Source organism: Littorina saxatilis, linkage group LG2 (assembly GCF_037325665.1).
Source record: "Littorina saxatilis isolate snail1 linkage group LG2, US_GU_Lsax_2.0, whole genome shotgun sequence".
NCBI lineage: Eukaryota > Metazoa > Mollusca > Gastropoda > Littorinimorpha > Littorinidae > Littorina > Littorina saxatilis.
In genome coordinates, this window is record NC_090246.1 from 81,450,907 (window position 1) to 81,522,995 (window position 72,089).

General features: G+C 42.3%; 3 protein-coding genes and 1 long non-coding RNA gene across 7 annotated transcripts in view; 3 read left to right on the forward strand and 1 right to left on the reverse strand.

The window, feature by feature from the left end:
- The first annotated feature begins 2,173 nt into the window (after positions 1 to 2,173).
- LOC138959871 (uncharacterized) lies at positions 2,174 to 28,298 on the forward strand. The gene is made up of 8 exons (XM_070331525.1): positions 2,174 to 2,531; positions 9,392 to 9,475; positions 21,395 to 21,504; positions 22,666 to 22,772; positions 25,319 to 25,386; positions 26,353 to 26,526; positions 27,456 to 27,568; positions 28,051 to 28,298. Exons 1-8 carry the CDS (start codon positions 2,342 to 2,344, stop codon positions 28,177 to 28,179), a joined length of 975 nt encoding a protein of 324 aa, XP_070187626.1. The 5' UTR covers positions 2,174 to 2,341; the 3' UTR covers positions 28,180 to 28,298.
- Positions 28,299 to 34,389: 6,091 nt separating this feature from the next.
- LOC138959874 (uncharacterized) lies at positions 34,390 to 53,291 on the forward strand. The gene is made up of 8 exons (XM_070331529.1): positions 34,390 to 34,915; positions 35,292 to 35,378; positions 39,635 to 39,744; positions 41,395 to 41,501; positions 46,467 to 46,534; positions 48,215 to 48,385; positions 50,314 to 50,426; positions 52,013 to 53,291. Exons 1-8 carry the CDS (start codon positions 34,726 to 34,728, stop codon positions 52,139 to 52,141), a joined length of 975 nt encoding a protein of 324 aa, XP_070187630.1. The 5' UTR covers positions 34,390 to 34,725; the 3' UTR covers positions 52,142 to 53,291.
- A 371-nt stretch (positions 53,292 to 53,662) lies between these two features.
- LOC138959872 (sodium-coupled monocarboxylate transporter 1-like) overlaps positions 53,663 to 72,089 on the reverse strand; it is a 35,246-nt gene continuing 16,819 nt past the window's right edge. For all 3 annotated transcript variants that reach the window (XM_070331528.1, XM_070331527.1, XM_070331526.1), the window contains exons 12-17: positions 60,153 to 60,220; positions 59,603 to 59,689; positions 58,364 to 58,572; positions 57,600 to 57,703; positions 56,787 to 56,905; positions 53,663 to 54,909 (exon numbers count right to left, since the gene is read on the reverse strand). In XM_070331528.1, the coding sequence (XP_070187629.1) occupies positions 54,706 to 54,909; positions 56,787 to 56,905; positions 57,600 to 57,703; positions 58,364 to 58,572; positions 59,603 to 59,689; positions 60,153 to 60,220 (791 nt within the window). In that variant the 3' untranslated portion in view covers positions 53,663 to 54,705. The remainder of the gene's footprint in view (positions 54,910 to 56,786; positions 56,906 to 57,599; positions 57,704 to 58,363; positions 58,573 to 59,602; positions 59,690 to 60,152; positions 60,221 to 72,089) is intronic.
- On the forward strand, positions 63,951 to 70,238 carry LOC138959875 (uncharacterized). Of its 2 annotated transcripts, XR_011453816.1 has the most exons (5): positions 63,951 to 64,418; positions 64,999 to 65,083; positions 65,247 to 65,316; positions 65,995 to 66,073; positions 68,555 to 70,238. It is a non-coding gene; the product is annotated as an uncharacterized lncRNA (long non-coding RNA). The 2 variants fall into 2 exon arrangements; XR_011453817.1 differs by lacking the exon at positions 64,999 to 65,083.

Consider the following 72,089-nt stretch of genomic DNA (forward strand, 5'->3'; position numbering starts at 1 on the left):
TGCTAGGCAACTCAAAACAATTTTGAAACAGACCGAGTCTCTGCGAAAATGCTGCACTGGATGAGACAAATATACCGATCAGGAAGTACAGCGATGTCGCAAGCTATGAGCTGGCAATTCTCATTGGTCTCCTCTATAGTTTATAGCACTGTTTGTTTAAAATACCTTTTCCTTTTTTAGTCAAATCTTGAAATCGTTTTTGAAATATGTTCTTTTTAGATTAAAGACAAAGTAAAGCAAACGAATTCCCGATGCAATATTTGCAATGCACAAAACGTTTGTAAATAAACACGTTTTCGTTTGGGTCATCAATTGTGAAAGAAAGCATCGTCTAAGGTAAAAAGACAAATAAACTCAAACAGATACGCCTTTGAATAACTGCAATTCATAAAACTCTTTTTATTTCTAATACGTCGTGGATTCGTGTATAATCGGGAATAAAAGGGAAGGTTGAGGCGAGGGGTGTTGAAGGGACGGGTATTGAAAATGCCGTTGCACATTCCGAATTTGACATTCATAGCGGTTTTGTTTCCATTTCAAAACGTCTTTGTAATTAAGTCCTTCTTCCCTTTCTTTGGGTCACGGATTACACACAGCGATCGCTTTCTGTCCAAACGTGCACACAAGATACATAACGCAACTTATTACCTACCTGTTATTTGATCGTCCTGACTGAAACAGAGTGAGGATAAAAGATAACAGGTGCTCAAAGATGAATTATCCTTCCTAACCATGAATAGCAGGGAGGGAGTATGAAACCTCACCCAGAACGAACACGGATGTCACCGGCTCCATAACGCTGCGAGTCAACAAAGTTTACCTGGCTTCATCCCGATTTGTAGCGATGAAAAGACGGACGACTGCTGACAGCGCACGTACAAGGAAGCACTGGCACATCACCACGGGGTGGTGGAATGGCAGGGATGACCAAATCGTCCGCCCGATCGCCAGGGGCGAGTTAAATAAACGCCGGGCTAGTAGAAACCGCTTGGCAACTCGCCCGGCTGGCCAGTAAAAATGCTGGTCAAATGCAACACTTCTGGTTGTACTATCCAGTTTCAAAATGTTATAAATGCTGCAGATGCAGCAACTGCATGTGGTATGTACCGGGCCAGCGAATTGTCTGGCGGGCTAGTGACTTTCTTGAGGTTACTCGCCCGGCTGGCGAGTGTACATTGTAAGATCTGGTCATCCCTGAATGTTAGAGATGTGAAGGGTAGCAGTCCGGCTGTGGCCTCCCCCTTTTTTTTTTTAAAGGGATAACACCAAGTCTAAAGGCCCTCGTGTAGCTTCCAAGGTAATACCATTATGGTTCTTTGATACAAACAGGGCTACAGCGCAGGAGGACTGCCTTTACGAAAAAGAGATGTGTTTTTGAAAGCGTAATTAAATGTCATAGAAAAGGCAAAGGAAAAGAAACCTTCGTGACTACTTTTTGTTTCCAGCACCCGAGAGAGGCAGCGCCCTGAAGTGCATTCACTCACTTTGATTTAATTACCATACTTGTGGTGTGTTTCTGGGCAAGCCGTGCCTTGTGCGTCCACATTAAGGTGCAGTGTATTCCTCAGATTCTTAAAATTTGCCAGATCCCCCCCCCCCCCCCACCTCAACGATCAGATCAACAGTATCCCTTTAATGCCCCCATTAAACACACACACACATACACACACACACACACACATACACACACACACACACACACACACACACACACACACACATACACACACACACAATCAATCAATCAACAACTTTGAGGGGGAGCAGTGAATATTGGGATGAGATGGGTAGCTAGGTGGGGGTCTGGCGAGAGCTTCAATACAGTAAAGTATCCCTTAAACAAGCAAATTCTTTAGTACGGATCCTGGTATTATATGTCCATTTGTCACGAAATTGAATTGAAAAGGAAATTTTGAGTAAACCACCCGTCTGTTTATTAAGCTAGGTAACGGGGTCCTGCAAGCCGTGAATACAGGTTTGCCTTCAGTCTTGATCCATACAATCTGTACCGTCCTTCCAGTCGGCCACTGTCACTTTAAAAACTGTTTCAAACACGTGAAACTCGGGTTCAAGCAAGACGACAATGCCAGAGCAAACAGCTTTCAACCTATCCGGGAGAGGGCAAATATTCGGGTGGGCAAATAGGGGTGCCTATAAAACGGGTAGGTCGTTTCTCGGAGATGAAGCAAACCGTCTGTCTCCGTCTCCTGCTGACTTGAACACTCCTTTGCCATCCAAGCCTTGCAAGAAAGACGGTTCAGAACTGATCGCAGTTCGGACTTAGGCGAAAACTTCAGCTACCTTGGTACCATTCTTCAAAGGGAAATTCTACCCAGAAAAGATGGCCTTGCTGTTGATATCACTGTTGATCTTGGGAGTCGTTGGGTGCGGAATGACCCAGAATGGTGTCGTCGCTCCGGCAGAATCTGGATGTGCCAATAAAACTGGCTACGTCAGAGGTTCTGATAACTGCTGCGCCAATTTTGTCTTCGCTATTCAGTTTAGAATCTGCTGCACCGATGACATTGATGGTAAGTGGAATTCTCCGATTTTGCAGTGACCCTCACCCCCATCTCCCTGCCTGTATTGGTTATACGAACTATAATTAGTTGGTGTTATTTTTGCCATGTTTGGGGTGTGATTAGGTTTTAGTAAGGGTGTTTGTTGCTTTGCTAGTACTTTATTATGTTTCTGAGAGAGAGAGAGAGAGAGAGAGAGAGAGAGAGAGAGAGAGAGAGAGAGAGAGAGAGAGAGAGAGAGAGAAGACAAGACAAGACAAAAGCTTTATTATCGAGGATAAGCAAGAATATTGCTTTTTGGCCAGCCCTCGCCCAAATATAGGGTCAACAAGAACAGAAAACAATATAATCAAAGAACTATCACATCAAACTTAATACATTATAACTGTATCTACAAATACAAATTTAAAAATAAATTGTCATACTGCATTTTAAGTACAATTTCCAATGATAAAAAGTGTCAAATTTTAACATAACTTAATTTAGATCTGCATATTATTATAATTTTGTTTAACATGCACATACATTTTAAATGAATTGATTCAGCACATGTTTAGTTGCATTATGTGCGACATATAATTTTTTTTTAAGCTGTCTGTGTTTGTTTTTGCTTAAGAAAAATAGGCAGTGAGTTTCATAGGACCGCACCTGAATAAAGAAGGCTTGATTTGAAAAGGTCAATACGTGGAGTCGGTGTTATGATTTTTAGTCTGTTAAAGTTCAAAATAAAATTATCACGTAATGTCTCCGGTGCATATCCTGACACCTGCATGCTAGTCGTTTGTCTGTCAAGAGCTCGATCGATGTCGGAAATAGTTTCCTGAACTGTCCTTTGAACATCATCCCAACTTTCCTGAACAACTTCACCGCTACCGATACTACGAAGACCTTTCTCTATGTCACCAAGATCATTGTACCTGTTCAAAATAACCTTTTTTTGACTGGTTAATGACTCTTGTCTATGAGTTTCTTGGTTAAGCTCTGTTACTACCTCACCGATTGCTCGTTCCAAGAATGTTCGTTGTCTTCTTGCGAAGTTTCTAGTTTTGATATCAATCTGGTACTCTCTACCTTTTTCAGTAGGCTTAATGTCACGCCTAGGCCTTTGAGAATGTTCATCTTCTTCACTGTTGATCTCATAACCTGAAGCTTCCAATGTTTTATCTACTGGATCCATCTCCATTACAATGTTCGCTTATTCAAAGCACTGAAAACCTACATAAGGTTTATCTGGTTACAAAGTAAAATGAGTCGATCCGAGGGTCGTTTGGGATAATACACAAAAAGTCACAAAAAGATGCGCCGGATACGGAGTAGGAAGATCTCTAACCGACGATCTGATCTATGTTAAACTATGGTTCACTAACACAGTGTAATAAAGTCTTTTGCTGGTTATTAACAGCTACGTTTACGTTCATTAAGCGTCAATAACAAAAGTTCTTTACATTCACTTGGCTAAACTTCAGCTAAAGTTCTTTACTGGGCGACAGCAAACTAAGTTTTTTACTGTGCGCGCCTTCGTGTGCGAGGCTGGTAAGTACTAGAAATTGTTCATACGAAATGACAAACACAAGTTACAAGCGATAACGCGCAAAAATACTGGTTTATTAACTCTGCATCGTAATAGTGGGATTGCGATGACAGTATATGTTCATTGTGATATTCAGTATTGCATATTGCGATATTCAGTATTGCATATTGCGATATTCAGTATTGCATATTGCGGTAAAAAACTAAACAGAAAGAAAAAGAGAAAAGAAAACAAATTATTAGACATGGCAAAGGTATCAAAAATGCATAAACAAAACGCAAGAAACAACAAGCCGCATACGGCGAAATTACTATATTTAGTCAAGCTGTGGAACTCACAGAATGAAACTGAACGTAGTCCGCCGCTAGTGCAAAAGGCAGTGAAAGTGACGAGCCTGTTTGGCGCGGTAGCGGTTGCGCTGTGCTTCATAGCACGCTTTACTGTACCTCTCTTCGTTTTAACTTTCTGAGCGTGTTTTTAATCCAAACATATCATATCTATATGTTTATGGAATCAGGAACCGACAAGGAATAAGATGAAATAGTTTTTAAAACGATTTTGGAAATTTAATTTTAATCATAATTGTTATATTTTTAATTTTCAGAGCTTGTTTTTAATCCGAATATAACATATTTATGTTTTTGGAATCAGAACATGATGAAGAATGAAATAAAAGTAATTTAAGATCGTTTTATCAAAAAAAATAATTTTAATTACAATTTTCAGATTTTTAATGACCAAAGTCATTAATTTGTAAGCCTCCATGCTGAAATGCAATACCGAAGTCCGGCCTTCGTCGAAGATTGCTTGGCCAAAATGTCAATCAATTTGATTGAAAAATGAGGGTGTGACAGTGCCGCCTCAACTTTTACAAAAAGCCGGATATGACGTCATAAAAGACATTTATCGAAAAAATGAAAAAAAACGTCTAGGGATATCATACCCAGGAACTCTCATGTAAAATGTCATAAAGATCGGTCCAGTAGTTTACTCTGAATCACTCTACACACACACACACGCACACGCACACACACACACACACACACACACACACACACACACACACACACATACACACACACACCACGACCCTCGTCTCGATTCCCCCTTCTATGTTAAAACATTTAGTCAAAACTTGACTAAATGTAAAAAGGGGAAAAATAACAAACACAAAACAGGCGAAAACAAACAAACACAAAAAAGTTACAATAACCAAACACTCGTTGATTAGTCCTTTGATTTTTAAGAAAGGATTACGTTCCTTACGTTAAAAACAATAAACACTAAGAATACTCAAGAAACTTATCATAAATACGTTACAAAAAAGATACTACCTCAACTCACGTTATACATAAACAAGTCGCGTAAGGCAAAAATACAACATTTAGTCAAGCTCAGTCGAACTCACAGAATGAAACTGAACGCATTGCATTTTTTCCGCAAAACCGTACACTCGTGGCATCGTCTGTCCATCGCTCGTGGCAAAGGCAGTGACATTAACAATCCAGAACAGCGCTGTAGCGGTTGCGCTGAGGAGGATAGCACGCTTTTCTATATCTCTATTCTTTTTACATTTAGTCAAGTTTTGACTAAATGTTTTAACGTAGAGGGGGGAATCGAGATGATGGTTGTGGTGTATGTGTGTGTGTGTGTGTGTGTGTGTGTGTGTGTGTGTGTGTGTGTGTGTGTGTGTGTGTGTGTGTGTGTGTGTGTGTGTGTGTGTGTGTGTGTGTGTGTGTGTGTGTCTGTCTGTCTGTCTGTCTGTCTGTGTGTGTAGAGCGATTCAGACCAAACTACTGGACCGATCTTTATGAAATTTGACATGAGAGTTCCTGGAAATGATATCCCCGGATAATTTTTTCTTTTTTTCGATAAATACCTTTGATGACGTCATATCCGGCTTTTTGTAAAAGTTGAGGCGGCACTGTCACACCCTCATTTTTCAATCAAATTAATTGAAATTTTGGCCCAGCAATCTTCGACGAAGGCCGGACTTCGGTATTGCATTTCAGCTTGGTGGCTTAAAAATTAATTAATGACTTTGGTCATTAAAAATCTGAAAATTGTGAGAGAAAAAAAAAACATTTTTAAAACAATCCAAATTTACGTCTATCTTATTCTTCATCATTTTCTGATTCCAAAAACATATAAATATGTTATATTTGGATTAAAAACAAGCTCTGAAAATTAAAAATATAAAAATTATTATTAAAATAAAATGTCCGAAATCGATTTAAAAACAATTTCATCTTATTCCTTGTGGGTTCCTGATTTCAAAAACATATAGATGCTCAGAAAGTTAAAAAGAATAGAGATAAAGAAAAGCGTGCTATCCTTCTCAGCGCAACTACTACCCCGCTCTTCTTGTCAATTTCACTGCCTGTGCATCGAGCGGTGGACTGACGATGCTACGAGTATACGCTCTTGCTGTAAAAATGCAGTGAGTTCAGTTTCATTCTGTTAGTTCGACAGCTTGACTAAATGTTGTAATTTCGCCTTACGCGACTTGTTAACTCTCTGAACGTGTTTTTAATCCAAACATATAATATCTATATGTTTTTGGAATCAGGCAGGAACGTACAAGGAATAAGATGAAATTGTTTTTAAATCGATTTTGGAAATTTAATTTTAATCATGATTTTTATATATTTTTTTGAGCTTGTTTTTAATCCAAATATAACATATTTATATGTTTTTGGAATCAGAAAATGATGAAGAATACGATAAATGTAATTTTGGATCGTTTTATAAAAAAATAATTTTAATTACAATTTTCAGTTTTTAATGACCAAAGTCATTAATTAATTTGTAAGCCTTCAAGCTGAAATGCAATACCAAAGTCCGACCGTAATACATGTCCGTGGGTTTTTCAATGTTCGATTATTTCCGTGGCTTCATGCGGAAAGGGAACCGTCGTCTGCAATCAACGACATGGACCATCCTGGTACTTGTTGCTGACAAAAACATGATTTTAACACAGAATTTAATGTCAGAATTGCTATATAAACGCTATTGTGTTTTCATCGTAGCAATAGGGTCCGATATTTAGACTCGAACAAGTATAATGCGACTCGTCTTCGACTCGTCGGCATTATAGGGGAAAGGCTCCTAACGTGGACCGGCTCCTATTATGGACCACCTCTAGTTCTGACAAACTAACGGCGCTAGAGCGCTCAAAACAATTTCATTTGCTGTAATTACCCTCTCTGGATAACTTGCACATGTCAAAACAGTTGCAGAAACACACACCTCAAAACCGTTAGGCTTTTTCTCTTTTTTTCACTTTTTGGCAGCATTCACTCTAAATTTGCCGCCTAAAACGGACTCGTTTCTGTTCACAACCAAAGCTTTTATCACACAAAACGTGCTATATATGACAGCTAAGGCCGTATTTGTTACATTTTAGCAGTGTTGACCCCGAGTTTCTACTGCAACAAAAACTAATAGCAAAATCTCAAAGTATGTGTGAGTCCCCTAATATGGACCACCTTCAACAAATCGAAGAAAATAAAAGCTAAAGGCTATTTTCATTAATTCATTAAGAATTTTGCTGGAAATAACCTATAACTAGCCCTCGAGATTTCAAAAATATATAACAAATAGTCTTCTTTTCGTGGGAGTTGATAATTTCACTTATTTTCACTATGTTTTTGATAAGCTTCTTTAGTTTCCTTGTGTGCTTCAAATAATGCTCTCATCAACCCAAAACAGATACATCTAAAGCATATTTTAATTAGTCTGACTTGCACACTAAGTTGTATCATGTTATTTTGAAGTATAGGTGCCTTTTTACAGTGATTCGTGAAGGCCTCTCCACTGGTCCATATTAGGCGCCCAGGCTCCTAATATGGACCATTTGTGATTGTTTCTGTATTTAATTTTTGCTGAATGTCTATCAAAGCTATTTTACTCTAATTAGGCCTAACGGTTATAACATAAGAGAGAAGGACTACCAAACACAAAATGAAACTTCTTCCCAAGAAAACAAGCTAGTTATCAGCATGAAACAAAAAGCGGTCCATATTAGGAGCCCTTCCCCTACTTGTCTCGTCTAAATATCGGGCCCTATTGCTACGCTGAAAACACAATAGCTGTTAATGTTTTTAGAATCAAGAACGGACAAAAAATAAGATGAAATTGTTTTTCAATCGATTTCGGACATTTTTATTTTAATCATAATTTTCATACTTTTAATTTTCAGAGCTTGTTTTTAATCCGAATATAACATTTATATGTTTTTGGAACAAGAAAATGATGAAGAATAAGGTAACATAGTTTTTGGATCCTTTTATAAAAAAATGATGTTAATTGCAATGTTTAGATTTTTAATGACCAAACTCATCAATTAATTGTTAGGCCGTCAAGCTGAAATGCAAAACTAAAGTTCGGCCTTTGTCGAAGATTACTTTGCCAAAATTTCAATCAATTTCATTGAAAAATGAGGGTGCGACATTTCCGCCTCAATTTTTACAAAAAGCCGGATATGACGTCATCAAAGACATTTATCGAAAAAATGAAAGACACATCTGGGGATATCTTCCCAGGAACTCTCGTGTAAAGTTTTATGAAGATCGGTCCGGTAGTTTACTCTGAATCGCTCTACACACACACACACACACACACACACACACACACACACACACACACACACATACACCACGACCCTCGTCTCGATTCCCCCTCTATGTTAAAACATTTAGTCAAAACTTGATTAACTGTAAAAAAAAGAATCAAGGAGACGAAACAGCGGGTGGGGTCTTACAAAATTATGTTTTGTAATGTTCCAGTTAGACATAATACACACCGCAACACGGTGGCCTAGTGGTAAGGCGTCCGCCCAGTGAGCGGGAGGTCGTGGGTTCGAATCCCGGCCGGGTCATACCTAAGACTTTAAAATTGGCCTGGCGTCTGGCATTATGGGGTTAGTGCTAGGACTGGTTGGTCCGGTGTCAGAATAATGTGACTGGGTGAGACATGAAGCCTGTGCTGCGACTTCTGTCTTGTGTGTGGCGCACGTTAAATGTCAAAGCAGCACCGCCCTGATATCACCCTTCGTGGTGGACTGGGCGTTAAGCAAACAAACAAAATACAGAATACAGAATACAGAATCTTTATTTGCCCAAGGTTGGGAATTTGTGATGACATTGCGGTTAGGAAACATTTAAATCCAGCGATATACGCCAACACACGCATCATTTATACAAACGGATCAACAACATTAATTTTAAAACAACACTGATCTATACATTCACTAAAGTTATGTTGTTTTACTAATGTTTTGGGTGTTATTATGCGGCATTGAAGGTGTTCGGTGCTTTTATGATGTTTTCTCATGTTCCAGGCGTCTGCTACTGTGACGGCGTCAAGTTTGGAGATGTGTGTTCTGCTAACCCCGCTCCTCCGACACCGGCCCCCGTCACCACACGTGAGTTATCGGTCCTTACGTTTCAAAATGTATTTTCATGATATTCGATACCGATACACGCGGAACCTGGCGGGCACATTGCGATAAATGTTCTATGTCGACATTCTTTGTCACTTCCTCAGGAGACATGCAGAAGTGACAGAAGTTTTACGTGATGCCATTATTCCTGTTATGACGTCTTTTCGAACTTTGTTTGGCTTTTGAGGTCTAGTGACAGTTCAGTGTCTCTAATAATTCCATGATAACAATCAAAAAGCCTCCGACTGGTCATTAGTAGATGACTGACTCTTTTCTCTTCTCTTAAAGTTATTATAATCACTGACACTGACACAGTAAGTTTCGTAAGTGTTTTTTTCTTCTTTTTAGTCACTGTCTATGAACACTAAGCTCAGACTTGTAAGTCGAAGACAGAGCATCGGACACTGGCTGTAATCACTGATACTAACTCAGTCTGTTCTTGAGACGCTGTAGCATCGTTCTGTTACTTTAAGCATGCCTGTGATAACAACAAGACTGTCCAGTCGTAGACAGCGCATCGGACATTGACTCCGAAGTCATGTGGTCTGTCAGTGTCTGTGGACACTAGTCTAGGACTGGTCAGTAGTAGACAGCGCATCTGACATTAACTCCGAAGTCATGTGTTCTTAGTCAGTGTCTGCAGAAAGTGGTCACAGACTGGTCAGTATGAGACAGCGCATCGGACACTAACTTTACGTTCTCATGCTTGAGATAATACCGGTATTTTGATTTGACTCCGAAGTCATGCTGTCCTTGTCACTGCCTGAGGACACTGGTGTAAGATTGTTCAGTCGCAGAAAGAGCATCGGTTACTGACACTAAAGTCATATCGTCTTGGTCACTGGCTGTCTGGTCAGTCGCTGTGGACGCTGGCTCCTGAGGTAATTCCAGAGCCCCTCTGTCTTCGGTCCGCAGATCTGAGGCAAGGGCCGCTTGCCCAGTGTTGGTGGTTCCTGCTTGTCGTCTACGACGTACATAGTCCAACAGATACACGCCCAAGAGCATTGCAAAGACAGTCAGCAAAGCCAGTATTAGCCCAAGCTTCCAGTAGTCATCTTCGTTTTTCCACTTCATGATAGACGGAGAGTTGACCTTCTTGTGCTCAGCGACTGTGCCGTTTTGCTGAGAAGCGTTGGCGTGTGTGGTACCTTCTGTCGTGACGTTTTGGAAGCCTGAATCCATTGTTGGTGAACTGTACAACGGAAAATGCGAGTGTGGAGACCTACGTCCTACGTCCTTCTCTTTGCGAGGGGAAGAGTCATCCTCCTTTCATTCAGACATGGTGTCGTTTTGCTAGAAAGTGTACTCTTTTCTGGGACGCTCCTTCGTGACCCGATGGTTTTGAAGCTTGGATGCATTGTTGCTGAACTTGTCAACGGAAACTATGGGTAGGTTTTCAGCAGATAGACGCCGAAGACAGTGACGAAGAAGAACAGCAAACCGAGGATAAAGCCAAGCTTAGAGTAGGGGTAGATAACCTTCATCTATCGTCTCTCTGTTGGATGGATAGCCGTCGTCTGTATCTGTATCTGTATCTGTGACAGTACGTTGATAAGCCACTTCTGGCATTTGATCAACGGAAGGGAGATCTTTTTTTTTCTCTCTTTTTTGGTCCTCCTTTTGTTTTACAGTCTGTGTCTTTTTTGTTGAGAAGTTTGATATTAGCAGAACCGTCCACCGTAAAGGCAAGGGATGTAAGATCTAATGCTCCTTTTGTTAGCAGAACCGTCCATCGTGAAGGCAACGGATGTAAGATCTAATTCTCCTTTTGTTAGCAGAACCGTCCATCATGAAGGCAAGGGATGTAAGATACAATGCTCCTTTTGTTAGCAGAACCGTCCATCGTGAAGCAATTGATGTAAGATACAATGCTCCTTTTGTTAGCAGAACCGTCCATCGTGAAGGCAAGGGATGTAAGATCTAATGCTCCTTTTGTTAGCAGAACCGTCCATCATGAAGGCAAGGGATGTAAGATATAATGCTCCTTTTGTTAGCAGAACCGTCCATCGTGAAGCAATTGATGTAAGATCTAATGCTCCTTTTGTTAGCAGAACCGTCCATCATGAAGGCAAGGGATGTAAGATATAATGCTCCTTTTGTTAGCAGAACCGTCCATCGTGAAGCAATTGATGTAAGATATAATGCTCCTTTTGTTAGCAGAACCGTCCATCGTGAAGCAATTGATGTAAGATATAATGCTCCTTTTGTTCGCAGAACCGTCCATCGTGAAGGCAAGGGATGTAAGATCTGATGCTCCTTTTGTTAGCAGAACCGTCCATCGTGAAGGCAAGGGATGTAAGATCTAATGCTCCTTTTGTTGGCAGAACCGTCCATCATGAAGGCAAGGGATGTAAGATATAATGCTCCTTTTGTTAGCAGAACCGTCCATCGTGAAGCAATGGATGTAAGATCTAATGCTCCTTTTCGTTAGCAGAACTGTCCATCGTGAAGGCAGGGGATGTAAGATCTAATGCTGCTGAAGGCTTTGAGCGAAAACGGCGGATGGCAGTTGTGGACTTTAAGAACGGTGTAGTGGCCGCGGTGGTTGTCCGCGATAGTCCACAAAGATACGCTTTCCATACAGTAGTTAGGGAAACCGATTTGCAATGCCGTAAATATGGTTCCTTATTTTCTATGAGCTCGGGTGATAGGCAAGGTTCCGTAGGAGAGAATAGCCAACAGACCGGGAATCAAACATGATGCCGCTTCGGGCAAGTGTAGTCCCAGCAACGATCTTGTGAAGTTATCACAAAGGTTAGATAGTTGCGTGTTTTCGCAGCACACATCATTGTTGTTGCATGTGATCATACACTACAGATAGAGCACTACTTTTGTTCTGTGTTTTTATGACTTGACGTCACGACTTAGTTCTGACGTCATTGAAATGACTTCGAATCTTTGGAATTTCTAGAAAGTTGGCAGCACCGATAATTGTGCGGCTCTGGAACTCTCGTCCGAAGAACACATCAAAAACGGTCGCAATAAAAATTAAGTAGATGTGCAACGCCAAGGCACTGCATACCCCAGCGAAAGACAAACCTCTCTCTCTCTCTCTCTCTCTCTCTCTCTCTCTCTCTCTCTCTCTAGCTCTGTCTCTCTCTCTCTCTCAAACACACACACACACGAACACACACACACACACACATACACACACACACACACCCAAGTTACACACGTACACACGTACACACATACACTCACTCACACGCACTCACTCTCTCACACACACTTCACTGTACTCACAAAACACACCCCCATACGCACATATAGACAGACGGACATACACACCTTTACAAAGAAACACATATACACACACACACTTACGCACACGCACAAACACAAACCAACCCACCCACTCTCTCTCTCTCTCTCTCTCTCTCTCTCTCTCTCTCTCTCTCTCTCTCTCTCTTTCTCTTTATCTCTTATACAAACAGACATACACCCACACAAACACACACACAAACACACATGTACATACGCACGCATGTACGCACGCACACACCCACAGACACACACACACACACACATTGACTCACACAAATCTCATACACACAATACACACTCATACGCACATACACGGTTGGCCTAGTGGTAAGGCGTCCGCCCCGTGATCGGGAGGTCGTGGGTTAGAACCCAGGCCAGGTCATACCTAAGACTTTAAAATTGGCAATCTAGTGGGTGCTCCGCCTGGCGGCTGGCATTATGGGGTTAGTGCATGCTAGGACTGGTTGGTCCGGTGTCAGAATAATGTGACTGGGTGAGACATGAAGCCTGTGCTGCGACTTCTGCCTTTTGTGTGGCGCACGTTATATCTCAAAGCAGCACCGCCCTGATAATTATGGAAACTAACAAACAAATACGCACATAGACAGACGGACACACACACCTTTACAAACAAACACATATACACACTCATACACACACAAACATACACACAAACTCATGCACACACACATTCACACACACACACACACACACACTCCGATTGGTCCGGTGTCACAATAATGTGACTGGGTGAGACATGAAGCCTGTGCTGCGACTTCTGTCTTGTGTGTGGCGCACGTTATATGTCAAAGCAGCACCGCCCTGATATGGCCCTTCGTGGTCGGCTGGGCGATAAGCAAACAAAGAAACAAACACCCACACACACACACACACACACTGTACATACGCACGCACACACACACACACACACACACACACACACACACACACACACACACACATTGACTGACACAAATCTCATACACACACTTATACGCACATAGACCGGCACGGTTGGCCTAGTGGTAAGGCGTCCGCCCCGTGATCGGGAGGTCGTGGGTTCGAACCCCGGCCGGGTCATACCTAAGACTTTAAAATTGGCAATCTAGTGGCTGCTCCGCCTGGCGTCTGGCATTATGGGGTTAGTGCTAGGACTGGTTGGTCCGGTATCAGAATAATGTGACTGGGTGAGACATGAAGCCTGTGCTGCGACTTCTGTCTTGTGTGTGGCGCACGTTATATGTCAAAGCAGCACCGCCCTGATATGGCCCTTCGTGGTCGGCTGGGCGTTGAACAAACAAACAAACAAATACGCACATAGACAGTCGGACACACACACCTTTACAAACAAACACATATACACACTCATACACACACAAACATACACACAAACTCATGCACACACACACCAAGTCACACACACACACACACACACTTACTCACACGCACTCACTCACTCTCTAACAAAAAACTTCATACACACAAAACACACACCCATACGCACATATGGACAGACGGACATGCACACCTTTACAAACAAACACACATACACGCACACACATACACTTATGCCCACACACACACTTACACACACACGAGTACAGACTCATGCACGCGTGCGCACGCACACACACACACACACACACACACACACACACACACACACACACACACAAATACACACACACCACACACATACGAGTACAGACTCATGCACGCGTGCGCGCACACACACACACACACACACACACAAATTCACACACACACACACACACACACACACACAGTAACACTAACACATGTGCACAAAATGAACACAAACACACACACTGCGCGAGAGAGAAAGACTACAGGGAGGCATGACGTCATGATGCATTAATTGACGTCAAAGACTTTCGACCGTGACGTATTCTTCTTACGCGAGCTTTATCCATAGACTTGGAAACTACGGAATTTCTACCCGTCCAAAGCGGCCTGGGGTGGCGTTTGCTGAAAAAATGGGGGCGCCTATTTTACCCACCGTATTTTTGTTAGTATGGTCCCCATTTTTGGTGAACTTCCATCTCCAACTGTAGCACGTAGCCGGGCACAACGAATCCTTCTTTATCATGTATTATTCGGTGTGCACATTTCTCAAATCGATTACAGTATAGCGTTCACGGGATACCTCCAGCTTCGCTGGGATTAGATCAAACCAAACTTGAAATGAGCAAATCAGAACACTGAAAAGAAATAACCAAGCAGCATTCAGTTAATTACAAACAAACAACAAACAAATCATTTTGATTTTAATAATGGTCCGTTATTCAGGCATTAAGTATCTGATGACAAAGAGTCAACAAATTAAGTAGATGTGCAACGCCAAGGCACTGCATACCCCAGCGAAAGACAAACCTCTCTCTCTCTCTCTCTCAAACACACACACACACAAACACACCCAAGTTACTCACGTACACACATACACACTCACTCACACGCACTCACTCACTCTCTCACACACACTTCACTGTACACACAAAACACACCCCCATACGCACATATAGACAGACGGACATACACACCTTTACAAACAAACACACATACACACACACATACACTTACGCACACGCACAAACACAAACCAACCCACCCACTCTCTCTCTCTCTTATACAAACAGACACACACCCACACACATGTACATACGCACGAATGTACGCACGCACACACCCACAGACACACACACACACACATTGACTCACACAAATCTCATACACACAATACACACACTCATACGCACATACACGGTTGGCCTAGTGGTAAGGCGTCCGCCCCGTGATCGGGAGGTCGTGGGTTAGAACCCAGGCCGGGTCATACCTAAGACTTTAAAATTGGCAATCTAGTGGGTGCTCCGCCTGGCGGCTGGCATTATGGGGTTAGTGCATGCTAGGACTGTTTGGTCCGGTGTCAGAATAATGTGACTGGGTGAGACATGAAGCCTGTGCTGCGACTTCTGCCTTTTGTGTGGCGCACGTTATATCTCAAAGCAGCACCGCCCTGATAATTATGGAAACAAACAAACAAATACGCACATAGACAGACGGACACACACACCTTTACAAACAAACACATATACATACTCAGTCATACACACACAAACATACACACAAACTCATGCACACATACACTCACTCACACGCACTCACTCACTCTCTGACAAAAAACTTCATACACACAAAACACACACCCATACGCACATATGGACAGACGGACATGCACACCTTTACAAACAAACACACATACACGCACACACATACACTTATGCCCACACACACACACGAGTACAGACTCATGCACGCGTGCGCACACACACACACACACACACACACACACACACACACACAAATACACACACACCACACACATACGAGTACAGACTCATGCACGCGTGCGCGCGCGCACACACACACACACACACACACACACACACACACACACACACACACACAGTAACACTAACACATGTGCACAAAATGAACACAAACACACACACTGCACGAGAGAGAAAGACTACGGGGAGGCATGACGTCATGATGCATTAATTGACGTCAAAGACTTTCGACCGTGACGTATTCTTCTTACGCGAGCTTTATCCATAGACTTGGAAACTACGGAATTTCTACCCGTCCAATGCGGCCTGGGGTGGCGTTTGCTGAAAAAATGGGGGCGCCTATTTTACCCACCGTATTTTTGTTAGTATGGTCCCCATTTTTGGTGAACTTCCATCTCCAACTGTAGCACGTAGCCGGGCACAACGAATCCTTCTTTATCATGTATTATTCGGTGTGCACATTTCTCAAATCGATTACAGTATAGCGTTCACGGGATACCTCCAGCTTCGCTGGGATAAAACAAAACAAAACTACCAACAACAACAACAATATTTGCCAGAAAAATGTCTGTCCAGTTAAGTCTGTCCCCAGCTATCAGCAAAGGCAATGAAAAAGACCTGCTGTAAGAATATTTATCACAACTACATCCGAGGAACAAAAAGATAGCCAATAAATGAATTAAGTAGATGTGCAACGCCAAGGCACTGCATACCCCAGCGAAAGACAAACCTCTCTCTCTCTCTCTCTCTCTCTCTCTCTCTCTCTCTCTCTCTCTCTCAAACACACACACACACGAACACACACACACACACATACACACACACCCAAGTTACACACGTACACACATACACACTCACTCACACGCACGCACTCACTCTCTCACACACACTTCACTGTACACACAAAACACACCCCTATACGCACATATAGACAGACGGACATACACACCTTTACAAACAAACACACATACACACACACATACACTTACGCACACGCACAAACACAAGCCAACCCTCCCACTCTCTCTCTCTCTTTCTCTCTCTCTTTATCTCTTATACAAACAGACACACACCCACACAAACACACACACACACACACACACATGTACACACGCACGCATGTACGCACGCACACACCCACAGACACACACACACATTGACTCACACAAATCTCATACACACAATACACACACTCATACGCACATACACGGTTGGCCTAGTGGTAAGGCGTCCGCCCCGTGATCGGGAGGTCGTGGGTTAGAACCCAGGCCGGGTCATACCTAAGACTTTAAAATTGGCAATCTAGTGGGTGCTCCGCCTGGCGGCTGGCATTATGGGGTTAGTGCATGCTAGGACTGGTTGGTCCGGTGTCAGAATAATGTGACTGGGTGAGACATGTGCTGCGACTTCTGCCTTTTGTGTGGCGCACGTTATATCTCAAAGCAGCACCGCCCTGATAATTATGGAAACAAACAAACAAATACGCACATAGACAGACGGACACACACACCTTTACAAACAAACACATATACACACTCATACACACACAAACATACACACAAACTCATGCACACACACATTCACACACACACACACACACACACACACACACACACACACACACACACACTCCGGTTGGTCCGGTGTCAGAATAATGTGACTGGGTGAGACATGAAGCCTGTGCTGCGACTTCTGTCTTGTGTGTGGCGCACGTTATATGTCAAAGCAGCACCGCCCTGATATGGCCCTTCGTGGTCGGCTGGGCGTTAAGCAAACAAACAAACAAACAAACACCCACACACACACACACTGCACTGCACACACACTGTACATACGCACGCACACATACACACACACACACACACACACACACATTGACTGACACAAATCTCATACACACATAACACACACTTATACGCACATAGACCGGCACGGTTGGCCTAGTGGTAAGGCGTCCGCCCCGTGATCGGGAGGTCGTGGGTTCGAATCCCGGCCGGGTCATACCTAAGACTTTATAATTGGCAATCTAGTGGCTGCTCCGCCTGGCGTCTGGCATTATGGGGTTAGTGCTAGGACTGGTTGGTCCGGTGTCAGAATAATGTGACTGGGTGAGACATGAAGCCTGTGCAGCGACTTCTGTCTTGTGTGTGGCGCACGTTATATGTCAAAGCAGCACCGCCCTGATATGGCCCTTCGTGGTCGGCTGGGCGTTGAGCAAACAAACAAACAAATACGCACATAGACAGTCGGACACACACACCTTTACAAACAAACACATATACACACTCATACACACACAAACATACACACAAACTCATGCACACACACACATTCACACACACACACACACACACACACACACACACACACATACACACACACTCTCTCTCAAACACACACACACACACACCAAGTCACACACACACACACACACACACTCACTCACACGCACTCACTGATCACTCACTCTCTAACAAAAAACTTCATACACACAAAACACACACCCATACGCACATATGGACAGACGGACATGCACACCTTTACAAACAAACACACATACACGCACACACATACACTTATACACACACACTTACACACACACGAGTACAGACTCATGCACGCGTGCGCACGCATACACACACACACCACGGACACACACAAATACACACACACCACTCACATACGAGTACAGACTCATGCACGCGTGCGCGCGCACACACACACACACACACACACACACAAATACACACACACACACACACACACACACACACACAGTAACACTAACACATGTGCACAAAATGAACACAAACACACACACTGCGCGAGAGAGAAAGACTACAGGGAGGCATGACGTCATGATGCATTAATTGACGTCAAAGACTTTCGACCGTGACGTATTCTTCTTACGCGAGCTTTATCCATAGACTTGGAAACTACGGAATTTCTACCCGTCCAAAGCGGCCTGGGGTGGCGTTTGCTGAAAAAATGGGGGCGCCTATTTTACCCACCGTATTTTTGTTAGTATGGTCCCCATTTTTGGTGAACTTCCATCTCCAACTGTAGCACGTAGCCGGGCACAACGAATCCTTCTTTATCATGTATTATTCGGTGTGCACATTTCTCAAATCGATTACACGGGATACCTCCAGCTTCGCTGGGATTAATGGGTTTTCAAGCAAAAACTTCTTCTTTCACATATTTTGAAAATGACTGGGTTTCGCTGATATTTTTGTTCAAACTGTGCAGTCTCCACAGACAACTTTTGTGTTTTCCAGGGAAGGTTCCTTGAAAAACAAAACAAACAAACAAGTCGCGTAAGGCGAAAATACAACATTTAGTCAAGTAGCTGTCGAACTCACAGAATGAAACTGAACGCAAAGCAACGCAGCAAGACCGTATACTCGTATCATCGTCAGTCCACCGCGCACGGCAAAGGCAGTGAAATTGACAAGAAGAGCGGGGTAGTACTTGCGCTGAGAAGGATAGCACGCTTTTCTGTACCTCTCTTCGTTTTAACTTTCTGAGCGTGTTTTTAATCCAAACATATCATATCTATATGTTTTTGGAATCAGGAACCGACAAGGAATAAGATGAAGGTGTTTTTAAATTGATTTGGACAATTTAATTTTGATAATAATTTTTATATTTTTAATTTTCAGAGCTTGTTTTTAATCCAAATATAACATATGTATATATTTTTGGAATCAGAAAATGATAAAGAATAAGATGTACGTAAATTTGGATCGTTTTATAAAAAAAAATATTTTTTGTACAATTTTCAGATTTTTAATGACCAAACTCACTTATTAGTTTTTAAGCCACCAAGCTGAAATGCAATACCAAACCCCGGCCTTCGTCGAAGATTACTTGACCAAAATTTCAACCAATTTGGTAGAAAAATGAGAGCCTGACAGTGCCGCCTCAACTTTCACGAAAAGCCGGATATGACGTCATCAAAGACATTTATTAAAAAAAGAAAAAAACGTATGGGGATTTCATACCCAGGAACTCTCATGTCAAATTTCATAAAGATCGGTCCAGTAGTTTAGTCTGAATCGCTCTACACACACACACAGACAGACAGACAGACAGACAGACAGACAGACAGACAGACAGACAGACAGACACACACACACACACACACACACACACACACACACACACACACACACACACACATACACCACGACCCTCGTCTCGATTCCCCCCTCTACGTTAAAATATTTAGTCAAAACTTGACTGAATATAAAAACAACTTTAGATTGGATTGATAGGCAGACGACTTTTGCGTTCCCCAGGGAGGGTTTCATAAAAAAAAGCTAACAACATTAGATTCGATTGATAAATCAGATGCAAAAATGTTTCTTTCTTTGTTCTTGACCGGGTTGAAAACAGCTGTCTTGCTGACTATTTTTAATGAATAGATACACACTGATTCTATTGATTCAAGAGATTAGACGACGAGATTTCTGGTCTGATTTGTTCATCGACTGACGAACGGCTCGACTTACTGACCGACTGAATTACTGTTTGACTTCCAGAATAACGTACTTACTGGCTGACTAACTGACTGATCGGGTAATTGGTTATCTAAATGACTTACTAAATATCTGGCTGCCGAACTTATTGACTTACTGACTGACTGATTGGCTGACTGACTGACTGATTGGTTGACTGACTGACTCACTGACTGATAGGGTAATTGATTATGTAAATGACTAATTACTGGTTGTCTGGCTGATGAACCAATTGTCTGATTGGCTGACTGACTGACTGATTGGTTGACTGACTGACTGACTGACTGATAGGGTAATTGATTATCTAAATGACTAATTACTGGTTGTCTGGCTGATGAACTAATTGACTGACTGGCTGACTGACCGACTGATTGGTTGACTGACTGACTGACTGACTGACTGAAAGGGTGATTATCTAAATGACTAATTACTGGTTGTCTGGCTGATGAACTAATTGACTGACTGGCTGACTGACTGACTGATTGGTTGACTGACTAACTAATAGGGTAATTGATTATCTAAATGACTACTTACTGGTTGTCTGGCTGATGAACTAATTGACTGACTGGCTGACTGATCGACGGACTGACAAATATTTTAGTATCTGACTGGCCGACAGACTGACCGACTGACCGACTGACTGACTGACAGACTTACTGATCGACAGACTAACTGACTGACTGACTGTCTGACCTGCAGTTTACCAAGTGACAACCCATGCTTAATGTCGGTGATGTGTTCACGTTCAGTGTGTCCGGGCACCCCACCGGCTCCAATGGGACGCATGCTCAACTCAAGGGCCGTAACCAACGCCTGTGCTGCACGCGGAGTTGTCGGTCTTGCTACTGCAGGGCAACCAGTAAGTCTTATTCTTTCTCCCCCTCATTTGTTTCTCCCTTTTTTTTTCTTTTCTTTTTTTTCAAATTTGCCAAGCACATCATTTTTTTTTCAAATTTGCCAAGCACATCATTTTTTTTTTCAAATTTGCCAAGCACACCATTTAGAACGTGTCTGGGTGGCCGAGTGGTAATGCACTTGCGCTCGGAAGCGAGAGGTTGCGAGTTCGACCCTGGGTCAGGGCATTAGCAATTTGCTCCCCCCTTTCCTAACCTAGGTGGTGGGTTCAAGTGCTAGTCTTTCGGATCAGACGAAAAACCGAGGTCCCTTCGTGTACACTACATTGGGGTGTGCATGTTAGAGATCCCACGATTGACAAAAGGGTCTTTCCTGGCAAAATTGGTTAGGCATAGATAAAAAAAAATGTCCACCAAAATACCCGTGTGACTTGGAATAATAGGCCGTGAAAAGTAGGATAGGCTATGCGCCGAAATGGCTGCGATCTGCTGGTCGATGTGAATGCGTGATGTATTGTGTAAAAAAAATTCCATCTCACACGGCATAAATAGATCCCTGCGCCTTGAGTCCGAGTCTGGAGATACGCGCGCGATATAAGACTTCATATAACATATAACATAAATGTGTTTGAGCTACAATGAACATTAACATTTTCATGTACAATACCTCTTTTTCTTTTTACTTTTTTTTAATTCGTTAATCTCCTTTAAATGTGTATGTGTTGTTGGAATATGTGTTGGTGAGACATATGTATGCGTATAGTCATCATACCAAATATATAATGGCTAACATTTTCATAAAATATATTTGTCTGACATCTAAACATAATAACATTACATACACTGGTACACTTCATTAAATCTATGTCATTTGTTTCTGCCTTCTTCTCCACTTCCTCATAACATATTAGTATTGACTCACTGACTGGCCTGCTGTTTGAAAAGTGACAATGCCTGCTACACGCCGGATAAATAGCAACAGCGTGGTTTGGAGTCATAACACAAAGGCTTCATAACATGACTAAGGATAGTAGATCTACATTAATATCACTTACAAAACTTCTCAAAATGCATGGTGTAACTTATGTCTTATGATTGGCTGACTTATGTCTTAAATGTACCTCATATATTCCTCCTGCTACACATGTTGTTCTATTTCTGCCCAGTTCTGCAACGCAGCTTTCATCAAGCACCCCGAGACAGGAGACAAGGAGTTGTTCACCCTGACCAGCTGCTGGGACAGTCTCTCCGCCGCCCAGGCTGCCAACGTTCCGTGAGTCAGCCTCTCACTACTCAAAACGCATAACTTTATTTCGAAAAGATGAAGGTTTTAGGCATGGTTTTAAGATTGTCTGCCAAATAATGATTCAGGATGAAAGTCGCTTATTCATTCCAATGCTTGTTATTCTCTCATGTGTCAGGAGATGGTTCCCAAATACCAATGGCTGTTATGCTATATGGCGGAATAAATTCTTGTTCTTCTTGTTCTTCGAATAACTGTCACTTGCTCTATTACACATGTCGTATGCAATTAGAGCGTTCACTTCCCTTTGTTTATTAGATCTCTAAACAACCCTCTGCCTCATTTTTATATTTAGTCAAGTTTTGACTAAATATTTTAACATCGAGGGGGAATCGAAACGAGGGTCGTGGTGTATGTGCGTGTGTGCGTGTGTGCGTGTGTGTGTGTGTGTGTGTGTGTGTAGAGCGATTCAGACTAAACTACTGGACCGATCTTTATGAAATTTGACATGAGAGTTCCTGGGTATGAAATCCCCGAAAGTTTTTTTCATTTTTTGGATAAATGTCTTTGATGACGTCATATCCGGCTTTTCGTGAAAGTTGAGGCGGCACTGTCACGCCCTCATTTTTCAACCAAATTGGTTGAAACTTTGGTCAAGTAATCTTCGACGAAGCCCGGACTTCGGTATTGCATTTCAGCTTGGTGGCTTAAAAATTAATTAATGACTTTGGTCATTAAAAATCGGAAAATTGTAAAAAAAAATAAAAATGTATAAAACGATCCAAATTTACGTTTATCTTATTCTCCATCATTTGCTGATTCCAAAAACATATAAATATGTTATATTCGGATTAAAAACAAGCTCTGAAAATTAAATATATAAAAATTATTATCAAAATTAAATTGTCCAAATCAATTTAAAAGCACTTTTATCTTATTCCTTGTCGGTTCCTGATTCCAAAAACATATAGATATGATATGTTTGGATTAAAAACACGCTCAGAAAGTTAAAACAAAGAGAGGTACAGAAAAGCGTGCTATCCTTCTTAGCGCAACCACTACCCCGCTCTTCTTGTCAATTTCACTGCCTTTGCCATGAGCGGTGGCCTGACGATGCTACGAGTAAAATGGCATTGCGTTCAGTTTCATTCTGTGAGTTCGACAGCTACTTGACTAAATATTGTATTTTCGCTTTACGCGACTTGTTTACATTTAGTCAAGTTTTGACTAAATGTTTTAACGTAGAGGGGGGAATCGAGACGAGGGTCGTGGTGTATGTGCGTGTGTGTGTCTGTGTGTGTGTGTGTGTGTGTGTGTGTGTAGAGCGATTCAGACTAAACTACTGGACCGATCTTTATGAAATTTGACATGAGAGTTCCTGGGTATGAAATCCCCGAACGTTTTTTTCATTTTTTGGATAAATGTCTTTGATGACGTCATATCCGGCTTTTCGTGAAAGTTGAGGCGGCACTGTCACGCCCTCATTTTTCAACCAAATTGGTTGAAATTTTGGTCAAGTAATCTTCGACGAAGCCCGGACTTCGGTATTGCATTTCAGCTTGGTGGCTTAAAAATTAATTGATGACTTTGGTCATTAAAAATCTGAAAATTGTAAAAAAAAAATAAAAATTTATAAAACGATCCAAATTTACGTTCATCTTATTCTCCATCATTTTCTGATTCCAAAAACATATAAATATGTTATATTTGGATTAAAAACAAGCTCTGAAAATTAAATATATAAAAATTATTATCAAAATTAAATTGTCGAAATCAATTTAAAAACACTTTCATCTTATTCCTTGTCGGTTCCTGATTCCAAAAACATATAGATATGATATGTTTGGATTAAAAACACGCTCAGAAAGTTAAAACAAAGAGAGGTACAGAAAAGCGTGCTATCCTTCTTAGCGCAACTACTACCCCGCTCTTCTTGTCAATTTCACTGCCTTTGCCACGAGCGGTGGACTGACGATGCTACGAGTATACGGTCTTGCTGAAAAATGGCATTGCGTTCAGTTTCATTCTGTGAGTTCGACAGCTACTTGACTAAATGTTGTATTTTCGCCTTACGCGACTTGTTTAAGATTCTTATCTCTTAAGTGACATGAATGAGTCGAGCCACCAAACAATGTTATTCAAAAATCGTCCTTATCTCGTGTGTAAGGGCATGACAATATTCGGCGAATAGGTGTTTGGCTAATGTTACCGATTGGCACTTTCATTGTTTTAAGATTCTTATCTCTTAAGTGACATGAATGAGTCGAGCCACCAAACAATATTATTTCAAAAATCGTCCTTATCTCGTGTGTAAGGGCATGACAATATTCGGCGAATAGGTGTTTGGCTAATGTTACCGATTGGCACTTTCATTTTTTTAAGATTCTTATCTCTTAAGTGGCATGAATGAGTCGAGCCACCAAACAATGTTATTCAAAAATCGTCCTTATCTCGATCGTGTGTAAGGGCATGACAATATTCGACGAATAGGTGTTTGGCTAATGTTACCGATTGGCACTTTGTTGTCAACAACGCAACATTGTACATGTGTTTATGCCATATTCGTTGCATTGCAGCACCACTGGTAAAATCTTTGGAGATGAGTTCCCTCTGGATGACTGTTCGGTGACACCAAATAATGCAAGTAAGTTGCTCTGTTCATGCCTGTCTGTGTGAGTGTATATTTGTCAGTGAGACAGTCTTTCTGTCTGTTGGTCTATCCGTTCGTCCGTCCGTCCGTCCGTCTATCTGTCTGTGCCTGTCCGATTATATTTCAATACTGCTCTTTGGATTCCGTCTGAATATCTGTAATCTAGAGAAGATCACTCCGAGTAAGCTACTCTTGCCAGTTTGGCGCCGGTCTGTCTGTTTGTAAGTGTGTGCAGCTTCTGACATGAGTTATCTCCCTGCTGCTAACTTCCCGACCAAAACGTGTGCGTGCTATTGGTAAACACTGCATGCACAACAGCCAGAGTGAGCTTACCTCCATTACTGGTTCATACAACGCAGACAATAATTATGCTCGTTAAGGGTAGAATATACCTGCGCAGTTTCAGCGGCACAGACGACGCACTGCATATTATTGATGCTGAGATAGGGATTATGACGAGTACTTGGCCTGTTTTCCTTTTACGCAACGTGTAGCGGGCTGGGATAATCTGCAGTGCGTCGTCTGTCCTGCTGAAGTTACATAGGTGAGCGCCAGGCGTTAATTAGAGCTATGCACGGCCTCAGAACGATGCTTCTTCTTGGCTTGACTTTATGAACACAGATTTAAGAAAGATTTCTTCACCTGATATAAGCACGTTGGTGGCTTATACGACCTAAGCCAGATAAAGGCTGCAGATGATGATCTGGAAAAAAGCTGGTTGTTTTGCAGCGCTACTGTTTTTGCGCTGCTGCCTCTTTTCTTCCGCACTGGCTCTGTGGCATCGGAGAGTGAGGTTGCTCTGGTGACGGTTTGCCGCCATGAATTCCGGATTCCACTGCCAATAAAAACCATGAAAGTGTATTTCCGAAGCTGGTGTTTTCCCCGTCCCACATGCCCTTTATGGCATTTACATTTTCCATTTCCGAATGTCGTCTATTCACGAGCTTTTTTTCTCCACAGCTGCTGCCAACCCCGCAGTGACGGTGCTGACGCTGTCCAAGCTGACGTCATATTTCGTGGAGCAACACCTGGAGGAGTGTTCCAGCCCTGGCTGTATCTACACCCCCTCCACCATGCGCGACCACGTCAACCTCAACAACTGCTCCATCGTCAGCTACGGATACACGTTGTCCGGTTAGTCATTGTTGATGAGCTGAGGTCCATTTCCGTGTCCATGTTTTGATGAATATACTTTTGTTCTTGGAATTCCATGCAATACGTCCAACTGACGTCATAAAACATTGCGTGGGTCACACCGTTGTCCTTGGATTATTTTTTGTATTCTTTTATTTTTTATTTTTTTTTACAGTCTGATATAAGTCCCGACGATGTTGTTCTTTGATATTTGGCAGAATTTTGATGGCTGAGAAAACTTTCTTTATTTTTCACTTCCATGCCACGCATATTTTTAAGAGAGCGACTCGAATGGGAGGCTAATTAAGCTAGCCCCGGCTGAGTCATGGGTTGTTCCCCTTGTCATTTTCGAGAGTAAAGATGTGAAGACTGGAAACTTCGAGTCTGTACTTTATGTATTTGTTTGTCTGTCAAAGTTAACAGTAACCACACCCAGTCCCTGGCGCTCGTTCAACGATTGCAGACGGAGTCATCTGTAACAGGCTCGCTTCTCTTTTAGCAACATACGCCACGATACAAACGGTCAAAATAGAAAGCGAGACAACTAAAGAAAAATGTGCAAGAGGCAGGATTTCCAAGAAAAGACTTTTTGTGAAAAGGTTAAAACTCCTGTTTGAAACAAAAAACTAAACAAAAAAACTTCTGTTTGTTACATTGCGAAAGAAAACTGGCTTTGTAAGGTGTGCATGTCTTTGTTATTACTCAAACACAAAACGTAACATCCTAAATACATCATTGCATATCAACACTATTACTCCATTGCACATGTCGTATGCTAGATCGCTTAAATTCCATTTGTTTCTCAGGATTTCTTTTAATTTGTCTCTCTCACCAATAATCGCAAATGAATTATTACATATGGATTTACTGTATGGATCATTGTAAACACAAGTGGAGCATTATAGCGAATGTGTTGTGGTGGCGTTCAGGAACCAGCGAGCTGAGCCGAGTGTCTGTCAAGGTGGGTGACATCACACAGTGCGGGGCCGGTGTAGCGGGGACCCAGTGCTTCACGTCGCCTGAGGGTGGTGCCTCCTGTCTGGTATGTCTTCTTTGAGTTGTGTTGTGTTTTGTTGTGTTGTGGTGTGGTGTGGTGTGGTGTGGTGTGGTGTAGTGTGCTGTGGTGTGCAGTGGTATGGTGTGGTATGCTTTGTTTGTTGTGTTGTGTTGTGTTGTGTTGTGTTGTATTTTACTAGCATTTCAGGGCGCCATATGGCTCTTTGGTCAATCAGGACTGATTCTAGGTGACCCGCTAAATGTTATAACGTTCAGGCAGGGATCCTTTTCGTTGATCACGCTAAAAATAAACAAGACAAGTTAAAACATTGAATAATACACTGGTGATAATACATTCTTTTTCAAAAAAATACAAAAAAGCCAGTGTTGTTGATGCGTGCCATACAGAACAGCAAGGTACCACACACCTCTCTGTGTCTCTAATTAAACGTTCCATACACCAACCTTTCGTGTGTTTTGATTTTTGGGAAACTGACTAAAACATTGCTCCAATCTTTTATTTTTCAGGGCGATGGTGGCGCCCCCGTGTACTGCAGCCTGAGCACAGGGGAGGTAGCTCTGTACGGTATCGCTTCCTCGCCCAAAGGATGCAGTCCCCTGGACACTTCTTTCAACGTCTTCCCCATCCAGCTGTAGAACCCTCTTGACCGGCGTAAAAGGATCAAGGGTCTGCCTGTGGCAAAGTCCGGCGGGCTATGGTTCCTAGAAAAATCTGTCCCTGGACCTCGTGTCCTAGGAACAGACGTCCCTGGTTTAATTTTTTTTTTAATCAAAAAAAGAACAATTTCCCAGACAAACCAAAGACCTTTCCATAAAATATAGGCTAGTACATTCTGTCCTAGGAAAATTAGTCCTCTCAAAATCTAGGAAATTATTTCCGCCGGTGGACTATTGTTTCTTGGAACTTTCTATTTCTTTTAGACTGGTCCTAACGATTCTGATGGCCATCACTCATAACTCTCAAAAGTAAATATGAAAAAGAAGAAAAAGGGTGGGACCTTCTAAGATCTTCGAGACGAATTCTTTAATGTAAGGATACAATGATCTGAGACGATTCCAAATGTTCTGTGGGAACGAAATCAAAAGACTTTTGAAAGTATCAATGTCTGACAAATGTATTCATTAAAACCCCCATAGTTTTGATGTTTGATGTTTCGTTTGAAGACGATATGGAGCAGGCTCTAATTCCATGCGGTTCCTGTTCCACCGGAATATGTTTGACTAATTAAGTGATGAAATATTGCTCTAAGCTTAATTCAATAAAGAGTGTTAGTTAAAAGCAATGTTTTTCGGTGGTCTGTTATTGTGTTAACGTGTGTGTGTGTGTGTGTGTGTGTGTGTGTGTGTGTGTGTGTGTGTGTGTGTGTGTGTGTGTGTGTGTGTGTGTGTGTGTGTGCGTGCTTGAGTGCGTGCTTGAGTTCGTGTGTATGGTGTTTGTAAGTGTGTTTGTTTGTCGGTCGGTCGGTCTTTCTGTCGGTCAATCTGTCTGTGCCTTTGTGTGTGTGTGTGTGTGTGTGTGTGTGTGTGTGTGTGTGTGTGTGTGTGTGTGTGTGTGTTTGTCGGTCGGTTAGTCTTTCTGTCGGTCGGTCTGTCAGTGCCTTTGTGAGTGATTATGTGTGTGTGTGTGTGTGTGTGTGTAGGTGTGTACTGTGTGTGTGTGTGTGTGTGTGTGTGTGTGTGTGTGTGTTGTCACGCACACATGCATAAAACACGCACGCAGTCTGTCATCCACGACTTAATAACGATCTTGCTCTTTCAAACCACAAAACACTAGCTGACACAGACAAAAAATATGCAGATTAATACAAATACACACACTACTCACTAACTAATCATACACCTTCTCCTTATAATAACAACCGCAACGACAACAACAAGATCAACAACATTAACGTCAATAACAACAAAGAATAACTATTTTCTTTCAAATCATCTTCCACAACTCTCACTCCCGCTCAGTTCACTCTGAAGTTACTTTTCCTGCACTATAGCTGTTAGGACGGGATAAAGCTACTGTTACTCTGCTGGCGGAACCATAATCGTCTGTGAACAGGACGGGTTAAAGCTACTGTTACTCTGCTGTCGGAACCATAATCGTCTGTGAACAGGACGGGTTTAAGCTACTGTTACTCTGCTGGCGGAACCATAATCGTCTGTGAACAGGACGGGTTAAAGCTACTGTTACTCTGCTGGCGGAACCATAATCGTCTGTGAACAGAACGGGTTAAAGCTAATAATTATAGCTATTCTGATGGACACGTGGGGGAATTCGGGGGCTGTGATTGGATGGTCTCTTCCGATCATCAAAGCATACTGCTACGGAAGTCGGCCATTTTTGCCAATATCCAAAAGCATATTGGCAATAACTCAGACGCATGGTTCCGGTTTACCCATCTGTACCACACGATGTTTCAATCGACAACAGCATACACTGACAACTTGAAATTCTTCTCGGGAATGTTTTTCAGCTTTACAAATGTCGATAGCATACCCTTTTCTGCTAACTTCCCGATGAAACAGGACTAAACCAATTATTTTCTGTCCCTAAACACCACAAAATGCCCAAAGTCGAACGATGTAGTACAAACAGGGGAGTAAAACGGAACAGCCGTTTTTGTGTGCCTGTGTGAGCTCAGTTGCCAACTGACACAAACTTTCGCGTTCGGCTTTTCTTATCTCGTAACTCCACACTAAATACTCCACTTCCCCTCTGAAGTATTGATATACAACCCATGGCACTAACATTCATGTAGTCGTTTATAACTGAGGTTGAAGAATTCGCTTCATGACGAGACAAGTATAAATGCCATTCACCCAAACTGAAAACTTCGCTGCCGTCTGCTCGCGTTGTACGGATTAGCTGTTCGATATCTCTTCTCCTCCCCTTGTTGCATCCTAGTTCTTCAGTTGTTTCTAGTTTTCCGTTGATGTTGTGTTTTGGTCCTCTTCATAAGTAGTCTTGTTCAAAATTAAAAATACTCAAACTTCTTTTTGTTGTATACGAATGAAATAATAACAGCTGTGTTGTCAAATCGAGTTTTTTTCCAAAGTCAGTGTGGCGCCTGCGCAAAACTAATGCGCATAAGAAACGGCGTCTGCTATCAAAACCTGAGATCAACGCATCGACGCAAAAACTGTAATTTTGTGAGTTTGGAACAACAAATCAAGGTCAGAACAGCTATATAATCGCTATTGTATTTTCAGCGTAGCAGTAGGGTCCGATATTTAGACTCGAACAAGTATAATGCGACTCGTCTTCGACTCGTCGGCATTATACTTGTCTCGTCTAAATATCGGACCCTATTGCTACGCTGAAAACACAATAGCTGTTACTGTTACCCTGCTAGCGGAACCATAATCGTCTGTGAACTTGTGTCAACGATGCCGTAGTGTAAAGCGAAGAAAACCATCGGTGACGTCACATCTTTGCCGGGCGAGCAGGACCGTCGGACCCTCACGCGCGTCGGTCGAGAGCGGAGCAGAAAGAGCTCGAGCCAAAACCTGAAGGTTAGTGACTTCTCTCCCTAGTTTTTATGTAAGTTCTTTCAGTTTGATAAACATGGGTCCCCACGGCCCCACGATGTCTTCCGTGTGTAGTCTAAATTTGACCTTTATTTTTCGTTCATTACTTCTCGGTGAAATGTAATGACCTTTTTGGACATAAGAGCTTTTTAGGTGTCTGAAGCATTCTTAAGAGCTCATTAAAAAATGTCAACTGGTTTAAGAGATATTTGCAATTAAACACCCTTCTGGGTCCACACGGACCCACGACGACCGGCGAAGGTTCATAAGATGAGTCAGTAAGCGAACCAGTTGACGAAGATATTGCTTTAAAAGTTCCACAGCAACCTATGATAAGAGGACGTCATAGGCAGAACTAGTGAAATCAAGAGGTCACTGTGTGATGACATCTCTGACGAGTTTCTTTTGATACAATTTTGAGCAAAGCTTGTTTCCAAATAAAAAGGCCAAGGCGATTGGGGTGCCAAGAAAGGTGGTCCCTACCACCACTACTACTACTACCACTATGATGCATTTTCGAAGGCAACAATCCGAGGCATTCTTTTTCTCTCGATAGCTCTTCGAAAATGCAGCATAACTCCCTTATTTCTTATTCCTATAATGTAAAAGTTGGTACAAAGTCAGACAATGTTGTGAAGATATACTCGATATTTAATAATATTACATGTACATGCTTTAGTTGGAGGCCTAGGGTCTAAAAACAATGCGAACATGGTCGGACGCAGAATTCCGATGCTTCACTTTGCTTGATAGTTCTTCGCAACTAACTCTCTTATTTTTGACTTTTATGACTTAAAACTTGGTACAACGTGAGAACATACTGTAAAAATACTAGAACAACAAAACTGTTTTCTGTATATGCTTTAGTTGGTGGTCGTGCACGGTCGCGTGTGGTCGCATAGTGTAGATAATTATAAGAGCCTCCAGGCTGATGTTGATATCCGTTTACTCGACATATCTGTTATCACTTGCTACAGTCAGCATATTAGAAATAACTTATAATATCGCACATACAAGGATGGAACATCGTCCGCTGATTGAATCGTCATGGCATGATTTACAGAAATGAATATCTGTGGTAAACTGTCAAAACATATGAGGAGGAAATAAACAGACGTTCCCTTCTTTCGTCCAAATCTGAGTCAGGCTTCAACTTGCAAGTGATCGCTGTTTACTTGTGATGGAATGTTTGTCAGATGAGTTTGATTGTTGTTGTTGTTGTTGTTGTTGTTGTTGTTGTTGTTGTTGTTGTTGTTGTTGTTGTTGTTGTTGTTGTTGTTGTTGTTGTTGTTGTTGTTGTTGTTGTTGCTTTGTTCAAGGTTGAGATGATGTTTCTTGGCAATGTACCCTGATTGTGCAACTCTGCGCACATGACCTATTTTCACCTTGAGCAATTATATCCCCTTAGTTTGAACTAATCTAAGTCAACAGACGGAGTGAATCATATGTATCTGGGGCCAAACAGAAATAAAGAGCAATTTCATAAACTCGCGTTTGACTGAGAACTTTGCCAATGTCGCAATGTGTGCATGGCAAAAGTTTGAGCAATGCGTTTGATGAATTGATAGCAAATTTCGAGATTGACTGCTCAAGTCATGTTCATTATCTGTACCGTAAGTGTTAGACGAGTAATAAACAGGGCTCTCAGGCCGATTTTAATGCACAGTCGGTACTCCCGGGCAAATTTGGTTTCATTTGACAGACAAATGCATATAGTCTCTGCAACAACCTTTCTAGGTATACCCACAAACGGCAGCAGCTATTCGCAATTTTAAGGCAAAGAAGCTCAGATATTTTGAAAAATGCACTTCAGAAAAAACCACTTTGTTGCAAAAAACGGCAATATCAGCATATATAACCGCAGGCAGCAGAGTAAATATTTCTGAGTGAACTATCAAGTAATAGGAAGGTGTTAAACAGCCAGTGAAAAGATTGTTTGCGTGCAACACATAGGAGCACCAGGAGGCCTTGCATTTCAGAAATTGTGTCACGTGACGTCATTTTCACTTTTCTGAATAATGTCAAATCTCATCAAAGACGTTTTGTAAGCCACAATCTAACCAAATGCATATCAGAGGGAAGTGCATTCATTGGGCTTTTAGTTGCAAGTACCTCTGATGAGATAGCTCCTAAACACTAAGTGTGAGAGTTCAGTTCCGAAGTCCACCCCCTATGATTGTCTGTCTGTCCACTGTAAAGGCCGTTTGGAGGACGTTCGTGCGATTGTTTTGTTTTCTCAAAAATGAAACGGTCAAATATCTTATACCATACTTGTTTCGGTTTTGTTTTTATTCTAAATGTTCTTATCCTCTTTTTCTAATAAAACATGTAAAATTCAGCTGTTTATATTTATTCAAATAGTCATCAAAAGTCTTAATTTCTAAATGTAATTTTGTCTCTGCATCTTCCTTTCTTGTCGACACGCAATGCACACATGAACGGAGACTGATCGCGAACACGCCAGCGTTCACGCATACTCTGACTGATGTTTCATCCGGGTCGTGGTGTTTGAAGATTCAAACTAAAACAAACATACCACTTTCATATTGGCCACCGAGAGGTACAGACGGAATTCTACACCGAAGAAAGATGAGAATGATTTGCGAAACCTTTTCCTTCATATTCCACGCGCAAGAGCGGGAATATTCTCACAATTGTTAAAGTCAATAACGTGTACCATGGATTCATGCAAATTTGATCAAGTGAGGTGAGGAATTAGCCAATGGTGCAAGTACGAGCAAGGTGTGTTATGAAAAAGGAGGCTGGCTGGCTCTGATAATTATGATATGAACGAACTTTTTCTTACAAATTCAAGAGGCATAAGACACTACAGCAGATAGACAAAGCGATATGACAGCAAACACACGGTCACACAGACATGTAGATGGCAATACACACAGACAGACACTCAAACAAATACACAGACAGACAACATTTTTCACATACAAACACACACACTCACTGACACACACACACGCACACAAACTTACATACACACTGCCTACACGTGTGCGCGCGCGCGCGCCCACACCCACACACACACTCACACACACGCACGCACACACACTTAAACACACACACACATACACACACACACACACACACACTCACATACACACACACACACACACACACCACACATCTCCATAGTTTATTCACAACACCGCCGGTTTAAGAGGACGAGCAGAAAAACACAATAAGCTAGACATTTCGCAGGACGTCACGTCTTCAGCAAACGCCTTTCAAATCGTACCGTGAGAAGACAAACATACGGGTCTTTTGAAGGTACGGGAATAAATAATTACGAATAAGTTGACTATATAAACGGGAGACGCCGCCGTTCTGATCGCCGCGAGAGCACCATCACTGAACAAACTACATAATTATCAGACAGTGCATCTTGAAGTAAAAACCACACCAAGAAAACACTGGTGTTTGAGGGGAGGAAGTTTAGTAGAAAAAAAGCGGAAAATCATAGAAGATATCAAAGTTTCTGGAACCAGCTTTTACCAGCTTCATTTTTGCACGGGGATTTTTCTAACATTCCGAAACAGATAGACTGTTGCAGTCAAGACAGTGAATCAGTTAGGAGATAGGCCTACTCTTCTGTTTTAACATACTTTCTTCTGGCAACGGGAAAAGCTGTAGCCTACATCCAAGATGGCTGCGCTGTTATTTTGCTTGGTGGTCTTGAGTGTCGTGGACTATGGAATGTTCCAGAGCCCTGTCACGCCTGCAGCAGTGCCCGGATGTGCATCTAGGTCAGGGTACATCCGGGGCTCTGACAAATGCTGTAACAGTTTCGTCTTTGCCTTCCTGTACCAAATTTGTTGCACCGACCCCCAGCAAAGTAAGTCTTGAGTTTTTATGTGTAGCCTTGTCTATGTATATTATACACGGCGACAGCGTCTGAACGTGATAAAGGTGATTGTTCATTCTGATTATCTCTGTTCAAATTAACAAACAACTCCCATCCCCAAAATGTAGGACAGAGGCATGTTCCTCATTCTCCAAAGCACTATCAATAACACACACACACACACACACACACACACACACACACACACACACACACACACACACACACACACACACACACGCACACACACACCAATATTTTATTCAACTTCTTATTTAGGATTAAATTCGTTTGCTCATTTCAATTCTTTCACGGTTATTAAGGATTACAGAATTATATAATTATAAGTGTTGTTGGCATGTTTCAGATGTGTGCTACTGTGACGGGAACCACTTCGGTACAGTCTGTGCTGCTGTTCCCATGTCCACTCCATCCCCCGCAGGGTCCCCAACTCGTGAGTCATCCGTATCTCACTTTCCATGGGAAGCAGCATGATCTTTGTCATGCTTTTTATATTTAGTCAAGTTTTGACTAAATATTTTAACATCGAGGGGGAATCGAGACGAGGGTCGTGGTGTATGTGTGTCTGTCTGTCTGTCTGTGCGTGTGTGTGTGTGTGTGTGTGTGTGTGTGTGTGTGTGTGTGTGTAGAGCGATTCAGACTAAACTACTGGACCGATCTTTATGAAATTTGACATGAGAGTTCCTGAATATGAAATCCCCAGACGTTTTTTTCATTTTTTTGATAAATGTCTTTGATGACGTCATATCCGGCTTTTCGTGAAAGTTGAGGCGGCACTGTCACGCTCTCATTTTTCAACCAAATTGGTTGAAATTTTGGTCAAGTAATCTTCGACGAAGCCCGGACTTCGGTATTGCATTTCAGCTTGGTGGCTTAAAAATTAATTAATGACTTTGGTCATTAAAAATCTGAAAATTGTAAAAAAAAATATTGTTTTTATAAAACGATCCAAATTTACGTTTATCTTATTTTCCATCATTTTCTGATTCCAAAAACATATAAATATGTTATATTTGGATTAAAAACAAGCTCTGAAAATTAAAAATATAAAAATTATGATCAAAATTAAATTTTCGAAATCAATTTAAAAACACTTTCATCTTATTCCTTGTCGGTTCCTGATTCCAAAAACATATAGATATGATATGCTTGGATTGAAAACACGCTCAGAAAGTTAAAACGAAGAGAGGTACAGAAAAGCGTGCTATCCTTCTCAGCGCAACTACTACCCCGCTCTTCTTGTCAATTTCACTGCCTTTGCCATGAGCGGTGGACTGACGATGCTACGAGTATACGGTCTTGCTGCGTTGCATTGCGTTCAGTTTCATTCTGTGAGTTCGACAGCTACTTGACTAAATGTTGTATTTTCGCCTTACGCGACTTGTTTTTAATTGAGAGGAGCGTGTGTTCCATGTTGACCCTTCATGTAAAAATCCTGGGCAGATGTTTTGTGTACATCATCGCTTGCACAGGAAGGAAGGTACATTAAAGCTGTGGTCTATTTATGACTTTCCGGGGCTACGAGGTTGAAAAATAAAGATACAATCATGAGTAGAATTCTGTACAGCAAACGCAACCCGAAACCCCACCTATACGGCGCGTATGACCTTGAGAGCTTCAGTCAACGCTTGCATTTTGCAGGGATAACATCCGGTTTGCTCTCTCAAGACTGATCATATTTTATCTTCAAGAGAGATCAAGGGGAAAAAATAAACGCCCTATATCTAGCGATGATTCGAACTCTCGACCTCTCGACCTCGAGACTTCGTGTCTCATGCCCTAACCACTAGACTACTGCGCCAATTGAGAAAAAGAAGGAACAAGTCGCGTAAGGCGAAAATACAATATTTAGTCAAGTAGCTGCCATTTTTCAGCAAGACCGTATACTCGTAGCATCGTCAGTCCACCGCTCATGGCAAAGGCAGTGAAATTGACAAGAAGAGCGGGGTAATAGTTGCGCAAAGAAGGATAGCACGCTTTTCTGTACCTCTCTTTGTTTTTACTTTCTGAGCGTGTTTTTAATCCAAACATATCATATCTATATGTTTTTGGAATCAGGAACCGACAAGGAATAAGATGAAAGTGTTTTTAAATTGATTTGGACAATTTAATTTTGATAATAATTTTTATATATTTAATTTTCAGAGCTTGTTTTTAATCCGAATATAACATATTTATATGTTTTTGGAATCAGCAAATGATGGAAAATAAGATAAACGTAAATTTGGATCGTTTTATACATTTTTATTTTTTTTTACAATTTTCAGATTTTTAATGACCAAAGTCATTAATTAATTTTTAAGCCACCAAGCTGAAATGCAATACCGAACCCCGGGCTTCGTCGAAGATTACTTGACCAAAATTTCAACCAATTTGGTTGAAAAATGAGGGCGTGACAGTGCCGCCTCAACTTTCACGAAAAGCCGGATATGACGTCATCAAAGACATTTATCAAAAAAATGAAAAAAACGTTCGGGGATTTCATACCCAGGAACTCTCATGTCAAATTTCATAAAGATCGGTCCAGTAGTTTAGTCTGAATCGCTCTACACACACACACACACAGACACACAGACACACACACACACACACGCACATACACCACGACCCTCGTTTCGATTCCCCCTCGATGTTAAAATATTTAGTCAAAACTTGACAAAATATAAAAAGAAGGAACAAGTCGCGTAAGGCGAAAATACAACATTTAGTCAAGTAGCTGTCGAACTCACAGAATGAAACTGAACGCAATGCAATGTTTCAGCAAGACCGTAGCATCGTCAGTCCACCGCTCATTGATATTACCAGCTATTGTGTTTTCAGCGTAAGGGCCCGATATTTAGACGAGACAAGTATAATCCCGACGAGTCGAAGACGAGTCGCATTAATACTTGTTCGAGTCTAAATATCGGACCCTATTGCTACGATGAAAACACAATAGCGTATATATAGCTATTCTGACATTAAAATTCTGTGTTAAAATCATGTTTTTGTCAGCAACAAGTACCAGAATGGTCCATGTCGTTGATTGCAGACGACGGTTCACTTTGCGCATGAAGCCACGGAAATAAGCGAACATTGAAAAACCCACGGACATGTATTACGGAGAAAACTCGAGGTAACCGGATGTTTAGCATTACGTCAATATGCTAGGAATCATATGACGTCATGACGTATCATGCTTGCCTACGTATATTGTATGTTCGAAAGTCTGACTTTTGTTGGGAATTCGCGTGGTGAAGACTGCGGTAAATCTGTAGATGATAAGAGAACAAGGATTGTCTCAGAAGAAACGACTAAATGTTTCAGACCGGTAACTTCATTTCAACATTGCACTATACAATGGACGTTCTATGTGACAGGAGAGTTTGCTGATTTTGTGTTAAGCATTGGAGAGATGATCAGATCGTCTGCTAGAATCAGAGATAGGTCGCTTAATTCAGATTGCAGCTTCTGGAAATTTGCAAGGTTTGTAACTGGATTTTACACTTAATGTATGTCATGTACAGTAAGCAACAACAAAAACACACACAAAGCAAATGGCGTCGTCTGTCGACTAGTCACAGAAACAAACCTGGCGAGGTTTGCGTGTACTTTATACACGTGGAAGAAACCGGAACCATGCGTCTTTGTTATCGACAATATGCTTTTGGATATTGAGTAAAATGGCCGACTTCCACCGCATTATGCTTTGATGATCGGAAGAGACCATCCAATCACATCCCCCGAATTCCCCCACGTGTTCATCAGAATAGCTGTATGAATTCATGTTATGTTATTCTTGAAGCAGCATGATTTATATCTCTATCCGCCCATTGTTCATAAGTGAATACATGTATAACTATTTCTTAGATGTCTGGTTTCAACTGCACAGAGCTTTGGAGAGATTCAATTACTGTTCTTGTCATTTTCTTGAATGTTGTAAATAGAGATATCGCAGCTATTTGCATGGCGCGAATGTCGTGTAGCATGACGGTGTAAACATGTACTGCGATTCCGTAAAACATGTTTGCAAATAAAGGCAGGCAAATTAATGTAAATGTGTACGTTTTTGCAACGCATGAATGGTAATTCAAGCGTAGAATGATATAAAAAAAATAAATTTATCTTTGACAACACTGGTGAAGTGGCCTAGCGGTTAAGACATCGGCCCCGACATTTCGAGGCCCCGAGGCCTTGAGTTCGAATCCCTGCCAAGTCGTTTATTTTTTCTGCTCGATCCTTCTTGACAATTATGCTCAGCTCTGCGATAGCAAACCGGATGTTACCACTGCAAAATTCAAGCGTTGACTGAAGCTCTCAAGGTCATACACGCCGTATAGGTGGGGTTTCGGGTAGTGTTTGCTGTACAGAAATCTGTACATGATTTTGTCCCTATTTTTCAACCTCGTAGCCCCGGAAAGTCATAAATAGACCACAGCTTTAAGAACAGTTGGATACACTGTATGCTATTTTCATTGTACAGTTCACTGTAGTAGTCACAACGGAACAATCTTGAAAAAGAGACCAAAACTACTTTTTTTTCTCCCTCTGTTGTATTTGCTACAGACTGACAAGACTGATTGAAGGAGTGAAAGACATGCACACAGGTATACAGACATACAGACAGACAGAATGACAGCCTTACAGCCTTACAGACAGATAGACAGACAGACAGACAGACGGACTGAAAAATATGATGACTGTGTGCAGTGTGTCCTGGCGGCCAGTCAGTCCCACAAGGGCGACTACTGCGCGGAACCACAGTCACTGAGGCGTGTTCTGCTCGTGGAGTGGTCGGCCTTACCGTTGCAGGGACACAGGTCAGGTTTTATTTTGAGTCATCCATTGTGACATCATCTAACACTTTGATTGGGCGAATCGGCGCTTCGAGTTTCCACTGGGACTATTGAAAAACATAATTATACGTTGTTGTTTTTTTAAAGACGGTTGCTACCTTTCGTGGGGCCGCTGACTAAGCAATAAGCGTCGAGCACAGGGCAATAAAGGTTTTCCGGAAATACCTTTATTAGGATGTGTATCCTCTGAGGAAGAGTTGTGCCCCTGACAGTGATGCAAACACTGATCTGAAAATAATGTATAGCGCACAGCCAATGAAACAGCGTAACCAGAGTGTTTATACACCGTACCACACTGACAAATAGGTCAAAGGGAAATAATCGTAGTTTCGAGAGTTGACAGCAGTCTTCTTTCGCTGTATTGAACGGTGTCCCAAGATGGCGGATCCGGTGGCGTCAATGTTTTGATAGCCAATAAGAAGGGACACGTTATCCATATTTTTTTTTAGATCAGTGGATGCAAACAACGACATGCGACGACCAGTGAAGACGAGCGATCGCAGAGAATGAGTAGCTTCAATATGTATGGTATGCAGTGTCCCTCAAAGACATACCCTTTTCTGTCCAAAATATGCTCATCGGACCTCCCGAATCGTTGCGGCAATGATCGCCGGCCTACAATGATCGCTCACAGCGTATTTTGATTGAGGTCATGTGTTGTGTTCATAGCGTTCTCTACTACAAAAATAAGAAAAATAAAACATACGAAGTAAGAATTAAACACCCAAAGTACTCCAGACAGGCACTGAATAAACCAACAGTTTTTCTGCCCTGATAAACAGTTGAGCATAACTTTACATTCCACATGGTTTGTCAATTAACACAATACTGATGTTTAGCAGCACTGAAACAGTAGGCCCCCAGTCAGAGGCCCCAGTCGCACGATGACTAGGCCTGTGATCGCCATGGTTGTGTTGCTTGAGGTCACGTGATTTAGGCTTCGGGAGTCTCGTGCGGAGTTTAGAAAAACACGCGTGTTGAATGATCACTGCAGGCAATCTTTAGCCAACCATAACTCCGGTGTAAATATTTCGGCTGACACAAATTGACACCATATCAAGCGGGTTCTGCATAATATACATGTTGGGGTTAATTATTCCCTGCAATCGTTCGTCGCTACTGGTCGGCGGCGTGATATTGTCCGAGGCACTACTCTTCCACATCGAATAGAATAGTTTTGGTCAGAGTTATTTCCGAACATATTTTTCTTGAACATTCTCCGCATGAAATACTGTACAAAACATATTAATATTTTAGAGTTGAATTCAAATGATTACAGTACGTTTTAGATGTTTCTTCATTACATAAATAGCTGCGGGGATTGTTTAGCAGAAGAAAGCAATGAACAAAAACAAAATCAAAATCAGTATCTTAGATTCACATGTATTTTGGTCCTTGCTCCAGGGTAAGGATTGTGATGTTTTACACGCTTTGTTTTTTTATCTCGTTTTTTATTCTGAATTTTGGAACGTTGGCAGTCTCTTTGTTTTTGGTTTTACACGCTAATTGCCTTATGATGAAGAGTGTCCTTTCCCCAGTTTTGTAACGTGCCTTATGTTCATGACCGAGCGAATGTGCCTTTAAATAAACTTTCACGCTCACTGACTTTTCCAGTTTTGTAACGCACCCTACGTCCATGACCCGGTGACGGGGGATAAAGTGCTGTACACTCTCACCAGCTGCTGGCAGGCTGCTCTCCAGTCTCGGAACAGTGGCTTCTCGTGAGTCTTTGTTTTCTTGTTCGATAATTTGTGTGTTTGTTTATGTGTTAGTTTCGTTAGTTTGTTGGTTTGTTTGTTGGGTGTGTGTGCATTGTTCGTTCGTTCGTTCGTTCGTTCGTTTCTTTGTTCCTTTTTTTTTTCTTTTTTTTTTTTTTTTGGTAACAGGCACAGTCCTGCCCGTGTCTGCAAATCGAATCATCATCTCAGACCGAGCCAGGCGTTTACATAGAAAAAGACCATCCCTCCACTTGGTTACATACCAAGCATGAACATCCTGGATGATGTTCTCTGTGCAGGGGAGAATTGTTTGCGACAAAACTCTGAACAAACACTGTTCTGGTAACTTGTCAAATTAATCCATCAAAACAAATTCTCTTTCTTCACACGAAGCAGTCAGGATACTGGTATTTGAGACGTGTCAAAGCGGAGGGATGTTCTCATCCCGTGTAAAGGCGTCGGATGGTGAGCCGAACCGTAGTGCTCACGTGAAGGACTGGGTGGCCGAGTGGTAACGCACTGGGTGGCCGAGTGGTAACGCACTGGGTGGCCGAGTGGTAACGCACTGGGTGGCCGAGTGGTAACGCACTGGGTGGCCGAGTGGTAACGCACTGGGTGGCCGAGTGGTAACGCACTGGGTTGCCGAGTGGTAACGCACTGGGTGGCCGAGTGGTAACGCACTGGCTGGCCGAGTGGTAACGCACTGGGTGGCCGAGTGGTAACGCACTGGGTGGCCGAGTGGTAACGCACTGGGTGGCCGAGTGGTAACGACTGGGTGGCCGAGTGGTAACGACTGGGTGGCCGAGTGGTAACGACTGGGTGGCCGCGTGGTAACGACTGGGTGGCCGAGTGGTAACGCACTGGGTGGCCGAGTGGTAACGCACTGGGTGGCCGAGTGGTAACGCACTGGGTGGCCGGGTGGTAACGCACTGGGTGGCCGGGTGGTAACGCACTGGGTGGCCGAGTGGTAAAGCACTGGGTGGCCGAGTGGTAACGCACTGGGTGGCCGAGTGGTAACGCACTGGCTGGCCGAGTGGTAACGCACTGGGTGGCCGAGTGGTAACGCACTGGGTGGCCGAGTGGTAACGCACTGGGTGGCCGAGTGGTAACGACTGGGTGGCCGAGTGGTAACGACTGGGTGGCCGAGTGGTAACGCACTGGGTTGCCGAGTGGTAACGCACTGGGTGGCCGAGTGGTAACGCACTGGCTGGCCGAGTGGTAACGCACTGGGTGGCCGAGTGGTAACGCACTGGGTGGCCGAGTGGTAACGCACTGGGTGGCCGAGTGGTAACGACTGGGTGGCCGAGTGGTAACGACTGGGTGGCCGAGTGGTAACGACTGGGTGGCCGAGTGGTAACGCACTGGGTGGCCGAGTGGTAACGCACTGGGTGGCCGAGTGGTAACGCACTGGGTGGCCGAGTGGTAACGCACTGGGTGGCCGGGTGGTAACGCACTGGGTGGCCGGGTGGTAACGCACTGGGTGGCCCAGTGGTAACGCACTGGGTGGCCCAGTGGTAACGCACTGGGTGGCCCAGTGGTAACGCACTGGGTGGCCCAGTGGTAACGCACTGGGTGGCCGAGTGGTAACACACTGGGTGGCCGAGTGGTAACGCACTGGGTGGCCGAGTGGTAACGCACTGGGTGGCCAAGTGGTAACGACTGGGTGGCCGAGTGGTAACGACTGGGTGGCCGAGTGGTAACGACTGGATGGCCGAGTGGTAACGACTGGGTGGCCGAGTGGTAACGCACTGGGTGGCCGAGTGGTAACGCACTGGGTGGCCGAGTGGTAACTCACTGGGTGGCCGAGTGGTAACGCACTGGGTGGCCGAGTGGTAACGCACTGGGTGGCCGAGTGGTAACGCACTGGGTGGCCGAGTGGTAACGCACTGGGTGGCCGAGTGGTAACGACTGGGTGGCCGAGTGGTAACGACTGGGTGGCCGAGTGGTAACGACTGGGTGGCCGAGTGGTAACGCACTGGGTGGCCGAGTGGTAACGCACTGGGTGGCCGAGTGGTAACTCACTGGGTGGCCGAGTGGTAACGCACTGGGTGGCCGGGTGGTAACGCACTGGGTGGCCGAGTGGTAAAGCACTGGGTGGCCGAGTGGTAACGCACTGGGTGGCCGAGTGGTAACGCACTGGCTGGCCGAGTGGTAACGCACTGGGTGGCCGAGTGGTAACGCACTGGGTGGCCGAGTGGTAACGCACTGGGTGGCCGAGTGGTAACGACTGGGTGGCCGAGTGGTAACGACTGGGTGGCCGAGTGGTAACGCACTGGGTTGCCGAGTGGTAACGCACTGGGTGGCCGAGTGGTAACGCACTGGCTGGCCGAGTGGTAACGCACTGGGTGGCCGAGTGGTAACGCACTGGGTGGCCGAGTGGTAACGCACTGGGTGGCCGAGTGGTAACGACTGGGTGGCCGAGTGGTAACGACTGGGTGGCCGAGTGGTAACGACTGGGTGGCCGAGTGGTAACGCACTGGGTGGCAGAGTGGTAACGCACTGGGTGGCCGAGTGGTAACGCACTGGGTGGCCGAGTGGTAACGCACTGGGTGGCCGGGTGGTAACGCACTGGGTGGCCGAGTGGTAAAGCACTGGGTGGCCGAGTGGTAACGCACTGGGTGGCCGAGTGGTAACGCACTGGGTGGCCCAGTGGTAACGCACTGGGTGGCCCAGTGGTAACGCACTGGGTGGCCGAGTGGTAACACACTGGGTGGCCGAGTGGTAACGCACTGGGTGGCCGAGTGGTAACGCACTGGGTGGCCGAGTGGTAACGACTGGGTGGCCGAGTGGTAACGACTGGGTGGCCGAGTGGTAACGACTGGATGGCCGAGTGGTAACGACTGGGTGGCCGAGTGGTAACGCACTGGGTGGCCGAGTGGTAACGCACTGGGTGGCCGAGTGGTAACGCACTGGGTGGCCGAGTGGTAACGCACTGGGTGGCCGAGTGGTAACGCACTGGGTGGCCGAGTGGTAACGCACTGGGTGGCCGAGTGGTAACGCACTGGGTGGCCGAGTGGTAACGACTAGGTGGCCGAGTGGTAACGCACTGGGTGGCCGAGTGGTAACGACTGGGTGGCCGAGTGGTAACGCACTGGGTGGCCGAGTGGTAACGACTGGGTGGCCGAGTGGTAACGACTGGGTGGCCGAGTGGTAACACACTGGGTGGCCGAGTGGTAACGCACTGGGTGGCAGAGTGGTAACGCACTGGGTGGCCGAGTGGTAACGCACTGGGTGGCCGAGTGGTAACGACTGGGTGGCCGAGTGGTAACGCACTGGGTGGCCGAGTGGTAACGACTGGGTGGCCGAGTGGTAACGACTGGGTGGCCGAGTGGTAACGCACTGGGTGGCCGAGTGGTAACGCACTGGGTGGCCGAGTGGTAACGCACTGGGTGGCCGAGTGGTAACGCACTGGGTGGCCGAGTGGTAACGACTGGGTGGCCGAGTGGTAACGGGTGGCCGAGTGGTAACGCACTGGGTGGCCGAGTGGTAACGCACTGGGTGGCCGAGTGGTAACGCACTGGGTGGCCGAGTGGTAACGACTGGGTGGCCGAGTGGTAACGCACTGGGTGGCCGAGTGGTAACGACTGGGTGGCCGAGCGGTAACGACTGGGTGGACGAGCGGTAACGACTGGGTGGCTGAGTGGTAACGACTGGGTGGCCGAGTGGTAACGACTGGGTGGCCGAGTGGTAACGCACTGGGTGGCCGAGTGGTAACGCACTGGGTGGCCGAGTGGTAACGCACTTGCGCTCGGAAGCGAGAGGTTGCGAGTTCGACCCTGGCTCAGGGCGTTAGCAATTTTCTCCTCCCTTTCCTAACCTAGGTGGTGGGTTCAAGTGCTAGTCTTTCGGATGAGACGAAAAACCGAGGTCCCTTCGTGTGCACTACATCGGGGTGTGCACGTTAAAGATCCCACGATTGACAAAAGGGTCTTTCCTGGCAAAAGTGTATAGGCATAGATACAAAATGTCCACCAAAATACCCGTGTGACTTGGAATAATAGGCCGTGAAAAGTAGGATATGCGCCAAAATGGCTGCGATCTGCTGGCCGATGTGAATGCGTGATGTATTGTGTAAAAAAAATTCCATCTCACACGGCATCAATAAATCCCTGCGCCTTGAATATGTGCGCGATATAAATTGCATAAAAAAATTATAAAAACAATCCCTGCGCTTAGAACTGTACCCACGGAATACGCGCGATATAAACCTCATATTGATTGATTGATTGATTCTTCTTCTTCTTCTTCTTCTTCGTTCATGGGCTTAGACTCCCACGTTCACTCATGTTTTTAGCACGAGTGGATTTTTACGTGTATGACCGTTTTTACCCCGCCATTCAGGCAGCATACGCCGATTTCGGGGGAGGCATGCTGGGTGTTTTCGTGTTTCTATAACCCACCGAACTCTGACATGGATTGCAGGATCTTTTCCGTGCGCACTTGGTCTTGTGCTTGCGTATACACATGAAGGGGGTTAAGTCACTAAGCAGGTCTGCACATAAGTTGACCTGGGAGATCGGAAAAATCTCCAATCTTAACCCACCAGGCGGCAGCGACCGGGATTCGAACTCACGCCACCTCCCGATTAGGAGGCCGATGTCTTACCACCACGCCACTGCGCCCGTCTGAAGGTCACTTTTGCCTCTCTCCTGCTGAATAATGTTGCATTGTATGTATACACATCGAACTTCTCAGTGCTTGCTTGTCTGTGTAATCAAACGACAACAGAAGGTTAACTATTGGAAAGCTTCATTTTTGACAAAACGAAACATTTAATTCCGTTTTGTCAAAAAGTACACACGTTTTGATAATTAACCTTTCGTCTGTTTTTTATTCTGGAATTTTGGAATGTTAGCAGTCCATCTGTTTTGGATTTCTGCTTTTGTCTGGCTTTCGCTGTAGGCTTAAGTTGAATTCTTAACGACAACAATAGCAATATTTCATGCCTTGTCTCTCGTGGTGTTGCAGTGTAACGGGCGCCATCTTTGGAGACTCCTTCCCCGTGGATAACTGCACGGTTGTGGCCAGTCCTGCAGGTATGTTCATTTGACTTTCTCACGGCGTGTTTCTGGCTGAATGACTGTCTTCTTCTTGTTCTCTTTCTTTGTGTTTTAGATTGCATTTATTTTATTTTATTTTATCTTATTTTATTTTATTTTATTTTATTTTATTTTTAATTCATTTAGTTTAGTTTAGTTTAGTTTAGTTTAGTTTAGTTTAGTTTAGTTTAGTTTAGTTTAGTTTAGTTCATTTTATGTTATTTATTTAATTTCATTTCATGTTTGCTCTTTATTTTATTTTATTTTATTCTATCTTATTGGCTCACGTAAGTGTAGCCTATGCGATGCTAACTTTTGTCTGTCTGTGCGTGCGTGCGTGCGTGCGTGCGTGCGTGCGTGCGTGCGTGCGTGCGTATGTATGTATGTCTGTGGTAGAAACTTTAACATTTGACTGAACACCGAAATACTAATTTTACCTGGTTATTATTTAAGCAACAGCTTCAAAGTATTGAAGCAATGATCAACATTTCGTCGGCACGTATGTAGTTAAAGTGTGTATCCAAAGAAAACGGGTGGTGTTTTTTATTTTTTTATTTTTTTTTGGGGGGGGTGGGTAAAAACAGGTGACTGGTTTGTGTCGTGTGTGGTATGTAGACCAGGTCAGGGGTCAAGGTTAGGTCAGATCGCGTGAAGGATTGTGGTATAGATACAGTTATCACCGAGCTGCAGTTCGCCGATTCGGAGAAGACGATTTTACATTGTTCGGTTTCGTAGCTCCAGAAAAATAGATAAAGAAGATACCAAAGGAGATTTCCTACAGGTTAATCTGCACAGCGTGTTTCCAGTGTCTGCGCGAGGAAGCGCAGCGCTGTCGAAAGCGCAGTGTCGATCTGGCCATCTCAGGCAGTCGTGTCCCCGTAAGTAGGCTACAGACAGACAGATCTAGATCTAGTGTCTCGCACTCTTGCACCGTGTCACATATTCTTACTGTGTGTGTGTATGTGACGTAGCGATTGAGTTTGTGTTACTGTTTGTTGATTTCTTACGTGAGCCTTGAAGGCTTCGCCTCTTGTTTTATTTTATTTATTTATTTTCCTTTCCAATCCTCTCCTTTCATTTTGTTTCAATTTATCTGATTTCATTTCATTTCAAATGTGACTGTCCGTGTCTTTGATTCTTTAAATCTTTTCGTCAAGTGTATTTTCTCTCACCACGGCATTGTTGCCAGTAAAGGTTTTGTTTTGCATGTTCATGTCACCATTGTGTAGCTATAGGCTAGGCCTATACAACGTATAGTGGGGAAGGAGGTGGGGGGATTAACATGGTTGTGAATGCTGAGGAGACAATTGTCCAGGGTAGGCAGCTGTCTTTGCACCCCTTTTGCAGGACCCGTCTATCTTTAGAATGAATTAAAGTGCTGAGGTGACGATGCCGACTTTGCAATTGTCTGAGCTCACCTCGTAGTCAGTGGGAACAGACGAACTCCCGAAATAACTCTGTGGAGATCGCAGCGAAAGTCTCAGGCATTTTAAAAACACAAATATAGGCCTAGGCATGCGCAGGAAGGACGTGGGTGGAAGGTGTGGGGGGGGGGGGAGAGGGGGAGGGGGGTTGAGTAGCGCGATTCTGTCCCAGGGATAGCAGCCCGAATTTCCTTGAAAGAATTTCCCAAGGACAATACCAATACCAAAGTATCCCTTTTCATCTTATCAACAGCTGCCAACCCCAACATAACGATGCTGTCCCTGTCCAAGCTGACGTCATACTTCGTGGAGCAACACCTGGCCGAGTGTCCCAGCCCTGGCTGCCTCTACAACTCCACCACCATGAACACCGCCGTCAACTTCTCAGACTGCTTCGTCGTCAGCTATGGCTTCGATTTGGCAGGTAGGTTGTAGCATCAAGTCAGGATTTTCAACAGTTGAGGCCGCACTGTGGTGACCTCATTTTTTAAGCTAATTGATTCAAACTTTGGCTCAATCCGGACTATTGGATTGCATTCCTCCACACCACCACCACCTTGGATATTGCCGTCAACTTCTCTGACTGCTTCGTCGTCAGCTATGGCTTCGATGTTAAAGGTAGGTTGTTGCATCAAGACAGGATTTTTAAAAGTTGAGGCCGCACTGTGGTGACCTTATTTTTTGCTAAAGCTTAATGATTGAGACTTTTGTCCAAAATTCTTTGACTCAATCGAGACTATGGGATTGCATTTCTCTACATCCCCACCAACATGCCTGACCACGTCTCCATCGTCAGCTATGGGTTTGTTGTTTCAGGTGGGTTGTAGCATCAAGTCAGAATTTCCAACTGTTGAGGCCGCACTGTGGTGACCTCATTTGCTTATGATTTCAGCTTTGGTCAAACATTATTTTACCTCAATCGAGACTGTGGGATTGCATTTCTGTACACCGCCACCACCATACGTGACCAAGTCAACCTCAAAAACTGCTCCATCGTGAGCTACGGTTTGATTAGGATTTAGACTCAAATGTGTTTTAGACGGGGAGGGGGGGGGGGGGGGTCATCATATATGGATTTGAAAGATAGCGCATTTCGTTACATTGGAACAAGCAGTATTCACCAAATCTTAGTTTGCAGTGATGAAAAATCTTGCTGAAGCTCTCATTTTTCCCGATCCGCGAACAGTTTGTGAATATATTTTTGAATAGGCCCTAGGTTACAATGACACTCGGCATGCAACCTCTTGAGGTTCTTTTTGGATATTTCTATTTTCTACATAAAAAAACCCCAATAATTGTAAGTTATTGGAACGTACGTTTACTTATTGACAAAACAAAACGTTACATTTACACTAAAACATCTTAATCATTTTAAGTATTTATGCTTATTCTATTACAAATAAACAAATATGTCCTGTTCCAAGCAATATTGACACCATAAAACATTTACAGTTTTGTCAATAATTAAACGTTCCGTAACCTGCAATTCTTGTTTTTTAATCTGAATTTTGTAACGTTAACGGTCTGTCTGCTTCTGAATTTTGTAACGTTAACGGTCTATCTGTTTCTGAATTTTGTAACGTTAACGGTCTATCTGTTTCTGGATTTTGTAACGTTAACGGTCTATCTGTTTCTGGATTTTGTAACGTTAACGGTCTATCTGTTTCTGAATTTTGTAACGTTAACGGTCTATCTGTTTCTGAATTTTGTAACGTTAACGGTCTATCTGTTTCTGAATTTTGTAACGTTAACGGTCTGTCTGTTTCTGAATTTTGTAACGTTAACGGTCTGTCTGTTTCTGAATTTTGTGACGTTAACGGTCTGTCTGTTTCTGAATTTTGTAACGTTAACGGTCTATCTGTTTCTGAATTTTGTAATGTTAACGGTCTATCTGTTTCTGAATTTTGTAACGTTAACGGTCTATCTGTTTCTGAATTTTGTAACGTTAACGGTCTATCTGTTTCTGAATTTTGTAACGTTAACGGTCTGTCTGTTTCTGAATTTTATAACGTTAACGGTCTATCTGTTTCTGAATTTTGTAATGTTAACGGTCTATCTGTTTCTGAATTTTGTAACGTTAACGGTCTATCTGTTTCTGAATTTTGTAACGTTAACGGTCTATCTGTTTCTGAATTTTGTAACGTTAACGGTCTATCTGTTTCTGAATTTTGTAACGTTAACGGTCTATCTGTTTCTGAATTTTGTAACGTTAACGGTCTATCTGTTTCTGAATTTTGTAACGTTAACGGTCTGTCTGTTTTTGGATTTGTACGGATATTTGTGCGTTTCTATTGCTGCTTAAAAGGAACAATTCCGGTCAACAAAAAGTTTTTTCGTTCGGTTTTTTTTCAGGCTCGACTGAACTGCGGCGGGTGTCAGTGAAGATGGGGGACGCAACTCGGTGCGCCAACGCCGTTCCCGGGTCCCAGTGCTTTGTGTCGGACCAGGGCGGGTCTCCATGTCTGGTAGGTCTTGACGTTTTAGCGTTTGCTTGACAGAGATAAGATAAGATAAGATAAGATAAGTTCAGGTAAGGTAAGCTAAGGTAAGGTAAGGTAAGGTAGGGTAAGAATACAGAATACAGAATACAGAATCTTTAATTGCCCAAGGTTGGAACTTTGTGATGACATTGCTGTTAAGCAGAGACATACTCCCCGAAAGCGGCGTATGGCTGCCTGAATGGTGGGGTAAAAACGGTCATACACGTAAAAACCCACTCGTGCAAGTTTGTGAGTGAACGTGGGAGTTTCAGCCCATGAGCGAAGAAAAAAAAAGCAGAGACATACATTGAAGAGATGCGAAGCGAGGCCGCTCGCGTGAACTCTTGGGGTACCGCGCTCGGTCAGCGTGACCTCGCGCGATTGTCAGCCATCATCCCGTACTACGTTGTTGTTCGCTTGCTCTCTGACACCGATTTTAAGTGCTTTTCTGTCATATTTCTTTGGATATTTCCAGCTTCAGACGAGAGATAGCAGTGATAAGTAAACTTGATTCATATTCTGTAACTTCAATAGTGTGCACACGAACGCATTTGAGAGGATTGGGTTCCCGAAGTGAGTAAAAAACACGGTTCCCTCGGTTCTTGTGGCCATTGTTTTAAGTCCATGCCTTACAGTGTGCGTGGAGGCAATGTTTGGGAGCTAATATTTTCTTTTGTGCGCAACGTTACTTTCCCTTAACTGGCAAATGCATTACTGGTGTATACATTAATCTGTATAATTTTTGACGCGCTGTAATTAAATTTGATGCTTTTAAGTCTCACTCTTGAAAGTGGTTCTCGCACTTACACTGGCGTGTGGATAAAAAAAAGTTTTTAAGGAGAAATGAGCGAAATTGCTTACTTTAGGATTCATCTTCTAATCACCAAATGATGCAATAATCTTCTTCTTGTGATTTTCTGTTTCTCTTGAGTGCAAATAATTAACAGTTTGCATGTTTTATTATCTATGATTTTCTATGAAACGGTTATAATTCTTTAAAAACACAACAATTGCCAGCTTGGTGCCAGTGGGAGGATTACTTGCCCCTGCCGAAGGCGAAGATAACGCGAGCGGGAAGACAGCGCTTCGCATCTCTTCTATCTATGTCTCTGGGTTAAGAAACATTTCAATCCAGCCATATACACCAACACACGCATCATTTATACAAACTGATTAACAACATTAATTTAAAAACAACACTGGACAGCATAAGTTTAAAAATACATTCACTAAAACTAAAACTAAAAAAGGTAAACTAAGGTAACACGATAAGATAAGATACATCTTTACTTACGAGTGTTGTGGCATAAGCGTCAAGTTTTAATAGATTGTGGAAAAGTTGATTTCCCTTGTTTCCATAGAAAAAGTAAGGCAAGGTGTAGCCTGCCTCGGTGTCTTAATGGAAAATCAAGGAAAAACAAGGGAACGTAACCCGTAAAATCCGACAGAGTTATTTCCAAAATTCGTCTATTCAAATTCATAACTTTAGTCTGGTTTCTCAAAAATAATCTAATTGGCCAGTCAATGTGTATCATTTATGCAAATTGCTGACGTCACTGTTTGTTTTTCAGGGCGACGGTGGCGCCCCCGTGTATTGCAGTCTCAACACTGGCGAGGTGGCGCTGTACGGTATCTCTGCCTCGCCCAATCGCTGCAGTCCCTCCGTCACATCCTTCAGCATGTTCCCCTTATCTCCTTAATACTGCATCATCGCAAGAGAGATGACATGGATTTGCATGGTTACCATGGAATTAAACGTGTAACCAGATCTTTTTTCTTTCATCTTTCAGCATTGTCCTAATTTCTCCGTAATGCTTTATAGGAAGGATGGCATGGACTCGGACCTTTACTATGAAATTAAACTTGTAACCCGAGAGGTGTTTTTAAACAACCTTCAGCGTTTTTCCCATGTCTCCTTAATACTGTCTCAGTACGGGAGAGATTACATGGATTTGGACCGTTACCATGGAATTCAACTTGTAACCAGAATTTAATTTCATTTTTAAACATTGTTCAGCATTTTGCCCATTTCTCCTTAATGCTATATATAAAATATGGCATGGATTTGAACCGTTGCCATGAATTTAAACTTGTAACCAGAAAGGCTTTAAAACAAATCCTTCAGCATTTTCCCCATTTTTAGTTGATACTGTCTCAGTATAAGAGAGAAAGAAAGGACTCGGATCGTTTACCGCGGAATTAAACTTGTAACCAGAAAGGTGTTTGTTTTATACATCCTTCAGAGTTTTTCCCGTTTCTCATTAATACTGTCTCACTGTATGGATTCGGACCGTTACTTTTAAAATGTAATTTGTAATCAGAGAGTTGTTTATTCTTAAATCCATCAGCATTTTTCCATCCCTTTCAAATAGTCCCGATCCCGAAAAGCCAAATAGGTTCAAGGGGCATGAAAAACCAACATCCCGCTCAAATACTGTCTCAGAAAATTGAGGTATTATTCTGTGCTAGATTGTCATTACTGATCTAATATTGTAACTGTATTGATTAGTGTGCAGACCTTGACAAACATTGTTCAGAATTGTCCCCATACTTCTCGGATACTGTTTTTTTGCAGTACAGATTGCAATGATTGAGAGTTCAACCATTGTGTTCATTTTGGTTATGTATGATTTTATGGCTACATATTAGATTGTTTCTGTTATGGGACACAACCAATGACAGCCGTAGCCAAGGCAGCAACCAGTAGTGATTAAAGAAACTCAACAGAATTAAAGTAGATTAAGCAGAGCAAAACACGGCGTCTTCATTGTCCATGTTTATTATTTGAATCGTATTGTATTAGAGTACAACTTTGTTGTGATTCTCATCAAAAATAAACATAAAAACGTGTGAAGACAACAAAATGTGACGTCTCTGTAACTGTTTTCTTCTTTCTTCTGATATCATCCTGACAATATTTCAAAAGAACCTCAGACGCCCAAAAATGTTTTAAAAAATTGTGTTTTTTATGTGCCAATGATCAATGTTTCAGGTTCCTGTACATTCATACATACAGATACCAAGATTTTTGATGTCATTGCTTTTTTATATTAGAAGGCCACACCAATGAAGAAGGATGCTCCCCTTTAAAACAAAACAAAACAAACAGAAAACTACCAAAATAATTTTTTACAAAATAAAAGAAAAATGAGAGAAAGAGTTGAAGCAGTCTGCATGCAACAGAGGTCAAATTAATAATAACATTAAAAACAAATTTTAAAAAAGTGCACGCCACATTATAGCGTATTCACCAAAAAAGAAAAGTTAACGCTCAATTGACCGCCCTTCGCACTGGAAGAGATCGGTTTCCAATAAAAAAAAATTTAAAAAGCTCGACCGTCCATGCAGACACATGTTGATCTCTAACGTGAATCAAAGCAGGACTGAAATAATTCTGAAAACGAGTAAACACACATAAACGAAACAACAAGAGATACAGCCTGAGATGGTACACTATGCGTGGGTGAGGTAAGTAATGAGTAAGGAAGCACATCTCATATTTCCACGATCGTGGTCCTTCACTTCGCTGGAGACAAAATGAATATATCGTGATGAATATACATTTTGTTTGTTTGTTTGCCGACCACGAAGGGCCATATCAGGGCGGTGCTGCTTTGACATATAACGTGCGCCACAAACAAGACAGAAGTCGCAGCACAGGCTTCATGTCTCACCCAGTCACATTATTCTGACACCGGACCAACCAGTCCTAGCACTAACCCCATAATTCCAGACGCCAGGCGGAGCAGCCACTAGATTGCCAATTTTAAAGTCTTAGGTATGACCCGGCCGGGGTTCGAACCCACGACCTCCCGATCACGGGGCGGACGCCTTACCACTAGGCCAACCGTGCCGATGAATATACATGAAAAGGTCTATTTTCTGCAATTTGCAGATTGGAAAAATCGCTTCTCGTACTTCTTAAGAAACAAATATCAAAAGAAAACAAATTGTACACTATTATATAATTTCTGAGTATCTGCTGGAGATGAGAACAACATATATACGACCGCTCACACACGACAAGCCCGCTAGGTGGTGGGGTGGGGACGGTGGAAGGGGGGTGAGAAAAATCATGTACATCACCGATAGGTGCATATTGAGAGAAAAAACTACAGTAGCTAAATCATCTAAAAAGAAAATGTAAGGGGAAACAAACACAAGAAATTAAATTGTTCAAGAAAAACCCGCACAATAACAATAATGTCTCATTCAGGCAGACACATTTTGACACCACCCAAACTAAACCCCAGGAAGAAGCGAATCACAGTCGAGTATTCCATTCCTCGGGGCTGGACAGTTTTCCATCAGACACAAAGGCATCGTTGTCATAAGCCTTTCCATTGGTGGCAGGAACCGCTGAAGATTGTGTCTTCTCTGGGTCGCCCTTTCCATCCAAGGTTACCTTGATCTCTTCCGTCAAGGTCGCTTCAAACTCTAGGATTGCTTTGTCGTGTTTCTCGTATTTCTGAAACAATGCAATTTTGCTGGCCATTGAAAACATATTGAAGAAAATACTTTTTCTTTTCATTTCATATTAGAACATTTCAAACGTTAATCATGCCAAGTTCGTGAAAGAATTCGGTATTCTAATAATTGTCGGCAGACGAAACATTTTCTGCGGTACAAAACTGTTTCTGTTTTCAGAAGAAAACGAGTAACACATGCATAGTGTAATCATTTGGGGCTGTGCTTGCGAAAACTTAGTTTCTAAATGTCAGCAGTTTCAGATAAAATTGATGAAATAATCTGTTTGTGGAATATACCTAGAATTAGAGAGAAAAACACTGGATGGAAAAGGAAAACAGAACGAGACGGAAGAACCAAGGACCCGAGGAAGAACAAAATTAAAGTACGGAAATAGGAGGAACAAACAGGAGGAGCGGCTGAAGGACAAGCAATTTAAAAAGATATACACACAAAATCATGTTTGGAGTTAAAAATCGAAAAATGCATGCAACTCTGTTGAAAGAATTAAATTGTATAACTTTGGTTGCTAAAATGTGCATAAGTATTTATAAGAAAACTAAGGCTTCAATGCCTCTTTTTGTTATATTCGAAAAGCAACTGCAGATCAGAAATATTTATTTTTGATTAAAAAGTTCCAAAACAAATATTTAATAAAAACAAAATTAATTAAAAAAAAATTGTAAATGTTACCTCCACCATCATTACCCCCTGCCCCCACCTCACTCTCTCTCTCTCTCTCTCTCTCTCTCTCTCTCTCTCTCTCTCTCTCTCTCTCTCTCTCTCTCTCTCTCTCTGTCTCTCTCTCTCTCTCTCTCTCTCTCTCTCTCTCTCTCTCTCTATCAGTACTGTAATCGGCTTGTTGTATGTTCCGTTATAACTTCTAGGTGAATGCTATGTTGTTTATGTATGTCTGTTTTGTCCTAATGTGAATATAGGTACGCCTTATAGTTGTGACTTACTTCAGAAAGATGTCTTTATAATGTTTGTTTGTTCGTTCATGGGCTGAAACTCCCACGGCTTTTACGTGTATGACCGTTTTTACCCCGCCATTTAGGCAGCCATACGCCGCTTTCGGAGGAAGCATGCTGGGTATTTTCGTGTTTCTATAACCCACCGAACTCTGACATGGATTACAGGATCTTTTTCGTGCGCACTTGGTCTTGCGCTTGCGTGTACACACGGGGGTGTTCGGACACCGAGGAGAGTCTGCACACAAAGTTGACTCTGAGAAATAAATCTCTCGCCGAACGTGGGGACGAACTCACGCTGACAGCGGCCAACTGGATACAAATCCAGCGCGCTACCGACTGAGCTACATCCCCGCCCGCGTCTTTATAATGAATTGTCAGAATGTATACCAAATGAGTGTGGTCAATTATGTATTTATACATCCGTAGATGCCTTTCATTTGTTTCATGGATCCTAATACTATAGACTTTTTTGAGTGGTAAATGTTGAAGGATGAAAGAAAATATATTGTGAGTGGACGGATGCATGTTATTCATTAAAAGCCCCACAATGGTGTGCTTGGCAAAAACATTAAAAAAACATTTTTTTTTAAATAAAAAGAAATTCACTCTAAAACCAAGAGTCTCACTTTTGAACATATTTCTGAAACAAGTTTCCAACACTTTGTGACACAGTACACAGTTCTACTTCCAAAGAATGCGCACATCGTGTTCACTTTTGTTCAAATAAACACTTGTAAAACACCATCCATTTATTATGTGTGCCTCTGTTGCTAGTAGAACTATATGTACTATTTCACAAAACTTGTTTCAACACTTGTTACAGGCATGCGTTCTAAAGTAGGACATTTCTGTTTAGAGGGTAGGATAACATAGCAGAACAAAATACAGAACGGAAAACGCTTACATCGGTGTGGTCAATGCCACAACGGAACGGCCGGAGGACAGAGTCCGGCAGACAGGGGAAGACATGGTCAAACAGCGGACAGATCAGACGGGGGTCCAGGGTGGACGGTCTCGTGTAGCCTGCAAATGACCACACCTGGATATACTCTTCAAATAAATGTAAGGGCCAGTCAGGAAAATGTTTCATGTTCATTGTGGAGGCATGTTGCTATAATGCATTATTTCCCAGTGTTTCAGCTTTTAAACATTAACTGCTGAGCACCTTTCATGCATAGGACTTTCGAAACAACATTCTTTTCCCCCAACTTTTCACGTGGAAAGCATGGCTCAATAAAACTGTCTGTTTCCACAACATCATGACCATTTTGCAGTGGCAGTCTAAAGACCAGGCATTTTCCTGTCCCCAATTTGAACCACTGAAAAACGTTAAAACAAACATTTTACACATACAAAAAAGTTCAGACAAATACAAAGCACAAATAAACAACAAATCTAAATACACAGCGCGTACCACATACAATGTCCACGCAGAAGCAGATTACACGTCGGGCAAGCCAAAGTCTGACAACCATTTTCGGAAATATAAACTATACCGGGTTTGTATGGGTTGTGAAAGAGTGAATACTCTTGCTTTTAGTGAGTCAAACTTTCCCACATGACATTATAGGCCAGTCACTAGCCAGAGGTGTGTGTCTGCAGCACTTTGTCTAGGAGCACGTGTAGAAAGCTTGGCTCACAAAAAGCAAGAGTATTCACTCTTTCGCAACCAATACAAACTCCAGAGAGCTATTTCCGGAATTCGTCTATTGCCCACCTGTGATAAAACTGAAGATGAGGCCGACAATGACGACGACAGCAGCCCCCGTGATGGTGTAGTACAGGTAGGACAGCGTGTAGATACCGTACGCCGGGATGTCACTGAAACAATGGTGTTGACATTACACTGTGTGTGTGTGTGTGTGTGTGTGTGAGTGTGTGTGTGTGTGTGTGTGTGTGTGTGTGTGTGTGTGTGTGTGTGTGTGTGTGTGTGTGTGTGTGAGTGTGTGTGTGTGTATGTGTGTGTGTGTGTGTGTGTGTGTGAGTGTGTGAGTGTGTGTGTACGTCACGGTGTGTGTGTGTGTGTGTGCATGTGTGTGTGTGTGTATGTGAGTGTGTGTGTGTGTGTGTGTGTGTGTGTGAGTGTGTGTGTGTGTGAGTGTGTGTGTGTGTGTGTGTGTGTGTGTGTGTGTGTGTGTGTGTGTGTGTGTGTGTGTGTGTGTGTGATACAGGTAGGACAGCATGTAGATACCGTACGCCGGGATGTTACTGTAAACATTGGTGATCACATTACACTGTGTTTTATCCATGTATGTGTTTATTTATGTATTTATTTTGTTATATTTTAGTTTACTTGGTATATTTTATTGTCCTTTGAGGAATTTCTCAGGGAAATCAACATCAAACAAACAAACAAACAAACAAACAAAACAACAACAACAAAAGACAAATGCGTGAAGTTGTCAGCCCTGGTGTTTGAATTTTGTTTCTGATTTCGAAGTGCACCATTAAAAATCCTGCATGGTATAGCTTAAAACTTACGTTGGATCGGCCGGTGCCGCTGTTGTTGCATTAGCCAGAGTGGTGATGGTAGAAGCAGTGGTTGTGGTGATGTTGGTGGTGATGTTGCTCCACACACACCCCAATGTGGTGACATTAGACCGTTTGGCTGTGGACACTCCGTAATGGATCGCGCCGAACCCGATCCACGCCATGAAGACAAGGGAGACAATCGCTCCCACGAACGCGCCCTGAAATGACAAGAGTTGTCGGAAATGGATATTTGTGTTTTCATCTGCACGAAGCAGCCCCCCCCCCCCCCCCCCCCCCCCTACCAACTGGTTCCCTTCTCCTATTCAAATCTGGGATTGCATTGCCAAATGAATCTCAAAATTAAACTGTATGATCCTGGACATTGTCTAATCAAAATACACATCTTAAACAGATGTTGTTGTTGTTGTTGCTGTTGTTACTGATATTGTTAATGTTAATGTTGACGCTGTGGTCGTCGTCGATCTGTTTTGACGGGATTTTGATCAACAATCTATCAAAAGCGATTTTCATTGAGGGTCAATTCATTTCCCGTCATCCAGACATGCAAAACAAGGCATTTGTCACACACTGCTGCAAATTCAGTTAAAACTTGATGATGAGTAAAACCTGTGTTTTAAGACCCTCCGTTATACGACTCCCTCTAGCATACGACCTCGTTTTCTAAGATGTGTTCCTCATAGTGTCATTCAATTTACCTCTCTCCTGAGACTTCCTCTCGTTTACGACATATTGTCTAGGATTTGACGAAGACTTTATGAGAGACTCATGCTTACTGGGTGGCCGAGTGGTAACGCACTTGCGCTCGGAAGCGAGAGGTTGCGAGTTCGACCCTGGGTCAGGGCGTTAGCAATTTTCTCCCCCCTTTCCTAACCTAGGTGGTGGGTTCAAGTGCTAGTCTTTCGGATGAGACGAAAAACCGAGGTCCCTTCGTGTACACTACATTGGGGTGTGCACGTTAAAGATCCCACGATTGACAAAAGGGTCTTTCCTGGCAAAATTGTATGGGCATAGATAAAAAATGTCCACCAAAATACCCGTGTGACTTGGAATAATAGGCCGTGAAAAGTAGGATATGCGCCGAAATGGCTGCGATCTGCTGGTCGATGTGAATGCGTGATGTATTGTGTAAAAAATTCCATCTCACACGGCATAGATAGATCCCTGCGCCTTGAGTCCGAGTCTGGAGATACGCGCGCGATATAAGACTTCATATAACATATAACTTACAAATGAGTTGGCCCACGGAAAGAACATTCCCAGCAGAAACAGGCCGAAGAGGGGTCCGTTCAGAATGCTGTAGACACTGTATGATGCCTGAAATACAAAGCACATCAAGTTACAGTGAGAGTATGAGTTTTGAAATCATCTACTGAAGGAATTGAGTAAAAAGTTTGTTTCGTGCTGTCAGACGGCAGAAAGATGTAGGCCTAGTGTGGTATATAATCAGGCAACCGTACGGTATTGTTGTAATAGAACAGTATTTTTTATTTGACCGACGTCTTATCAGAAATAAATCGTTTAACATTTAAGCGGTTGCAAGCGCACAGGCACTTTCTCAATCTCTATTTCTCTCTCTCTCTGTCTCTCTCACGGTTTCTCTCTCTCAACATCTCTCTCTCAACATCTCTCTCTGTCTCTCTCTGTCATTCAGTTCTCTCTCTGTCTCTGTCTCTCTCTTTCTCATTCTCTCCACATCTCTCTCTCTCTCTCTCTCTCTCTCTCTCTCTCTCTCTCTCTCTCTCTCTCTCTCTCTCTTTCTCTCCACATCTCTCCTTACCTGCAGCACCCTATCCAGATTACCAACCAGGTAGGCGAAGGCCATTCCAATTCCCCCGAAAATGACCACTAGAACACAAGAGCAAAATGACATGGTGCCAAATGATAAGGCCTCTGTGCAAACCATGGTAACCGGGTCAACAGCTCTCCCAACATTTCCCAAAGTGTAAGCTCAAGCCTAAAAATAATGATTAAATGTATAATGTTTTAACATCTTTTAACCAGTATCGAATTTATGAAGTTTGGAGATAGAGATAGAGATAGAGAGAGAGAGAGAGAGAGAGAGAGAGAGAGAGAGAGAGAGAGAGAGAGAGAGAGAGAGAGAGAGAGAGAGAGAGAGAGAGAGAGCATGTTCGATATCGACTGTATTTCACAGAAAGAAGTGTTTGTTGCCTACCTTATGATTAGATTTTAAAGAAGACTTTTTTTTATATATATATATCCTATGTTGACTAGCAATGATATTAACCATAATGTATTTATGATTATAAAGGATACACGAGAGTATGTACGAGGATCTATGTGAGGGTGCGGGTTGGGTTATGTGTGTATTGATGTGTACTTTCATGTGTCTATATGTTCTGAGAGTGTGTTTTCATGTGATGTTATTTCGTACACGAGCCAAAAGAAAAAGGTCTGTTTGTTGCATTCAGATGTTAAAGTTTTATTAAATTGAATTGAAATTGAATTGATATCCTTTTCCGGCTTAGATATAGAGAATACTACATGGCTTGCTGTGTCGTACCAGATTTACACGAGTTGTTTTTTTAAATATTGAACTGCGAGCGAAAGCGAGCTGTTCACTATTTGAAAAAGCAACGAGTGTACATCTGCTACGAAACAGCAATCCATGTAGTATTCTGTTTATCCTACATACTGTACTTACATGTATTTTACTGAAAATGTCTTGCAGTCGATGCAGCTCAATTGAAGACGCTTGTTTTGGAACCTCGGTCTCTTCTAAAGCCTCGTGCAATCTATTACGTCAAAGTAAAGAAACGTCACTCTGAAAGTGTGGCGTGACGTGTTAGTTCTAAAAATTCATCGAGGGTAATTAGCGAGCGCAATTTTTACTTGTTTCTATAATGACGTTTGTCTCGGTGACTTTGGCATCATAAGCAGTTGAAAAACAGGTCCCTGCCAGACTTGCTTGACATGACCTCATTTACATGATATACACACGTGTGATTTGAACGATTATTATCTCACGGGTGTCTCTCTCACGTATGTAGGATAAATCTGTATTATCAATCAAAGTTATCTTAGTTTTTGTTTTTGTTTGTTTGTTTGATTTAACCGTTTCACTGCCACAGTGTGTATCAGGTACTGTTTTTCTATCAAGAAACGAAATCTATACTCTGACAAGGGAGGCTGACGCTGTGTATTGCCCTATGTCACACGCTTTCCTTCTTTGCCACTACTAAAGCAAACGTGTGCAAGATGTATAAGTTACAGCTCCGTCCATCCATGGTATCGCCTGATATTTTGTCGAGACTGGGTTAATGAATATGATGACGTCACTCGAGGCTCTGCCGAGAGTGACGTCATTATATTCTTTCACCCCGTCGAGACAAAATATCACGCGATACCATGCATGGACGGAACTGTAACGTATATATATGGCATGACCAAAGTAAAGAGAATTTGTCATGGGATGTAGAAACAAATCATTGCAAATTCACCATGGGCAATCAACCCAAGCCTAGAAGTTGTAGAACTATATTTTGTTTCAGTCTTGGCAAGGCCAGTTTTGTCCAGTTCCGGAAAAGACATATTAATGAATTCATTCACCCTGCCGAGACGAAAAAAACAATTCCATGGATAAAAACGTATAAGCTTATTATCCCGTGACGCATCAAAGCTAAATTTTGTTTTGAAATGTCATTACAACGTACAGATAACTTATAACGACATAATCGCCTTCACAAGACAGGAAAAACGCACACTTTGTTTTTCGTCTGCTACAAATCTAGTCTTGTTGGTTGACGGAGAGAATAAAGCTTCAATCATACCTTCATCAACAGGAATAAATGCTCAATCCGCTGTCAGTTCGCAACTGAACCTTGTTTTTTTCTTTAACTTTTTGGTTAACATTGAAACGGCAATCCAAAAGACTGTTTCAGCTGTTTCAAGACACAGGCTTAGCTTCTTCTTTTGAGTTGCTTTTCAGTCTAAAATGACACCGGAAGCGAACAAATTGTCGCGTATACTGTCGTCACAAAAAGACGTCATGACAAAGTTACACGCAAAGCGAAAGAGACTTTGACGTCATTTACTTTTGTTTGGAATTTTCCGCCTGTTCCTAGCTTGTCAGTGAAGACCTGACGTGAGTAAGCTTACCCTTTACAGCTGTGAAATAATCAGTCTTGTGTCTCGGTCGTGTAGGTACAGAGTTTGCTTCTGCAATCATTGTGTTCGTCTTGATGACGGCTTCATAAGATTTCCATTTTCTTGTTTCTGCGGCTGCGCAAGTTATTTTGCCTAGGTCATGGCCGAACTTTAGGCCTACGGAGAAATATCGCTGGATATTTTCTCCCTAGATTAACAGAGACAAAGAAGGGAAGTCATGCTGTATTGTATGTTACACGCTTTGGAGCATGTGCAAGAACGGATTTAAACTCGAAATCGTCCCTCCAAAAGCCCCAAAATGCACACACGACTTTTATTTCTCCTGCTGTTGTCGTGTCTTCTCTTTACAAATTCTTCAACGCTGAGAATACTGAAAACGGCATCCCAGACTACAGTACTGTTTCCATACGCGAGTTTAGCTTCCCTTGGAAAGTGGCTCGCTCAGGAGGCCTGTTAGTCTGAAACTAGAAGGACAGAGTTCTGAACATAGATGACAAAGACCCCGGAAAGAACAAACATTTCGCGGATGCAGACACAGAAAGACGTCATGAAGAATGGAATGCTTCAAAAGATACAGACTGTGACGATGACTGTGACGTCATTCACATATACCGAGACGTCATTCATAGTTCTTCGTTCACTTTCGTCAAAAAGTAGATCTCTCCACAATGGCTGCTCCTGTGTTTAGGTTTATCAAGCGTGAGTACGCAAAACGTGTTTGTTCTCTCCTCTGTTGAAGCTGTGAGACATAATCGCCATTACGAGCTAGGAGACTGGGTGACCTCGATCGATCTCACGGACGCATACTTTCATTCTTATGCATCCGGCCGACCGGAAATGGCTTTGTTTCCGGTGGGGAGATCAGATCTACCAGTTTCGCGCACTCCCTTTCGGGCTGTCCCTCGCACCATGGATTTTCACCATGGTGGTGAGACAGGTCTGTGCACTGGTGAGGTCCTAGGGTATCCGCCTGCGGGCTTATCTGGACGACTGATTCATCATGAACCAGTCCCAGAGCGGCTGTTCGCAAGATACCCTGATGGTTCTTCGAGAATCCAACTTGTTGGGGTTCTCGATCAACCAGGGAAAGTCGGAGCTGACCCCGTCACAGACATTCACTTATCTGGGGATGTCTTTCGACACGGTCGCGTGGACTGTCCAGCCTTCTCAGAGAAGGGTGGACAAGCTCCAAGCTCAGATTTGCTCCACTTTGCCTCTCCTGATGGCTTCCATCCGTCTGGACTTGGTGGCTCGCTCGCATAGAGCGTCCACCTCGTCAGTTTATGCTTCCCACTGGAAGGCATGGACTGCCTGGTGTTCAGCTACAGGGGTGAGTTCGGTGGCTCCGCGCTATATTCAGGTCGCCAACCGCCTCTCTTTCATGTCTTCGCAGGGCGCCTCAGGCTCCTCGTTGAGGGTCTGGCGCTTCGCTATCTCGGCGACTCTTAAAGTGTAACTAAACAAGCAAAAAGGAAAAACATCGTTCAGCAACCTTTACATTTTGATATGAAGAAGGGCCTCATATACTGTCGAACTGCGAAAAAAAAAAAAAAATTTCTCACTCGGACACTGTTTGACGGACATGTGAAGTGCGCGCCAGGAACGACAATCTTCTTAGTTTACCTGATTAATGCCCTTAATTTTTGGTTCTGGTACTTTCAGTTCCGGCTGTTGTCATCAATCTACCAAAATAAAAGATCAAACGGAGTTTTCGATTTTTATTTCATGGTTCAGAAAAATATTGCTTATTTTCTGAAGTCAACCGTTTTAGCGAATCTTTCTTTGATTCTTAAAAGTCATTTCAGATTTTTGAAAAATAGTTAACGGTTAGTAATTACCAATATATCGTAAACAAACATATCGATAGGTTTTGGTAAGAAGACACAAGTGCGATGAATGTGGTACCAGTATTTTTGTGGTAAGTAAGGATGCATTTCTTTGCTGTAAGCACATTTACAATGCACATTTAATCTGTTTAGCAACATAAACGAAAGCATGGTACAGTGCCGCTTGTTTGTGGTCAACGAAAGCATGGTACAGTGCCGCTTGTTTGTGGTCTATCTTTTCGCGGCAGATGCGTAACAATTAGGGTCTCAGTTGGAAAAAGCTGCTCGGAACCAGAGCAGATTTGGCTTGGGTTCTTTGAGTGTGAATGATCGACGAGTGGCTTGACATTTTTAACGAATCATTACTGTAGCCTACTTGAAACCATCATCTGTTTCTGAATTTGTCATCAGTTATGATTGAGCAGTCTCATAGGAATCGTCCATAAAATGTTAAACCGAAAAAGGGCAGACGATTCTGAATCACACAGGCTGCTGTAAAAAATCAGATCTAAAACGATATTTTGAACTGCGACGTCTGCGTAAATGCCCCGTAACAAAATACCTTGTCCTGGTCATGTGTATACACATCAGCTTCTATTGGGAAGATCAGTATTTTATATTAATCACAAATACAAGATTAGAAATAGTTCTGAAGATCGCCTTTGATTTCAGTTTCAGCGGCAAACTAGCAGATCTGTCCTAACCGGCATCGTTACATGGTTGAAACTTGAATAATCCCAAATAGATCTGAGTGGGGGTAAGTTTTATAGTATTTCAATTTTTTACGGCAGTTTTATTTAAAGATAGTGTAGTGGATGTCTCTGGTGAAGACTACAGTTATATGAATTTTTTGTTGTAATATTAATATGATTGTTCTTTATTTACACAACTTTGAATAATTTGTATTTATTTGTTTGCAGATGATGGCATACTGAGTGCTCCAAGAACATACGCCTGCTGGCATTTTGTGTCTTTTCTGAAGACGTTGAGGCAAGCAGAAGTCACGGTCCTGGCCACACACACACAATGACATGAACAAGAAATGATATTTTTTCATGGGCATATCCAGTATTAAAACTTTATTACCATGCAAACACAACGATTAGAATTTATAGAAGGTCATCGGTCACACACACACACACTGGGCGGATCCGGAGGGGGGTTCCGGGGTTTCCGGACCACTTAGGAGCCGGCCTTTGTATTCTAAGTGACGATTTTGGAAAGAAGTTGGCTAATTAGTTTGCTCAGGTTGCGCCAGATCGATCAATTGTCCTTGTGATTCAAATTTTTCTTCTTAATATATTTACTTTTTTGGAAGGTGTATTAGGGGATGTTTCTTGGCTCAGATTGATCCATTTTCCTTGTTTTTATCAACATTTGTCGGACCCCCCCCCTCCCCCAAGGAGGTTGAACGCTTCGCGTCTTCAACTAAACGCTTCGCGTCGTCAAATTGTCCCTAAAAGAAATTTGGAAACTCCCCCTTAAAAATGATGTGATCCGCCCCTGCACACACACAAACACACACAAATAGAGAAGTAATAAATGGATACAGTTTTTCTTTATTTAAATTACAATCAGATGTGGTCGTAGAACAGGCACTGTAAACAAAACCTAGCATGATATACCACTTGTGTGATGTTTCGGTCAATATCTTTATTTTCCTTTCAGAAATACATTGGCGTTTTGAATGTCAAGGGAAGTGATACAAATGCTGCAGCGGGCTATCAAGAACGCGAAGGCAAACAAGGTAAATACCTACTTCTGACATTAGTTTACTTATTAACTCTTTCTATACTGGCCATTATCTCCCCAGTCTCTCCCCAGAAACTGGCCATTTGCATGGGTTTGCAAAAAAATTCTCAAAAATAAACAAAACAAGATGCAGCCTTTAAACTCATAGGTTTTATTGTGAATATATTGCTAAAACATATGCCAAAGTTTGGTTTCATTGTTGTGAAAAAAAATAAAAATATGATGTCCAGAATTTATGGGTATATTTTACGCAATACGAAAAAGGGGGTATGTATTTTGACTTAAAAGCATTTTTTCTTATGAAGGCTCTGTTTGCAACAAAACTGTTTCTGTTTACTTGTATGAAGATTGTGCTTACACAAAAACATAACAAATACCAACTGATTTTCCATTTGGTGGTCATGTAAGCATTGTGAACATGTCCGAAAAATCTGATCACACACCATGTGGTCGACATGCAGACCTGAACGGCCAGTGTATGGTGGCAGAGTTGGAAAATAGGAAAAGTCTTGATGCCAATCCTTCATCAAAAACCGAAGAAAATCGTCATTGTAATAAGTTTGCTTTATTCTAAATCAAACGACTAGGATAGATGACAGACACAACGACAAACACATTCAATTCTATGTAAAACATACACAATGCTCACGTTAACAAGCTGGCCATAACAATGTGCCCATCGTGCATGAAGTGTGGCTTTGGTCGGATCAGTAGCCGTGCTTTGTCTGCGATACTAAACATGAAATTTTGTTAAAGCGACGATTTAGCAATGTTGTTGTTGCTGCTGCTGCTGTTCTTGTCACGACATCTCGTTTTTTCCCTCCTGATTCTGAGAAGAAGCTGTTTAATTGTGATATCAGGCCTAGGAACCCCTGATTTTCACTTGGAGCATTCTCAAAGAAACTTAGCGTATGTTAAGAAATATGAGTGTACTCCACACTTTGTCTTTTGTTGTTCGTTGTCGTTGCATGTCTACCGTTCCACAGCCACCTACTATAGCTGATGGGGTCTATGTCGACCAAAAGAATGGGATTCACTGCAGGTCGAGTTCCTGTAGGTGGATTCTCTGTATACCTAAGACTTTAAAATTGGCAATCTTGTATACAGGGAATGCCACAGGGTGTAGTTCCTGTAGCGTTTTGCTAATATCAATGAAAGTCACGTGATGCTTAGCGACATCGTTAGAATTTGATGTTTTTCGATCTTTTTTTGATATTTCTTAGAAATTCGAGTATGGTTTGCAAGTTTTATTGAAAAACTGCACCCTGTGGGATTCCCTGTATACTAGATTGCCAATTTTAAAGTCTTAGGTATACAGGGAATCCACCTACAGGAACTCGACCTACAGAGAATCCCACTCTTTTGGTCGACATAGACCCCATCAGCCCTACTATAAGTGCAAGTGTTAAATGACGTATTTCCACAAAAGACTGCTTGCAGAGAATCATGTGATGCCAATGACAGGTAAGGACATGTGGTAATACATACCACGTTTTGGAACCTGGGAAAATGCAGCACAAATTATTTATCAACCAAATTGATTGACTTGTGCACCACGACAAAAGTTTTCTTTGATCCATAAAAGGTCTTTTGCCAGAAAAATTGCTCTGAACATCAAGTACCCTGCAAGTTGTCACACATTTACATTATTGAAATAAAAAGAAAACACACCAGTAACCAGGTTAGGTACGTTAATATCTATAATCAATATCTCGGCACGTTACTGCCTTCTTCGGGATGGTAAGCTGAACATTATTGAACAAAATAATCGGTTTAGATTGTATACTTTGATTCCTGAACGAAGAAGCAGAGGTACTGCATACAACTAGGACTGTAATATCAGCTTTTGCCTGAAACACACACACATACACTTATAAAATTAATGCAATGTCATTGTATGAAGCCAGAACAATCACTAACTTACATAGTTGGTCACACAATTACCCATCACTGAACAATAAATCGAAGTCGGGTGGATTCAATGACTAAAGCAGTAAAGGCTTTGAAAACCCCCCCCCCCCCCCCCAAAAAAAAATATATAAATAAATAAATAAATGAAATAAAACAGGTTGTGTATATAGCGCAGTAAACACCATGCAGGTACAAGCAAAGATTTGACAGTGATTATCCTTGTTTTATATAGCACACATTTTCTAGTTTTAATCTCTCTCTCTCTCTCTCTCTCTCTCTCTCTCTCTCTCTCTCTCTCTCTCTCTCTCTCTCTCTCTCTCTCTCTCTCTCTCTCTCTCTCTCTCTGGAAAGTAATTTATTGACCTGTGGGTTATTTGCGTTTGTATACACATTGGTGATTCGTAAACTATGTTGAAAGAGATTGTCAAACAATATTATATGGGGTGTCTTAAAAAATTTTTATATCAACAAAATCTGTCATTATTATCAGGCACACGGTTTTAACAAAGCTATGTCACGGAATGCAACATAAGTGGCTTAAAAAGTCGTGTTTTTGTGTGTGCAGGATATTCGCTGGGACAGGACCTCAAGCTGAACCAGCACAACAGCGATGCATTCTTCCATGGCTTCCACAAAAGTCTTTCACCTATAGCGGGCATTGCATACAGATAGTCCAAAGAGGGTTAGGGTTACCCTAACCCTCCTTTTTAAAAATTCTTTAGGCCAATTATCCCTCTGTTCCCATGTTAAACATGGAATAATTCTGGACAAATGCGAGGACGTTAGCTTTTTTTAATTTATTATTTTTATCATTTTACTTATCATTAAAACTTGTTTAGATTTCGATTCGTAAACCATTTACAGTAATCCTTTGTTTTTTAACTTTGTTCATCTTACCACAGTCACTTCGTTGTTTAGATTTATCATTAAATTTGTTACCATTATGCAGGAAAAATGTAGAATAAAACCAGGAGAGCTTTCGGTAGAAGATATTTCCTGTGTCAAAAGTTAATGCTTATTCTGATTGATGGGTTCTCCAAACTAAGTTATTTTGACTGCCTTATTCGAATTCATTTCCAAGACAGGGCTGAGAAGCTTAGGAGAATATCGTAAAAATTGTCTGGGTGTTTATGCAAAACTTTCGAATATGTCAGATTTAACTTTAGAGATTTTAAATACTGTTAACTGACAGAAATGCTATAACTTCTACACCAAATGACTGGATAACTTCATATTCAGCATACTTAAACTTGATTTTATGCATGTGCAGTTCACAAAGTGGCAAATTTGTAGGTTAAATTATCTAACTTTTGCATCACCAATGACACCAACGCTTTCGTGTCTGAGGATTGCCCTGAACCTAGCTGTAACTGCATGCTTTCTTCAGGTCATCGATAGCCTGGGGGTTGAAGGGGATGTTTTTACATACTCAGACATTCAAAATAATCAAAAAGGTAAAAGCCTGAAGGGTTTAAATTAGGTAAAAATGGCTACCGCTCATTGTCAAAACTCGTTCTGTTTAGTCGACCCCCGAATTTGGAGAAAAAAATTAAAATTGCACTAAAGTCAGACCATTCAATTTACAAAATTGCCACTTACTGGAAAGGCAGAACATAAACTGAAGTTAATGAATACCATATATAAAATAATTGGTTCAACAGATGCAGAAGTAATTTGCATGGTTGTGGGTGTCCTTTTTAGGGGGGTCAACCCTGTAGAAGAGACGATTTTCTTTAATTATCAATCCGTAATATATTGTTTGTTATGCATACAAGATTAACATTGACAAATACTTCAAGACTCCTCATTGATCTTAAGAAATGTTGTGGTTTTTTTTGTTACTGACTGATTCACTTTCTATTCACTTTACTCTACATAAGTCACGACAAGAAAAGCAAGGGAGGTAATTTCTTCGGAAGAGGTAATTCTCTCCCCTCAGAACGAGTGTTGTAGTTTGTTTGATTTTGTTCCCTTCTAATAAGTATTATTTAAAATAGATCTTTACATCTTGATGTGAAAGGCGCAGTACCCCCCTGCCCCCAGGATGTTAAATTCTAGGTTGTGTCCATGTAAAATCCTGATCCTAGTCAAGATCCGAGTTGGTTTTTCATGCAACTGTGCCTCTTTATCATTTTATGCCACTCAATTAGACATACTTTGCAATCCATAATTGCACGAAACCAAGTACAGGAAATGCGTTGTTGTCGTGTTTTTAATATTACATAATGAAATAAAAAATGTCACAACTGGTTTCGTGTTGGGCTTTCTCTCTCTGTCTGAATCTCATAATTACTTCCTTCTGAGGCCTGAAATGTGTTGCAGGCATTGTTCAGCTTACATTTATTGTTACAATTTTTGTGGATATGTTATTAAGTATGTCTGTGTTTCTATCATTCGTTATCAGTGTGGTTAAAAAAAAAAAGCACACGTCAAAGTAATTTACCCTTCATCATTATCAAAACCTGCAGATACAGGTAATAAATATTTGTGATACTTTAAACAAATACAGTGTTTGTTTGTTGCGTTTTTTCTTTTTTTCAGAGCAAACACTTTTTTTCTCTTTTTCAGAGCAAACACACATCGTATTTGTTCAAACGTGTATATTCTGCACTTTCTAATACCCTGCATGGATCTCCAAATCAAGAATAATGAAAAGTCGTCTAATAGCCCTGCAGCACTCACACGAACATGATAGAAGCTTGCATGCATGCACCCAGGCTCGCTGTCTTCGGCTAAAAGAGCTTACTGTTGGATCTTCGCTCAGACAAATGTAGCTGTCTTGTCCACTTGCTCCTGTCGCATAGATCTGCAATGTGCAACATCATCTTTGATTTATTAATAAGTCTGAGGCACAGACAAACACACACGCGCGCACATTTGCGAGAGAATGCACGTCAGTCTATTCAATCAAACAGTATAAAAACATACCACAGACGTGGTGGTGGAAACTGGACATTCGCCGTATAACAAAATCAACAGATTCATTTGTGTGTGTATGTTTAATCAAAAGTTCATCTTGCGCACATTCAGTCTGTATTGTAACAGGACCCATCCCGTAAAAACTTCGAACAGATCTATTAAATTCTGAAATCCTTGACAAGTTTTTTTCCCAATCATCTGTATCTGACCGAAGTAAAAAAATCAAAAAAATCAGCCAGTACACGCATCTACCCCCTTACACGACAATACATATGTGGCGAAAAAAGGAATCGAGAGGGGGGGAACAAGGAATAAATTAGATCCAGAAATAATTCCACTTCATCATTCCAAAATTCAAGTGTGAAGTGATCAGATACTGTGGTAAAGATACGTGCTTAGTATCACAACTGAAAATACAAGCCCTAGGGTTTTAAATCAAGGAAACAATTAAAGTTAAGGAAAGATCAACAGAAATGTCGAGAACATGTAAAATATTGTACTTACAATCCGTTTCAGCATGCTCTTCGAATAATAATCTCCCAGTCAGCCTCGTGCTTACGACTTCGACAGGATGTTGCCTCTCACGCTGAGCCAGTACATTTGGAGTGAATTCAAAGGCCAGAGATGCAGTACAAGCACATTAGTTAGATCCAATTCATTTACATTGCTACCTTGCCCAATTTATGGCTATTTCTGTTGGTAACATCACACATGTGGCAAGCAGTGCTTGTTGCCGACTCTGCTCGACTGCTGGGACAGGCAGCAGACGATTTTATTTAGGAACCAAATTCTGATTGGTTAAAACATAAAACCGGAACTCAAAGTACCACTTGTTCTTTGGAAGTATCAAATCAAGAACAGATAATCAGGTAAATCTGAAATGGGTTCAACACTTTTAAAAAATCGTAGTAAATCAGAAAACACAGTAAACGTTGGAAAAATCGTCCAGTATCGCTTCTACAGGTCTATACTTGGACAAAACATAAAGCAATTCAGTAAAGCTGACACTTCAAAATGTCTGTTTAGTTACACTTTAAGCAGATCGGTCGGTCTGTTCGAGTCGGGGGCGTTATAGCTGCAGTCATTAAAAGGGCTGCTCTTAAGGAAGCGAAAGCTCGTTTGCCCGCTCCCAAGTGGGACTTGTTTTTAATCCTGGAATTCCTACGTTCTGCGGATTTTGA

Coding starts and splice junctions, on each gene's coding strand:
- LOC138959874 (XM_070331529.1), top strand. CDS start 34,726: ATGGCTGCGCTGTTATTTTGCTTGGTGGTCTTGAGTGTCGTGGACTAT. Junction 39,745..41,394: donor TTACCGTTGCAGGGACACAG/GTCAGGTTTTAT, acceptor TGACTTTTCCAG/TTTTGTAACGCACCCTACGT. Junction 46,535..48,214: donor GGTTGTGGCCAGTCCTGCAG/GTATGTTCATTT, acceptor TCTTATCAACAG/CTGCCAACCCCAACATAACG.
- LOC138959871 (XM_070331525.1), top strand. CDS start 2,342: ATGGCCTTGCTGTTGATATCACTGTTGATCTTGGGAGTCGTTGGGTGC. Junction 22,773..25,318: donor GCCCAGGCTGCCAACGTTCC/GTGAGTCAGCCT, acceptor GTTGCATTGCAG/CACCACTGGTAAAATCTTTG. Junction 26,527..27,455: donor CTACGGATACACGTTGTCCG/GTTAGTCATTGT, acceptor GGTGGCGTTCAG/GAACCAGCGAGCTGAGCCGA.